This window comes from Ixodes scapularis, unplaced genomic scaffold (assembly GCF_016920785.2).
Source record: "Ixodes scapularis isolate PalLabHiFi unplaced genomic scaffold, ASM1692078v2 ptg000007l_1___fragment_2___debris__unscaffolded, whole genome shotgun sequence".
NCBI classification, from domain to species: Eukaryota; Metazoa; Arthropoda; class Arachnida; order Ixodida; family Ixodidae; genus Ixodes; species Ixodes scapularis.
Genome location: NW_024609888.1, coordinates 51,039 through 123,127, shown reverse-complemented (window position 1 = coordinate 123,127; position 72,089 = coordinate 51,039). Strand labels below are relative to the sequence as shown.

Genomic DNA, 72,089 nt, shown 5'->3' with positions numbered 1-72,089 from the left:
TTTTCTGTTTGTGTTTTGAATAAAATTGAACTTGCCCCCTTTATAGAAATGCCCATGGGCGCCTTAAGGGTATAATAAATGGAATGAAATGAAATCAGGAATGATTATCATAGTGATCATTTTAATGCTTTTATTTTTTAACTTTTGCTTTCTAGGGTTATTTTAAGAATACTTTATCAGCAGGCGTGTATAGACATGCCCATTTTTTCGCTAGCAGCAATGTGAGCTGGTCTCTCGGTAGTTCCAATTTCAACACCAGTCTGAACGTTCAAGGCCACCTCTGTGATCATTTCGACACGCACTTGCCATAATTATGCAGTAAAAACATTCATAAAATTATTTTAGCTGCACGACAGCCTAAATTATTGTTGGATAACGTTTTCCAATCCTATATTTCAGTTAGCTCATAAGAAAACGACGTTGATAGGAAACTAGCTCTGCCCTTAAACCTATGTGTGTTGTCTTGTTGTCGGCCCGAAATTCGCCCAGCCAGTGATCAGAGCAGCATACGTTGTCCAGCACAAGTTGCTTCTGTTTTTGTTGCCGAAAGCTGTCATACCAAGGTGTAGAAAACACGTCAAGCGACTCCGATGTCTCGGATGGAATGTCTTTAATCACGCTGCTCGTGACCACCTCAGGGCTTGTGCATGGCGATGGTGCCGCGAGCTAAAAGAGAAAAAAAAATTGTCTAGCACGGGGCCTCTACAGGGCTCCCCCTCTAGCAACATGGAGCAAAGTTTTTCACTCATGGGGCAGAGTCAGATGTTCCATGAGACACGCTTAGTGACGGGTGGCGAACTTGTAGGCGCGTGGGAGTTTTCTTGTTGTATGATCGTAGCCGGAGGTGCAGGATTATCGTCTAGGAAGGCTGGCTTTATGCGGTACATTGCAACGATCTCTGTGCGGCCGTCCAAATCGAGGGTCATCGTTTTTGCCGTACGGTCAATAACCTTGAATGGCCCGTCGTAAGGCGGTGTCAAACTCCTCTTGAGGCCCTCCTTCCGCAGGAAAACGTGCGTGCATGTTGTTAGGTCTTGGCTTACAAAAACTCTGCGGGAGCTTGGCAGGCGAGGCGGTGTTGGTTGTAGCCGTTGGAAGATCTCCCTCAAGTTTTTCAAGTATGTCTGAGATGGGAGTGATGCAAATGTCTTGGGTGCTTCGAAAAATTCTCCGGGTAAACGAAGTGGTGCGCCATATACCAACTCTGTGGAGGTGCAGTTCAGGTCTTGTTTGTATGTAGACCGGATACCGAGCAGGACAAGAGGCAAATGGTCCACCCAGTAAACGCGTCCGTCTCGTGCCGTGATAGCCACTTTGAGCTGCCGGTGTAAGCGTTCCACCATGCCATTAGCCGACGGGTGGTATGCGGCGGTGTGGATGTCACGGGCCTCGAGGAGGTCGGTTAGGGCCGCAAACAAGGTGCTCTGGAACTGGCGTCCCCTGTCTGTCGTTACTGTTGATGGGCAACCGAAGCGAGAAACCCACGTCCCTACAAATGTTCTTGCGACGGACTCAGCAGAGATGTCGGCCAGTGGAACTGCTTCGGGCCACCTAGTGTACCGATCAACAGCTGTTAAAATGTAGCTGAATCCTCGAGATGATGGGAGAGGGCCTACAATGTCGATGTGCACGTGGTCGAATCATGCATCCGGGGCTGGGAACGGTTTGAAGAGTGTTAGGGTATGTTTGTTCACTTTAGAGCTCTGGTACTGTAGACATGTCTTTGCCCAACTGCGCACATCTGCCTTCATTTTTGGCCACACATGGCGTGCTGTGATCAGTCGTTGTGTATTTTGGATACCTGGATGGCTGATGGTGTGCAGTCGGTCGAAAACCTGGCGCCTCAGGGCAAACGGAACAAAAGGTCGTGCTGTTCCCGTAGATATGTCACATGTGATGGTGGTTGACGAGTTCGGAAGAGGTATGTCCCTAAGTACAAGTGCGGTCGTTGCATTTCGCAGAACTTGTAACTCTGAATATACCTGTTGTGCTGCAGCTAGGGTCTGGAGGTCCACAGAGGCAGAAGTAGAAGAGAAGGAAACAATGCGAGAAAGCGCGTCGGCTGCGGTGTTGTCTTGGCCCTTGACGTGTCGAAGGTCGGCGGTAAACTCGGAGATGAAGGAAAGATGTCTTATCTCACGCGCCGAGTAGGTGATGTGGTTGCCCCGAAAGGCGTATGTCAGGGGCTTGTGGTCTGTGAGTACATGAAACGGTCGTCCTTCTAGAAAGTAGCGGAAATGTTTGACAGCCAAATAAATTGCAAGTAACTCACGCCCAAAGGTGCTATAGCGCGTTTCCGCAGGCTTCAGTTTTTGTGAATAGAAACCAAGCGGTTTCCAGACTCCGTCTAACTGCTCTTCCAGGACAGCTCCTACAGCTGTGTCGGAGGCGTCGGTGAGGAGTCGGGTGAGTGCATCGGGAAGTGGGTGGACAAGAAGTGTTGCGTTGGCTAAGGCCTCTTTCACTGCGGAAAAGGCTGACGCAACCTCTTCGCTCCATGGCACTTCCGATGACGGTCCTTTCTTTGTCTTCAGAAGGTCTGTCATTGGTTTAAGAGTTTTCGCGCACTGTGGTATGAATCTGCGATGGAAATTCACCAGGCCCAGGAATTCTCGGAGCTTGCGCAGAGATGTTGGTCGCGGAAACTCGCGAATCACCTTTACCTTGTCTTCTAGCGGCTGGATTCCTAGCTGCGTGATGTGATGGCCAAGGAATTCTAAGCTATCCACTCCGAAGACGCACTTAGTAGGCTTAAGGACAAGGCCAAATTCCTGTAGCCGGTCGAATAAACCTCTGAGGTGTTGCTCGTGCCCGTCTGGTGTGGCACTAGCTACAAGAAAGTCGTCCAAGTAAGCGAAAACAAAAGGCAGACCTCGCGTGACCTTGTCAATGAATCGCTGGAACGTCTGAGCAGCGTTTCCAAACCGGAGGGCATACGGACGTACTCAAACAGTCCTAACGGTGTAATCATGACCGTTTTCGCTATGTCTGCCGGTTCCACGGGAATTTGGTGGTACGCATTTACCAAGTCGATTTTGCTGTAGATGGATGTACCTGATAGATTTTCAAAGAAGCTCTGGATATGCGGCAGGGGATAGCGATCGGGAACTGTGCAAGCGTTCAGCGCTCTATAGTCTCCGCACGGTCGCCAGTCATTGGGGTCCTTCTTAGGGACCATGTGCAGAGGTGATGCCCAATTGCTGCTCGCTGAGGGTCGTACGATGCCTAGCTGCAACATATGGTCGAACTCACGACGTGCGATGGCGAGGCGCTCGCCGGCAAGCCGACGAGGGCGTGCGGAGACGGGTGGGCCGGTAGTTGTGATGTGGTGCGTGACTCCGTGCTTGGCAGGGAGTTCAAGGTTGTTGGGTCTTGAGAGTGTGAGGTATTCAGTGAGGATGGCTTCATAGCGCGATGTGGCTGGAAGTGGTTGCAGCGAAGTCATCGTGAAGTTGGAAAGGATGCCTTGCACTGACAATGATGTTGTCGAATCCGTGAGTCGCCGGGCTTGAAGGTTCACACACTGACCAAAATGTGAGAGGAAGTCTGCTCCTAATATTGGTTGTCGCAAGTCGGCTACGATGAAAACCCATCGAAATATTCGACGCAGTCCGATTTCGATGGTGAGGGATCGTTGCCCGTACGTCTTGATCGCAGAGCTGTTGACGGCACGCAGGGGAGGTGAAGGCGCCTGCTGCTGGAGGTGGTCGTTGCGTGACGCTCGTAAAATGCTGACATCAGCTCCAGTGTCAACAAGGAAACGGTGCCCTGCGATTCGATCGACGACAAAGAACAAGCGGCTTGTTGTGTGGCCTTGGTCACCCGCCACTGCTAGTGCTGGGCCTCGGCGTTTCCCGACCACGAGCAAGGTTTTGTGCACCGTGTGGCTCGCTCACCGAAGCGGCGATGGTACCAGCAGTGCTGGTCAGAACGCGAATCTCGTGGCGACACAGACCTGTAACGTGAAGGAGTGCGTAGCGGGGATCGCGACGGTCGCGCTGCAGTTGTTTGCGATCGACCCATGGCAGCAATGGCATTCGTGAGCTGCTTCAGTTTGGTTTCTATGTTCAAAGCCCGTGTTTTCCAGGCTGTTGGTTGCGGTGTTTCGACAGCACTCACGGTCTGCGAGGAATATTCTGCGGTGCGGTCGGCAAGCACTGCCAGGCGGTCTAGAGGCATGTCATCCGCAGCGGCCAGGATCATGCGCATGGCTTGACGAAGCTTCTGGGGGAACAACTCCCGCAGTATGGAAGCTTGTGCTTCTGAAGCTTGCGGTCCCAACAGCTGCTTCATGCGGTGTAGAAGTTGCGTCGCGCAACGATCGCCCAGTTCTTCGGCGGTGAGGAGCTGTTGGATGCGGGAGCTCTCTGATTTCATTGTCCTGGCCAGAAGTATTGTCTTCCAATGGTCGTAGGCATCTTCTCGTGGCGGTAGGGCCAACACGTCGTCGAGCTGGTCTGCCACCTCCGCTGGTAAAGAGGCGACGACGTGGTAGTAACGCGCCATTTGCGTTGTGATTTTTCTCAGGTGGAAACGGGCCTCGACCTGGGTAAACCAGACTTGCGGGTTCTTAGGCCAGAACGTTGGTAGACGAACCTCGATCGCAGCGAGAGCGGAGCCACCAGAGGTTGCTGTCACGTCACCGTCGGAAGAAGCGTTGCCTTGATCCATGTTTAGCTTGGATCCGGCGTCCGAGGTGTAAAAGTGACGCTGTTCAGGATTCCGGGTCACCAGTTTGTAGAAATCACGTCAAGCGACTCCAATGTCTCGGATGGAATGTCTTTAATCACGCACGCTCGCGACCACCTCAGCGCTTGTGCATGGCGATGGTGCCGTGAGCTAAAAGAGAAAACAAAAAACAACAAAGTGTCTAGCACGGGGCCCCTACACAAGGTAACGTTTTCGTTGTCATCCATGTTGTGCTACTGTTGCCGCGATGTGACAGGGTTGTCGGACAACATGGGAAGGGAGCAACAAGTCGCACGATTGCTAAGCAACATGTTGTGTTGCTGTTGCCGTCGTGTTGCGTCAGTGTCACAGGGCCCTTAGAATTTTCGTATGCACGCGTTTTGGATAATAACTCCAATTAAAGAGGCATTAGTATATCGGCTGCATTATGCAAGTGGAAGGATACTTTTCTCTCTTTCTTCGTGTGTGTTCATTAAACCTTTAAATGTTGTATTATTTATTAATCTAATCTCATCAGTCAGGAAAACATCCGTTATGAAAATATTCCCTGGAGAAGAAGAACAAGGGGGGGTTAAGGGACAAACACATATCTCCAAAGAGTTAATTTCTCCTAGCTGTGTTGAGATTTGTGTTTGTCCTTTATCCCCTTGTTCTTTTTCTACAGCGACTATTTTCATCATGCTTTTCCAGCTCGGTTGCACCTTTGCATTATTTTCATTATCATAATAACCTTAATATGCAGGCCAGTTACCCTTCCGTATTGAAAAAACTCAATTGTATGAGAACTTTCGGCGTCCAATAAACACATATGAATCATACAAGATATATAAGAACATATAAGAACTATATAGGAAATATAAGAAACTTGTGAAAAGTTTCTTATGTGTTCTTATATGTCTTATATAGTTCCTTTTGCGGTTCTTATATGGTTCTTTATGGTCTTCTATATCTTGTATGATTCATATGTGTTTATTGGTCACAAGGAATTTCTCATACAAATTGCTTTTTCACTAGGGTTGTTGGTATTCGACCGGCGGCAGCTGATAAAACCCGTTTGCTCTACTGACGCCTAACTCCTGATTAGTTCAGTTGGTAGAGAGCTCCACTGGAAATAGAGAGGTCCCTGATTCGATATCAGGACCAGGCGGATGTTTTCTTTCACGCAGCGGTCACCTGTCTGTGTTTGGAGATAGGTGTTTGTCCTTTGTCCCCGTTGTTCTTCTCCAGGGAATAATTTCATCATTCTAGTGCAGCTCGCTTGCACCTTTGGATTAATTGCATTATCAAAAAAACATCCGTATTTCTCCCATTGCACACAACCAGATTTCGATATATTGTTATTTTAAAACATATAATGACCGATTCTGGTTTATTTGCAGGTACCGTGGAGAGCAATGTTGGAAAACGCAATCCGACTGTGACTTTTTTAACGTCACCAAGGAGGTTGCAGACCGTTTCTTCACACCGGAGAGGTTTTGTCAACGCATTGACCCGGGAAAATACTCTACGGCCGTGAGCATCACTCCCCTTCCGCTTTGTATACCTTTCCTTTCCCTGAAATGCGCTCCGCTACCTCGCGGCAATGCACGCAGCATGCTGAAGGTCTGTCAAACAGGACACGTTTTGTGCAGCCACAACATTTGCTGTCGCTGCAAATGAATGGTTTCCTTCTGTTCCGATCTGCATGCAAACGTTTCTTCTGGGGGAAATGCTATTCTTGGAGAGAGGTTCTAAGGGTGCTCATCACGTGGATTCGGAGTCACACGCTCTGCTGGCTGTCGTCAAGACCCCACTGTTGTTGGCAATCGCCAATCTTCTGAACACAAGGGAGAGAAGGGGACGATAGTGGAGAGGCGAGGAGGAAAGGCGTGCTGTTTGTATGGTTAATGCCCTCACTGAAAACGTAAGCGCGCGCAGCAAACTTCACGCCTTTTAGAAGCGTGCGCACTTCGTGTTTTTGTTGTTTTTTTGTTGTTGTTGTTTTTTTTTGGGGTGCCCTAATAAACATGTTTCCAATCAGAAAAGCTACCTTTCAAGTAATGCCTATTATGTCTGTGCTGTGTCATGAACATACGTCACAGCTCAGGCTCCCATAGCGCTACTCTCTTTATGGTTGGAAAAGTACAATCTCGATTTTTTGTCTTTGTAAGAAAGAACAAAGATTGTTTTGAATTTGTTTATTCACATTAATTCAAACGCCTCTTAGGTATTGCATATATAAGGACTAGACCGTTGGTTAGGAAACCTAGACATAAACGGACGTGAAATCGCTAAACATGTACCGGAAATAGAACCTACTCCACAACACATTATCTTCCATAAAAAAATGCAAGTACGGCTAAGGTTTAATGTTTTCACCAAGTTAGGGATCATACAGGCCCATAGGCATAAATAATGTCAACACCTCCTTATTCGCTGACCATCTAACTCAATTGTAAAAACCATCGCTTTCGGAGACCTTTAGACATTTGCTGTAGTGTCTGTGCTTATGTGCACATGTGTTCTACAGAATTTGATATCTAAATTAATATTGTGAAAGTAGTCAAACTTTTGTCCTACAGCAAATATTTAAAGTTAACCACCTTTCTTGCTACAAATATTTTCAGAGTATGGAGGACTGCGTCATAACGTGCAGTAAGTCGGACTTTTGGTCCGTAACGGAGAACACCTACTTCGCTCCTTTTGGCTACCCATGCGGGAATAATGGAGAGGTAGGATATCCCAAAATACTTTTTTTTTTAAGTTTTCAAGCAGCTTGGGGGCATGGGTGTTTCTGATGAGTGCAGAGAAGGGAACCTCTCAGTTAGGGGAGCTAGAGTGCCAACAATTTAAGAAACCCGTTAAGTGCCGGGAACTGAACATCTTACCGTTGCTCGGTAGCCAATAAGATCTCGGCATCAGTGGTTAAGAACGTCGAAGAGCCGATCACGCTCTCAGAATCAAGACCATAATGGTCCACACCCTGAGATCTTTCAGCTGACAGCTACTCTATGTGTGCTTCAACAACGGATAGATATATTTTAGTTAGCTCGACTCTTTAGAGGTGCAAGTAATATCCGGCTCCAATCAATCTCCAGTGATACAGTGCCAGTTTTTTTAGGCTTTTTAGCTTTGTTTTCAAAAAGGCCGTGATTGCTACACTAATACAGTCTGCCATCTTTAATGGTGCAAAAAATATAATGTCACCCCAGCGACATACAAACTATACCTGAGTCACCCAGGGTGGATAGATTGGACAAAAAAACGTGACCTTTCCTTTGTTGCACCATCAGAGGAAGATAAGCTCATCTACTCTCGATGATTAGAAGTTTCCTTTTCCCGACTCTCCTGTTTTCTGGAGTTCCCTCTGGCATTGTGGAAAGAGTGAAGGAGTTCGTGAGAGGAGCTTATTGTTCAATTTTTAAAATCTACCTTTCTCCGAACGATTTTTTAAAATATAACTTAGGCCTTTTTTTGTAAAGGGTTATGGGGCGGGTTCACCAAAAAGATGGTTTTTCAATTTATGGTAAAAATCGAACAGTTAAAATTCGGCATTGTGTGCAACGAGATAACTAGGCCTCTCACAGTTTTGCAATACTAGTGGTACACCGATAATTTTTTTTAGAACTGAGATAAAAGTTCATATTTCACGCGTAGCTTAAAAGAAAGATACAGACACTCAAAAGGTTCTCTAAGATTCTATTGGGATACATGTGCACCGCGACACTGTCCAGTTCTGTCTATCGCCGATTTCACATTAAACAGAGAGGATCGCCAGCAAGAGCAGTCTTTCGAACTGCGTAGAAGATAAAAAAGACAGCAGATTGACCAAGCGCCACTTACCCATTTCAAGCATTCTTAGTCTGATGTTAATTACCAACAACTCTTTGACGTGAAGCTCAAATTAATTGGAACTGTGCTTTCTAATAGTTCGTTCAAAGCAACCAAACCCATTCGGCATGCCACATGTTGCTCGCACACACATTATAACCGGACGGAAAACAAATAAGGAGAGTTCGTCACAACTTGCAAACAGCTCAAACCTACGTAAACGTGATATTGACACAGTAGGCGCTTCTTCTATGTCAGTATATAGCTCGTATACGTGTATTTTTGTTTTGTCTTAAGTTGTTCGCACATGAACACACAAATGTACTACAACTATATATTTTCAGACATATCTTCTTGCTAACCTTGTCCGATTTTTGTTGAATTAACGTATATTTTGCTCCAAAAACCGAAACCAGACCAGTACACATAATAGAGAGATCCTACTTTAGAGCTTCTGCGTAGTGCTTAGAATCGCCTAGCAAGCATGAGTTGACGGCTGGTTAATATTCCTCGGTGTCTCGTCACGACAAATTTGAGAAATCTGAGATGAAAATTGTTGCCTCTTTTTCAGCGGTGCTGGTTCGGAAAATGCAAAAATATTGACAGTGAGGTGTCTTGAACAGTTACAAGGTGGAAAATTGCGGTCCCAAGTATCCATGCCTCCGAAGGAGTATAAATAAAAGCCTTTCTTTTTGCCTTTTTCATTGAGTGTTATATGAGATGATAATCACAATAAATATATGTGATATTCGTGATATTCACGAACGTGATATTCAGATTCACAGGATAAAAGTACACTAGAATCAACCTCCATCTAGTTTTCTGAAAGAAGTCTTGCACTTCCCTTAAATGAGCCGACTCATCATTACAATTAGCCCTTTATACCATGCCCCCCTGGCCATATAACTCACGTGCACAGACCGCATATGTGTAGCTTTTACGGCTTTTTTTCAACAAATCCGTAAAGCATACAAAGAACACCCTATAGCATGTCCCATAATACGATAAGACTGTATGGTTCCTTCCCCGCTTGCATCCTTCGGGAGAGACTCGCAGACATCCAGCGTTCCATTGGAATGCTGGATGTCAGCGAGTCTCACATCAGCGATTGGTTTGAAACAAGCATGATGTTTGCACATAAATAAGCTCTTGTCCGAGATCCTCGAGGAGCACTAATAGCAGTGGCGAAATGTAGCGACGTGGTAAATTCGGTAGCAAGTATTTATTTCTAGAAGAACTGCATGCAGCAAAGCTGAACTTTGCTCAAAAGATGATAATTATAAATTCAATACTGAACAAAGGTGTCCCTTGAGCTGTCAGGCCAAACTCCCACTCTTGCCACTCAGGAGTTCCTGACTTGTGCGTAAAGGATCAGCACAACCCAGATTTGTGCTCCGAGCCCACCTGCGATATAAAAATTTAACAAACATGAGATGAAAAATAAAAGACGTTTACAATTCTCTGTAATGCGAAATTAGAGCGCAGATCTTGAAGAGGAGGATGGGAGGGTATGCCACTCCTCCCCCTCCCCTCCTCGTCTTCTGCACCCTCCCATTTAGCGGGAAATTTCCCAAAATTTAGTAGGAAATTTTTCTCACTAAATTTAGCAGGGAAATTGATGTCACGTGACCTCAACAACAATTCATTTTTCCCACTAAATGTAGCGGGGAAAATGATGTCACAAGACTTTGTGTCACGTCAGCCAGAAAGAAATACAGTTTCTCCACAAGATTTAGCTGAAAAATTATTGTCAAATGACCCCTACATTCATTCAATTTCCTGCCAAGTTTAGCGGGGCAGTTATGTTGGCGACGCCACGAAGCGGGCACCTAAGAGCTGCGCCCTAAAAATTTAAATGCCTCACATTAAATAAAGTGGTAATTAGAAATAAGACAAAGAAAAGAGAATCTAAGATACAGCTTAAATATCATTCCTTCTCTCCATTCTCAAATATTTTTATTTCAAGAAATTTTTATTTCTTTATTCATACCCAGAGAACCCCTCCCAGTTTCAGCATGAATGCAATAAATCAGTGCAGATTAGACCTTGTAAACCATAATGCACATGAAAATGAATGTTTGCCACATAGTCTTGCATGAGGCGGTGGCTCAGATCTCTAAATACATTTGTAGTGAAGAACGTTCTTGAATAAAACTTTTAGGCTTTGAATTTGACAGTTTAAATATTCATAAAGGACACTGTATGTCACCGATTTTTTGTGACATATCAGAAATGACGCAGCACGGTCATCCTTGCATACCTAAAAGAGTTTGCATTTTTTAGCATGGCATGTGCTATTCTGGTACCCATACAGACCTCTTTAACAAAATTTTGTCTATAGAGCTCTTTCTTGGTTCTTAACTCACATGACAGATTCCGTAGCTTGAATTCTCACTCGGCATCAACACTTCCATGTATTGATGTAATAGTGAAAGACAAGATGTATGGGCTTGAGTACGGCTCGACAAGCACAGATGTGAAGAAAAGTACTGCCGTAAACTCAAATGTCAAAATAAAAATTATTAGGTATAGTGTGGATACAATTATGGATATGGTGATTAATACAGTTAGCACATTCAATATGAAGAATATGTGTTAGACGCACACTCAAAGAAACATGTTGCATTTATATTCATGCAAATTACTCCGGAGAACCAAGCGCTGCAGTCTCGAGAGGGAGTTCGGTGAATGATTCTACCGAAATTGAGTGTAGACGGAAAAAGCAGTTTGATCTGCGACAATGAGCATTACATAAGCAAGTGGCATGTCATTATTACTGTTACAGTGCCGACTGTTTCAAACTGTCTGTCGCGTCCTTCGGTAAGTTCCCTCCGTACATTACAAGGTTTGGCCCTCTCGCATGCTTTGCGAGGAAGTTGGTGAACTCGCAATATCTATCGTAGTTCTAGAAAAATTATTTCCAGAATCTTATCTCAGCATCACGAAGAATATAAGAAATTTCTAGAGACAAGGTTAGTGCAGGAGTTGAATAAAATAAATACTTAGTTCTGCGAAACCATCTTGCCGCAGTAAGCGTATAAAGTTCCCCTAGGTAGAGCTAGTCATTACGGACGATTGTGCCCATTGCATACCATAAAAATTTAATTTTCGACCTACAATATTTACAGGCTCAACCAACTCTGAATAAGCGGAACACTTGACATTAAAGATTGGTCTCACCATGACTGTCTGAAACATCCGCATAATAATTTCCATGAACCTATATATTTAAAAAAAAATATTTGGTGCGAGCTGTTTGAAACACCATAACACTTTTTAATACTAATAGAAAGCCTGTCAAGGGCCACAACTTAAGCAGTTTTCACTTCATTATGAATTCTGAAGGGCAATTACACATATGTGAACCATGAATATAGGCCTGCACTGAATTGTTTTCATAAGCTGAACGTGCTATGCTCTGTTCACTATATAAACCTTTGCAGAGCTGACAATGTGCAAGTTCCTTTTTTTTTATATTTCACATCTCCCGACTGCTGGACGCGATAGGTACATAAGACTGATGACACCAACGTAACACAATGATTATTTTAAGAATTTGTTCGGGTTTAGCACGAGCGAAGCCATCTGTGGGAGTTATTTCTTTCACACCGTCGAACCTACATTAAGCTTTAAGTTCACATGTTAATCATGTCTGCAGACTCCTTTTTGTAATTGGAATTTCATCCAACCCAAGGTTTGAATGTCTTTTGGATTTTAGGCTTAGTAGCGCTTTTGCTGTTTCACTTAAGGAGTAGGTAAGAATGCTTATTTCGAGTAGCATACCTAACACCAGGGCCCGTTTGCTCGAAGCCGGTTAACTTTAACCGCGGTTAAAAGTTAACCGCCCTTCCCTATTAGGTACCTACAAGTACCTAGCCAAGTTTGACGAGGGCTGGATGAGCGATAGCTCCGTGTTTTATTATGGGGTGGTAGCTGGTGTCACCTACTGGCTGTAGCAAATATACGCGGCTTCCGTGGAAAGGTTCCCGAAATGGGGGGACCCAAAAAATGCGCGCTGCCTGGTTTTCGCGATGCAGTGCGGCATATAATTGAGCTTAAGAAACTATTTTTATTGCTCGTGGTACAAATAATCGGCAAGGTAAAACTAAATTAACCCTTGTTTGGAAATGTTCTAAATATTTGACTGTATGAAGTGAAGAAAAGCCTCGTTGAAATTTCCTTCCGTGTTCGAAAGAGGACGACGAAGTTGCGTCCTAGAAAGAATGAGAAAGAAGTGAGCAGTGAAAGGCGGGCGGTACTCCGGCAGCATGGTTAGCGAGCATGTAAGAACTGTATACAACACCGTCATAAATTGAAAAACCTGTAACTCGGCTTTACTGAAAATTGACCCATTAGTAAATTACCCGAACATCGAGAAGAACGCTGGTAGTGTAATTCTACGATCCGCGCGCGCTGGCCTTCCACTTATAAAATATTTTAAGTAAATAATCATAATAAATCTTTGACGAACGCGCGTGCACGGCAAAATTTGTTTTAGGCTTTTGGCTCCGGAACAGTTATTACTGCAGACGCCAGGAGGTGCAGCGCGTGTAACTACACTCGTAGTATGCACCTCGGTGCTTTTGAAATTTAGCAAAAGGTCTGCTTTTGTGTGCTACCAATACCCGGCCGATTGAGTCAAGGCAATCGACTTTCCAAAGACGTTGCCATGCCGACAACTATCGCGTTCATTTAGGCTTAGGAATGGCCAGAGTCGAAAGTCGATCTAAAAAATGCGGCGAGGTTATTGCTCATGCTTTGCGTTTTAAGTGAGGTAAGACAACGCGAAAACCTCCTGCACCATTCATTGCTGACTAACGCGCCCGCTACTGCAGCTACTACGACGTATTAGTTCCAAAGCGAGCGGCGCTCACTCACTGGGGCACCGCCATGTTTCCCCGCCGTCCTTACTCTGCCGGTCACATGACCCAAAATTCCCCCTCGTAGGGAAATCCGGTTAACCGCGGTTAGTTAGCCAGCCTCGAGCAAACGGGCCCAGGGGGTACGAGGACTCCTCTGTCGTGACGCTAATCAAAAGTCACAGGCAGGGAGATACTGCGATGCTCTTCTAGCTGGGATTACCTCCCCCATGGTCCCGGCCAGACCATAGAAGAAGATTGAGTCCAAGCTTGTGGCCACTTGGATCTCCAGACCCTGAAGCACCCAAGTAGCTGAAAATAAAAACAAATCACGCTGAAGTACTTGGCAGAGCTGCATTACAATGGCTAGCATATTCTTTCGTGATCAGTACATAGATCATTTTATTTTAATATTTTGTACGTGTACTTATTAAAAAACTGCTCCTTCACTGCCACAGCCATAGTCACCCCCGAGGACAAGCCATGGAGGCCTTGAAATGATGGGTACCTAATTAAGGCAAATGATTAAATGCGTTCATTTAACTCTCTTTCGCCCCAACCTGAGAGATTTCTGTCGAATATTCACATTCAACAGTAAAGACTATAAAAAAAACTACTAATGTAATGCAAAGCCGTATATTGGGAGAGTTTGGCCAGTGGGTGTGGCGACGAAGCCGCCAGAGAGGAGGAAAGGGAGGAGAGCGCCAAAGGAGCGAGAGAGAAAGAAGGCAGCAAAGAGGAGACGACCGCCATTTCGATCGACACAACGCTGTCGGCGCGTAGCACTGTTGAGGCTATGCGTCGTCTGCTACAAGCTTAATCTTTTTTTCGCCTGAATAAAAACTTGCGTTCAAACATGGAGAAACTTCATTCTTTAGCTTTTTAAGCCACCGAGGCATAACAGTGTATGATTTTATTGCCAGAGCCTGCCAAATAAAAGGAAAGAACCGCAATTAGGATGTCGATCCCATGCATTCCGCAGGGCAAATGAATGAAAATGGCGGCCCTCCCCGCTCAGTTGGGAACAGTCGAGAGTTTACACGCATGCGCTCACGCCTCTCGCTCTGCGCCGCAGGCTGATTGGCTCACTCGGGAGGGGGCGTTACGGCGGCGAGATCATAGACTGGCCAAACACTCCCCATATATGGCTTTGCTGGAATGAAAAGATTCTTCTACCCTCATGCTCAACGAGTGTCGACTGGGGATAACACTTCACACACTCACTGAGCATGAGGGTAGGGTGCGCCAGCAGGGAGCAAGCGTCCGCATAGAAAGATTTAAGTTGGCGCACCAAAAGGTTAACCGATAAAAATGGGTACTGCTCTGAGCAAAATGCCAAAAAAGCGCCGATCTCGACTTAGCACCAACAGCAGCACACAGTATCTATTATACTGACTAAAGGGTACTCAATCATTATTTTCAGCTACCTAATCAAACTAAATATTCTTCCCGGCTTGCTTTTTAGGAAAATTTCTAAATTTACAAGAACTATTAAGATAACTGCTAAAAAAAAAAGCAATGGCAAAATCAACAATCGAATTTGCCCGCTCTCCAGTAGCACGACATCTATGGCAGGCAGACCTGCAGAATGAGCAAGCAGTGTAAAAAACAGGGTATGTCCTATGTATATATTTTTTTTTTTGTGCTCCAGAGCAAGTGCTGGAAGGAGGTTTCCCGGCATCCAGTTTTCACAAGCAAATTTCTTGCAATCAGTTGAGAACAAGTTTGAGCAGTGAACTTGTCCTCGCCACTGGCATAGCGTTTTAGTGTTGCCCATAGAGACTAAATAAATTTGTAAATAAAAACAAGGAAGACCAACCTTCATAAAAAAATCTAACTTTAGCAAATAAAAGTTATCTTGACAAAATATGTGACAGTTTTGCAGCGTTTATTCGTGTGCTTAACCAATGTTGGGGCAAATCGGCGACAATGAAAAGAAAACGCCCGAGTACAATTAAGGGAAAGACAGAAAGGATGCATACCTACAGCAGAAAAACTTTTTGTCGACCACGGGCAGGAAACTCTGGTGAGGCTCTCGGAGTGACTCCCTGCAATGGGCCTGCGCAGACCACAGAACAAGATCGGTCAGAACTTGCAGCCATAAGGTGCTTCATACCATGAAGTTCCAGAAGCAGGTGCAATTGGAAGCAATGTGCATTTCATTTCTCTGCAGAACGGAGAGTTTAATAGCTAGTATGCATTCATAAGGTGATACAGTCATGAATGCACAGACTTTTCAATGCAGCACTATGTCACCAAATTGTTAAACGTACCGGGCAACACTAAACACCAAAAGCATTATTCCAAACTATCTCAGCTTAACGTTAACCACGGCAGAAGCTTGAACGCTGCGCTGCATTCATGCTATTCAGGAGCACGGTGATAGTGTGACGCTCTTCTTGATAAGAACAACGCACCTAGAAAATAATTTCCGGTGCAGCCCAGAGTACTCACTCAGCAAAGATATACACAGTTGCTAGGCTCGCACATAGAACTTGGAGTCCGCACACAGCACCGATTCAATCGAAACATACAGGGAGGCCATTTTGCTTCCCAATGGATTGCAGCTGACAGATTGCGCAATCTTTTCTCGATGGGCTAGATTTGAGCAATGCGATGTTGCGTTGCACCTTGTCACTGTTAGTGACGCCAGTGATGGTTCCTATTTTAAGCGTTGCGGGATGCTCGTTTAGAAGAACATAGAATAAAAGCAAATATAGGGTTCACTTAATAAAGCTAGTGAAAGAAGATCAATGATATGCCTCCCCTTTAGGGGATCGATCCCACAGCTTTTTGATTAAGAGCCCGATGTTCTGCCCCTGCACCACTGAATGGCACAACGAACGGCGTTTCATCTGGGTTCTCCCAAGTCACGCAGCCTTTGCGGAACATTCATGTGACTCACGTGGCTCGCACTCGCCAGTCATGCCCGGCGGCCGACGTGCTGTAGTGGCAGGCTTCCTGCCATGCTTTGTCGCGTCTTAGCATTGACTAGCCGGAGTGGTTAAAAGTGCGAGCGAGCGCCCTGCGTTTAGTTGCGGTTTTGTTGTATGAGAGCTCGAGCAGGAGGGACACCAGTGAAAGCAACTCGCTTGTGATTGTACCATTACCAGCTAGTTCATGCTAGGGTAATACAAAAGGATACTGTTGTCGCACCTTCCCTTCCATTTGGCAGCGGAAAAAAATTAATGTACCTTGATGCAAAGGGTAAATTCTGATGACACATTGTGTGCAGGTGTGTGTCACGGGAGTGGTTAAAAGCTCATGAACCCGGTTACAAGCTTCGCAAGTCTTGCTATACTCTGTGTCATCCAAGTTTTCTCGTAGGATCAAGGTGCATTTATTTCTTTGTTGTGTCTAGTGCTTAACAGTGTCGCGCAGTCTATGTACAGCATCCTGCGAGCTTTGATTGGACATGCGTGGCCGTACTGCCTAGGCGGCATGCTGTCCTTTCCAGCATGTCATGGGCATACTTGTTTACACTTCGCATTGAGCAACTGTGTGTGTGAACAGTGTTAGTAACAGCCAGGCTAGCACTTGACGCTTTGCTCTTAAAATTGAAAGGCTGCCATCAAAACGTTAAATGCAAGACACATGTGCGTCGAAACAATGTGAGCCAGCGTGCAAACAGTCGGAAAGATGGCTGCTCCGGCGTGCTGCACACAGCAGTTTGCGACAGATGCTTTGGATCTTGTATACGTCGGGTCGTTCGGGTGGCTCCGCCCAGTTCAGGCAGATAAGAGGAAAACTGAAATTGTTTTACGTTTAAGCTCTTGTTGGAATACTAGGCTTTTTGCAGCGTTCTCCGAAAGACCTTTAAATACCTTGTGCTCGAATGCCGGAACCATGCATTGTGTCTAGCGTTTATAGATAATTATTTGGTTCTCAAGAGTGGTTACTTGTGGCTCCTTTGGGCGAAAACTGCACTGCGGTTCAATGAGATGAGGGTTGCTGAGAGTCGATGTGGATTTGTTTGTAATTTAGAAGTGCTCTTTGAGCAAAGACCTAGCTTCGAACACGAACAAAGCCTTCATTGACGAACTGGATGAAGCTCGGGAGTGCGTCGTTTATTTGGTGTACAAACCCTTTATTCCGTAATGGGAGCAACCAAAGCTAACAAAGCCGTGAATGAGCCGGTACAATTTTTTTCAATCGGCGTTTGACAGTTCTTTAGGTATCGATATAATTGCAACATGACTGAAATAATGGTATCTAAACATTGTAAATTAATCACGTTCGAGCACCGCGTACAAACCACCGGTTGCACCACTGGAGGGCTCCCTCAACCTAGCCGTTCACAGGAGGAGAAATCGGAGGAAAGTGTCCAGGGCACTTTTCTCCCATTTCTGACCATTTGAAGCAAGCAATCGTCGATTTATCTCGCCTTTCTTAGTATTTTCTGCCACAGCCACCGACGTGGTAAAATATGTTTGCTCGACGTAAATCTGTATGAGTGACTTTTTATACGTGGAACCGAAATATGCTGACGCCTTGGAGCTAAACTGTTCTTCCAATGTAGAAAGAAGTGTACAATGAGATTAGCTACTCATGCAATGTGCTGGTATGGAGATTGCAGCTATGGATACTGTTTCACAGGAAAATATGTTTTGTTTGGCTGCATTTTGTGTCATCAGACATTGCAGCACATCATATATCTACGACAGACGGTGGTGCCTGCCTTGTGCTGAAGACCTTCCAAGGTGACCTGGGCAGTTACCGTACCTGTGAGCATGGGTGCTTCCATTACCCTGCCAAGGTAACCTCTAGACTTGGGCAAGTATCGTCTCAGATGCAATGTCAAAACTTCCCTTTGCGAGGAAGGTCATAACCAAGCTGCACCAGAGCCTGCCCGGCTACCCCTAGCGTGACGTATAGCAGCGTCACTATAAGCGGCATTCCGTGTTTCCTGAATTAATTCTTTGTGGCATTTGGAGGGTGTTTTCTGGAGCTTTCCTTTGTCGAAAATTTGATGTTTCTCAGAGCTTGTTTTGATTAAATTCTCAGTTTTTCAGAATAATTCAGATATTAAATTTGCTTGCTGATTTTCCCGATTCTTAGAAAGTCAAAAGAAACAGAAATAGTAACCAGACACAATGTATTAATTAATTTGTAGTCTCAATGATTACAGAAGGACTTGCCTGTGCCTACATGAGGTTTCTTGAGCTGAATATGGCGGTGTGATTCTAGATGCTCTACAACTCGCAGTGCACCCTAGTTAACACCAACTCTCCCATGACAAAACTTGCAAACGAGGGTTACTTATCCAGGTGTCGGTACATTAAGCTATCAGTCTCCTCGATTCGGTCACTGAAAAACTTTGTTTTACCCACCTTTTCAAAGGCTCCCTGAAGTACTTGTTACTCACAGCAGTAGGTGCCACGGGAACGTGCTGTGCGACATGGCTGTGCGGGGGTGAAGGGTGAAATCTAGAAAGTTCCGCCGCCTTCGCTTGTCCCACAAAATCTGCGGGCTAATGGCTTCCTTCATGATAGAAACTGTACCCCTCTTCACGTTACGAAGCCCAAATGGTTCGTTCTAAACTCTTATTTGTTTGGAGCATGGCTAGCACAACCACATCAGAGAACAGAATGGAACGTATTTCTTTCGTGCCGCTGAGGCAATGTTGGGGTTCCGCAGGCTTCATTTGTTGCAATCGAAATTCTTCTAATCAGTTCGAAACAAGTTCTACTGCCAAAACCCAACCCCTCCCCACCCCCGACGTCACATATACTGATATTACATAGACTAGAGGAACACAACTACAACATAAACAGAATCACTTCTGGACACTTAGGCATACATTGCCAAGATTGCAGATGTCAAGCAGAACTAAAAAAAGCTACCCCGTAATAAGTAGAAATAATAATCAACTAATTAGGGAAATTATTGAAAAGATTTCGAAGTAAGAAGAAAACTGTGTCACTAAACCTTGTCTAAATTTATTAGAAAAAAGAATTAGATTATCTTGCATCCAGAGGAAACCAAAAATAACAAAAAAATGTCTTATTGTTAAAAAAGACAGGCGCTGGTAGAGAAGAAAAAATACAAGTCTGAGTTGCAAGTCAGTGCTTCATGAATGTCTTTTCTTTTTGTGTGTGCCTGTGCCTGGTTGCAAATTTTTCGCGCTGTGGAGGAGTATGCAACACCAGCTCGCCCAAACCTCCATCTTAACATATTTTTAGTACTGCCAATAGAAACTTTCACTTTGAACATACGATGAAGACCGAATTTGAAAATGAAATGTCGCCAAACAATTTTTTGCGGACGTAAGGTTTTGGTTACGAGGTCAGTCATAGCTACTGGTGTGTTTAGCCAACTTTGAGGCAAATTTGTGACCTTTAAAAAAATTACAGGTCTGCTGTTACATTCCTCTTAGACTCCTGAAGATGCAAATCATTGTTTTGTCTCATAGCTGATGCAGGTATCTTCTTTTTTTCTTCAACTCAGTTTGACGTAGGTGCTGCCAAAGCGTCCTGTCCCTTTCACGTGAACAGTGGCCAGCACTGGAAGAAGCAATCTTTGGACTGCTGTAATCCATTCTTTGGGCAAGTGAATAAATTACTTTGAATCAGAGACCTGGTGTTTGCACAGCAGCTCCACAAAACAAACAACACAAACACAAATTTTTCTGTGCCCAAAGCCTTCGTAGCTACTTGAACTTATTGATCTGAGCTTGCAGGTTGCAATGTTAAGGCAAGATGCAGATATAGTTAACGTCTCTCTAAAAAAAAATTGGGGGCACCTTATGCTTGGATGTTTAGCTTGATCAAGTTGGAATGTCCAGCCGAATTGAAACAATGATCTAGCCGAACTGAAGCATGCAGCCGAATTGAAACTTGTAGCCAAACTGAAGATTTAGCCAAACTGAAGCGTTCAGCCGAATTGAAACTTCTAGCCGAACTGAAGCGTCCAGCCAAATTGAAACTTCTAGCCGAATTGAAGCTTCTAGCCGAATTGAGGATGTAGCCGAACTGGAACGTCCAGCCGAATTGAAAGTTCTAGCCGAATTGAGGCAATAGCCGAATTGAGGCTTCAGCCGGATTGGGACGAGACCCTATAATACATATTTTTCCGAAACATATAAATCAAGCGGCTTTCCCTAATCTCGTCATTTTGTTCGAAACATATATCCCCTCTCATAATTTTTTCATCCCATTTTGCACTATTTAGCGTATTTATTCTTCCTTACGTCTGCTTGATGACTGTTTTGTAACTTGATGAAGGTCTTTAAATATTGGCGCGGGTTTGCGCGATCAACGCTGTACCAGATTTATCCAATATTGGAAAGATTGGCGTCACGAGGGTGGAAGAAGCAAACCAAAATTCTGGCTTCTAATCAAGACGGCGCAGTCGTAAGATAGGTCTTTGCTTCATCCGGCTCCACAGCGCCCCATCGTTTGTACTATCACAACTTCTCAATAACATAGATGTATACCACATTTTACTCATAGTTCTTATAGATGTGGCTCCACAGGCTTTCCCGTTATGAGCGAGTCGACTTTTTAATGACCGGCGACTCTCCTGAGTGAGAATAAATATTATCACCTTCACACAACAACCACCCCTTTTTCTCTCTCCCCCCCCTTTCCGAGTTCGGGAGACATCAGGCCACTCCATGAATCAGCCTGCAGACTGCGCTTTTTGGCTGCTCATTCTCAACACATTCGAACGTGGAAGTAAACACATTGCATGAACGACGCCCAGTTTATTTGCAACCTAACTAATGTGGCTCTACTGTTGGGACCCAATCAATTATATCATCAATCAATATTTGTAATGGTTTCATGGTGAAAGTGTGTTCGTCGTATAATGCCACAGAAGTGATCGATTCATAGAGAGAAATAGGTCCTCGTATTTATTTTGCGGAAATACTCGCTCCTGTGACGCTCCAGTGCGTAAGGTCAAAGCACCCTAGGCAATGCGTAATACTTTACAACTCTCGTTGACGATGAAATATTTTTGGGAAGTGCGTAAACTTGTTTGCACCATATTGTAGCACCCTAAACAAAAGCACACCTAAACACAACAAAATGTCGCAATCGCAAAAAAAAAATGCACCTGCGGAAATTGTTGATTTTCCCTCTCTCTCTGTCTCTCTTTTTCCCGCGCCACTAAAAAAATAGCGGCCGAGCAGCGAATATCCACCAAAACCTCGCTTCTTGGAGGAAGGACTCCAGGGCATACACGAACTCATCTCTGTTACGTCATGACGCGGTGGTGGCGCGTCGGGCGCACTTCCGGTCTGAGGCTGTGGGCGGAAGTCCCCATGTGAGACGTGTATTCCTGCGTAATTGTTTTGAAAGGAACCTGACAAAAACCTGCCTTCTCGTCAAAACGCCCCGACTGGGGCTGTACTAAAACAGGTTAGAAAGGCTTGAAGATCAGTTTTCATGTACTCGGTTTGTCCGAGAACGTGGATTTGTGCCGTGAAAAGGGGAAACCACCCGCAGGTCGGACCACGATTGCTCGAGCGGGAAGCACTTTGGGTTGAATTCATGGATACTTGTGGTCATTAGATTTATCTGTTTTGTTCCAACATGAACGATGGAGAAACCGTCAAGTTGTACGAACCACATGCGGACTAATTTCAGAGCGTCTTCAAGTTCGAACGGCCGCCTGATCGTTGGAACTGTCCTCTGCTCTTTCAAACGCTGCTGCTGTCGTCTGCTCTTTCAGACGACATCGGCTCGTAGACAAAAGTTTGGCCCGGTACTCGCCATAAGAAGTAAGTGCAAGCCGCAAAAGACTTAAGTCTGAAGGTTGTTAAGCAGGATCGATGTAAACAGTAGATAGAAGGAGATGTTGATCATTCTTACCAGTGGCCATCACCGACTTGTTATGCCTGATTCACTTGGTCCGATTCTGCTTGCGATTTTCAGTATCGACGTCGACCATTTCAGCTACGGTCCACGCTCTTGCAGCCCGATCGATGTTGCGATTGAAAAGTGCGAGCGAAATCTCATCATGCGAATCAGGCTTTAGCATACATTCTGCGGCGTCCACGCAGAATGAATCGCCGCCTGTAACATTATTCACGCGAAGTTTTTCTCTGTAACAAGCCTCCAAGCCTCGGTAATTTCGCTGAGGACTCTCAAGTAATCATACATTACCAGGAAGACGTAGAATCAACAATTCGATCGCGAAAAACGGCAGGGGGACTCACACCGATGCCGACAACATCGCATTTCAATGGTTTGTTTATGGGCGACGGCGAGCTTCTTGGCCACACACCATCGCGCTTGCGCGGCGCCCGTGGCGTCCGCTAGGGGCTCTCCGGTTTGTTTGTAAACATGCGTCCGTCCGGGAGTTTGTAGAAATAGTAGGCGACCATTGAATCTAGCGTTCTGCACAAATCATGCCTGGGATATTTCCATTTTCCTTCAACGCGATTAGAAGGCAAGACGCTGGGGGAATTCATGTGCACTAACATGCTGCTTCTAAGAGAGAATACGAGATTTATAGTGCATGTCAATTTAGATGTAAATAGTTTAATCGCTGTGCACAAACATTCACGGCCTGGAGGATGACATGGAAGCATGGCGGAAAGCAGCTTGCTGGAAATTGAAGTCTCTTTTGCATTGCACTGGTGCGAAAAAGGATCACGTATTTTTCCCTTATTTCTGTGCAACGATAGAAACCGCGTTTATAAACCGAACATTGTGCGTTCTGAGGAGCGTCGAAAGGACATAAAAAACCGGGAAAACCTAAACAATACGAGGCGCCTTGCGTCACTGAGCTTGTCCTGGTTTCTCGTTTTTTCGAAGGCTTTCGAAAGGGCATGAAAAATTATGAACCGACTGACCCGACTTACCACATTAGAGCAGTTCATTTTCGTTACGACAGGCTCTCTTCAATCATCTTGCATAGTTCAGCTTGTACTGGTCCGTTTTTATATTCTGTTCCTTTAAAAAAGTAAGCTCTAAGCCACTGAACCAACCTACCACATCCATAATTTGCGGAAGCGGAGAAGTGGAAATGCGACAAAAAAGAAAGATTCGCCCGCGTTATTTGAGGCCTCGAAGATTCAAAATCGCCCCTCCCCTTCTCCCCCACCCCGCCGCCGCCTCTGCCCTTGTGAACCCCGGATAATGAGCTTATCCCTGCTTGTCCCACCCTAGAGCGCCATTCACATATATGCGACCGAGTACGACCGAGAGAGACCAGACCGGTTTTTAAGCCTCTTGCGACGTCTTAGGACCAGAATGCGCTGCAGCGGAGCTGGTCCGTTCACACTCTTGCAACCGAGAACGACCGAGACAGACCAGACCGGTTCTTAAGCCTTTTGCGACGTCTTAGAACCTTGTGCGCTGCTGCGGAGCTGGTCCTAAGACGTCGCAAGAGGCTTAAAAACCGGTCTCGTCTCTCTCGGTCTTACTCGGTCGCAAGAGTGTCAACGGGCCTTAAGACATCGCAAGAGGCTTAAAAACCGGTCTGGTCTCTCTCGGTATTACTCGGTCGCAAGAGTGTCAACGGGCCTCAAGACATCGCAAGAGGCTTAAAAACCGGTCTGGTCTCTCTCGGTCTTAATCGGTCGCAAGAGTGTGAATGGGTCTTAAGATGCAGCCACAAAACGAGTCCCCCGTCGTCGAGATAGCAGAGTGGTTGAGAAGGAAATCGGAAAGGTGGCGAGCAAAAATTTTCCTCTTTGTTGAAAAATAATTTTGTATGTCGGTCTTACGTTTAAGAAAGCGCAAGCATTCGTACCCGCAGCTCGTTCCTACAAGCAGTGCGCCACTTCTTTCTTTCGCACATGGCGCTCCGTCTGTGACATCACGCTCCCTCACTGCGCAGGCGCAGCATACCCTGCTCGCTTCGCGACGGCTTCCGTGCCGAAGCGTTGCGTTGCTGTGCCTTTTGGTGTTTTATTTATGGAGCGCGTCCGATTTCACCTTGAGCGCACCCGTCGGCTCCCGTGACGAAGCATCTGCGTTGCTGTGATTTTCATTGTGTTTTATTGGGAATGGGAATTTAGGTTCCGTTTATCTGCTACGGAGGCTTGCATACAACGCCGGCTTAGCACCATGGGACCGTTAATGCTTTCGCATCAATAAAAGTACAGCTCTACAGAAAAAGGCACTTACAGAACAGTGCTGATTTCAAACTAAAGTTTAGTTGTCACGACCGCTGGTATAAATACGAGCGGTCATGGCGATTAAAGGGAGATTTAAAGCCTGATTCACATGGTGCGACTTTAGTCGCGGCTTCGAAGTGTCGACATTAGTGGTGCGGCAAAAAAAAAAAGAAAAAAACAAGGGAAAGTGGCGGTTTTTAACGTCGCTGTTGCGCAATTGCAGGCAGAATCGCACCATGTGTATCGGCATCAGTTTGCCACTTTGTGTTTCCTTTTGTCTTGTTTTATTACACTCTACATCTTTTAACAGCAGAGTACCTGCCAGGAGCTTTGTTCAAAACCATAATTTAGAAATATATATATATATATATATATATATATATATATATTTTTTTTTAATAGAAAAGGTAAGCAAAGCTTTCTTTGTCTGTGATGTTCCTTAAGATTGAAATCCTCCCGGAGATTGTGAGTGCAGTCCGTGGTCGTGCTGAGGTCTATGCGGACGGCGGAGTTCGCGTGGAACCGACGTGGTCAAGGCGCTGTCACTCGGAGCCAAAGCTGTGTTCGTTGGTCGTCCCGCCCTCTGAGGACTGGCGTACAACGTAAGACACACACCGAATTTCTTCCAAAGGTTTTTAGACAAATATCGTTTTTACGTTTCGTATAGAACTTTGCAACAAAGGCAAATATACCAATATGCTGAAATTCCGCAGTGATGGCGCTGAAGGTGACAGAATGTAGTTTCCTTCGCTAACTAAGAGAAAGCACCACAATTCTCGTGGAATATTGCAATAAAGAATTAAATGAGTTCAATAGCAGAATTGCCAGCTTTAATTGCAGTCGCCTGATTAAGTTCCCCATAATTATCAAGAAAAAAATGTATAGAATAACACCACAAAGAAAAGTGAGATATACTTGAAATGTCTGGACACTGTAAAGAGTAGTACGATAGGCTGTTGTTGATATTATGATCTGTCCAACAAAGTGATGGGTAGTCATCGCAAAACTCCTGGCAGCAACTTAAACCACTAGGCCGGTGTTTCCAGCTTAAGCAACTAAAGGTTTTTGAAAAGCAAGTAACCTTCCACAAATATTCTTTTTTAGTGTATTCAGTGCTGTCAACGTAGTTGAAAGCGAGTGCCCGGCGTTCAGGTACACTTTCCTTGTCAAATATTAGTAAAAACAAAGCGTTTTCAGAACTGTTAAGGCCTGTTCACACATACAGCGGAGCGCTAAGTTAGCGCTACGTGAGCGCTCGAAGGAGCGCTCATGTGGCGCTTTCTAGCGCGGGACTTTTTTCTAATATAGCGCCTTGTTAGCGCTCCAGTAGCGCCTTGTTAGCGCTTCAGTAGCGCCGTGTTAGCGCTTCAGTAGCGTTTCTTGTACCGCCGTGCTGCGGATTAGCGCGTGCACCGCGGTTTCGGTTCCTGTGGTTGGGTGCGCATCAGCAGTACCATGGCGGACATGTGGGATGCTGAAATAGAAATGCGACAAATGCTCTTACATACGCGATAAGTGCATGTGTGTGTGGACGGCATAACGCCCAGAGGAGCCTTCTGGGTGCGCGAAATCTTTCACCACTGAGATACCGATGGGTGCCAGGCGAACCTTGTGGCTGAGGGACCGAGACACATGAGCTCTTTCGAAGGCGATTATTTTTAACTGCACTCTAAAAAAAAAGGGTATCACCTTACACCCTTTTGTCCCATATAATACACCCCAAAACTTCATTTCGACGTACAGCGCCCTATATTCGAACAGACGGCACCAAATTTTACCAGGGGCTTGATAACTGTGCGATCTAACTTAATAAATTCCTAAAGTACGTATCCAAGACCAAAGAAAGAAAACACGGAGCTTTTGCAGTACGGCCAAGAAAACTCCTATAATCTTTTTTGTAGTGAATAATACGTACATCAGCTATCTTAATAAGTTGTACCATACGGCTATCAAGCCCCTCGTAAACTTTGGGGCCGCCTGTTCGAATATGGGACGCTGTACGGTCGAATTGAAGTTTTGGGGTGTATTATATGGGACAAGGGGTGTAATAATACACCTTTTTTTCTGAGAGTGTGCGTGTCTTTGAAACCAGGGTCACGCATATCGAATATAAAGCGATAAGGTCGTACCCAATCAATTAGTCGCTCAAAGTCCGTGACTCTAGATCGCCTGCCCGACCCTTTGCTTGGAGAGCGGCTCTTTTATTTCTTATTCTTTCAATGCCAAAGGAAAAACTACAACAAAGGGATCTCCGTGCACGCGCTGTTCCGCAGCAGCAAGCACGGCACAGGGAGAGTGAGAGCGCTAACAAAGCGCTTCTGTACCGCTAACCGAGCGACAACAAAGCGCTCCTGTAGCGCTAACAGAGCGCTTCTGAAGCGCTAACAGAGCGCTACAGAAGCGCTAACCGAGCGCTACATCACGCGCTAGGAAGCGCCACATGAGCGCTCCTTCGAGCGCTCACGTAGCGCTAACTTAGCGCTCCGCTGTATGTGTGAACCGGCCTTTATGGCCCTTCTGTGTTTTCTATGGCGCTGCACGCAGCTTTTGAAATGGACTATAGATAAACGTATTCGGCACATTTTCCCACAAAACAATAAACTCTACACACCAGCTCATGTTTACAAACAAACCGGAGCGCCTCTAGCGGACGCCACCGGCGCCGCGCATGCGCGGTGGATGGTGGGCAAGAAGCCCGCCGTCGCCCATAAACAAACCATTGAACTGCGTTGTTGCCGGCGTCGGTGTCAGTCCCCGTGCTCTTTTTCGCGTTGGAATTGTTGATTCTACGTCCTCCTAACAATGTCTGACTACTTGAGCGGCTTCTGAAAAGCTAACAAGGCAACCCTTGGCGTGAATAATGTGACGTGCGGCGATTCATTTCACGTGGACGCCGCAGAATGGCGCTAAAGCCTGACTCCCCCGATGAGATTCTGCTCGCTATTTTTAGTCGCGACGTTGCTCGGACTGCAAAAGCGTGGACCGTAGCTGAGATGGTGGACGTCGATACTGAAAACCGCAAGTAGAATCGAGCATTACAAGTCGGTGATGGCCACTGGTAAGAATAATGATCAACATCTTCTTGTATCTGTTTACACTTAGCCTTCTTACCCCAACCAACCTTCAAAAGTGTTGAGAGGCCGGCACTTAGTTCTTATTGCAATTACCGGGTCAACGTTTGGTTTACGGGACGCTGTCGTTTGAACGAGCTGACGACAAAAAGCAGCCAAGTTTGAAAGAGCAGACGACAGTTCGAACGCTTACGCAATGGAGTACGGGCAAGAAGCACCGCGTCCCGCGCCAACAAACCATTCGAATGTCACGTTGTCGGCGTCTGTGTCAGTCTGCATACTCTTTTTCGCGTTGGAATTGTCGATTCTACGTTCTCATCGCAATGTCGTACCACTTTAATCGCCCGAGCGAAATTATCAAGGCTCGTTACGCCACTAAACTTTCCGTAAATAATTTGAAGTGCGGCGATTCATTCTCATGAACGCCGCAGAATGGACGCCAAAACCATGATGAAATTCTTCTAGCTATTTTCGGTTGCGACGTCGCTCGTGCTGCAAAAGTGTAGAAAGTAGCGGCGATGACCGACGTCGATACTGAAAATCGGAAGCGGGAACAGACCACTGCGTAACAATCGGTGATGGCCACCGGTACCAATGACCAACATCTTGTATCTACTGTTTACACTGAGCCTACTTAAGTCTTTTGAGCAGACTTGTACGTAATCCGTTACAAGTAAGGAAATTACTTGTAATCCCTTACATTTATCAGTAATTTAGTAACGGAATAATTACATATTTTCTAGGGCAATTTTAAAGTAATTCCCTTACATTTTTTACGTAACGGATTCCATGTAATCCGTTACATTTTTTTGTCAGAACCAACCCCCCCCCCCCCCTGCCCCCAATTCTAAATAAAGTTTTTTTTTTTTTTTTTTCATTTTTGTAAAGTTGAGCGCAGTGACACTGTCACGCGAATCAACCAGCGCAAAGTGAGGCTTTGCACTCTTCAGTTCCGCAAAGCCTTTTTTTGCAACACCAAGCCCCTGAATCTATCTTTTAGTCCATTTGTTTTTTTCTTTGCGATCGAAGACGGGGAGAGGAGGACACCAAGTGATTGTGCGCCTCTTCGAGACGCTCGAGGCGGTAAGTGCACTGAAAATAATTAACAATGTCCTTCTTGGCTATAGTGACTACGGCCATTTTCATAATGTCACAACACGAGACAACGCTCCGTCTACCCTACCCTTTTTGTGAGTCAGCTTTTTGCGAGCACTTAGAAAATGGTAATAGTCTTCCTTTTTTCTTCTTCCTGTTTTGCCCCAGCAGGACGCATCTTATCTCAAGCAGATATTTTTACAAATGAAACATAATGGTGGCTGACCTAGACTTAATATTCTGGGCTTGAGGAGAGAGTGAAATTCGTGAGTGGGGCCATAGCGCGGCTTACTTAGTACTCTACCCTTCGCTGCCCGTGGCATCAGCGGACGTCTATCTGGAGAACACCGGAGTAAACTCCAGTCGGTTCGTGCTCCGTGCGTTTTTGAACGGCACCAAGAAAGGTACACACGGCAAACGTGCGTTTACATTTCCTTGTTTTAACCGACGTTCTAATTATTTGTTGTTATGAGTGTCCCTCTTTTTCTTTTATTACTTATATCTATAAACTGGAAACTTTTTTTATTCATTAACGTCTCAAGTGAGGCTCGAACTCTTCAGAACCAAAGGAAGAAGAATATCGAGCCAAACGTTATTTATTATTTAATTATCACCTTACTGTTACCATTATGTTTTGCTATTGATGACTTCCACAGCTTCACGATTTAGACAATGGAGAATTTTAGTAGATCGGCCCGATGACCCCGATAACGATATCCGATACTGCGCCGCCGTTTTTGCGTATGCATCATATCATTATCAGGTACCGTTATCGCGGGTATCGGAGGTATCGGAAGGATCTACTAAATCTCTCGAATAGCAGGCAACGGCTGCAACGACGAAGCTTTGCTCTACATTCGAGGTAAATAGTTCTTCCCTTGCTTCGCTGAAAAAGCTTAATGCAGAGCATGAAGCATTCGTGAAGAACAATATAGCACTCCCATACAGTGCCTCAGCTCGAATGGTGTTAGCGTAGCAGTTAGACATATTGAGTAAGAAATAACGAAAAATGTCTGACGAGACTTTCGAGAGGCAGCTGTTGCTCAAAATACTCAATGTCGTTAAATGGAACAGGTGGCAACAATAAGAACCTTAATATTCCTCTTCCCTTCGTTTCTTACTTGAGGAAAATAATGTTAAAAGTAACGCCACGAAAGTAACGGATTACTTTTTGGGGTATTGGTCAGTTACTTTCATGGGAGGGTAATTGTAATTGTAATAAATTACAATTTAGCCTCGAGTAATTGTAAATGTAATTCCTTACTATTTTTCAGTAACGTGTACAAGTCCGCTTTTGAGGCCTGTAATTACTTCTTATTGCAGTCACCCGGTCAAAGTTTGGTCTACGGGCCGCTTTTGTTTAAACGAGCAGACGACAAAAAGCAGACAAGTTTGAAAGAGCAGACGAAAGTTCGAACGATCAGGCGGCCGTGTGCATTTGAAGACGCACTGAACCCGTGGGTGGTCTGGACAACTTGGCGGTTTTCTCTCGTTCATGTTGGGACAAAGCAAATACATCTGGCGGCCACAAAATGTTGCCCGCACACGCAATCGTAGTTGGACAGCGTCTGGTTTGCCCTTTCCACGGCTACTATCTACGTTCTGGGACGAACGGAGGGGGCAAAAACACATAAAAACTGATCTTCAAACCCAGACTCTCTTGGTAAAGCCCCCGTCGCAGCATTTTGACGAGAAGGCAGTTTTTTTTTTTTTTTTTTTTTTCTCTCGTTTCTTCCAAAGGAACACGGGAATGCATGTCTGGCACGGCGACTTCTGCTCACCGCCCTAGACCGGAAGTGCGTCCGGCGCGCCACCACCGCGGCGTGACGTAGGAGAGTTGACACTTTTTCCGTCTAACCTCGACCCAGCGCGTAACGTGCGTAGCCTCGACACGGCGACCCGGCGCGCAGCGGGAATAGTTCTTCCGGTTCTAACACTATCGGTATGCGGGAGCAGGCCTAGCCGGCTGGCAAGATTCTGAAGTGGTGCGCGTTAAATGGGTTTCGAAGCCCTTGACAGCGAAGTGAGTTGTAATAAGGTGGGTTAATACGTCGATGTATCTTGTCCGCCCATATTTGGTTATCGGGCTGCCACTGCGCAGTCGTTGGCTGCAGCAGCAATTTCCGAAAACGGAAGATAGCGCGCGACAAATTGTGCACCGAGCACAAGAAGTCGCAAAGCGAATGCGGCTGTAACGTATCCACTTTGCATCGCTTCCCCGCTGATATCAGCGGGGAAGCGATGCAATATCAGCACATAAAAAAAAGCAAATAGGCAGTATAGAAACGGACATTTACAAGTGCAGTAATAGGCCTCGACAAGTCAAATGTAGAACGAATTTTGCAGCTTGTGGTGTAAATGTAAGACCCTGGGTGTAATAATTGTTATTGGCTACTTAAGTTTAGCTTTTTATTCCGTTCATTCCTACGAGGATGTGCACTATAATTTTTTGTGTTGCTCGGTAGCGACGCCCGTTAAAATACGTTAATGGAAACAATACAAAAAGAGGGCGCAAAATCGTCGTCGTCCTCCCCACCCCCCCCCCCCCCCCCCGCCCCCCTTTCACCACCATCTCCTGAATAGTTCCAACGCATCTGGGCGTCATACGAAGTAGAGATGTCCCGGTAACTATACGATCGTACCTCGACGGTGCACCATAACAATAAACCGTTCGGCCCGCGTCTCCAACCCCCATTGCGAGTATTTCTACGATTAAACGATGATACTTCTATGCTCAGGGTCTCCCTCGTCGCGCATAAAAACCCTCCATTGGTCATTCGCAGAAGGCTTTCATTCTTCACAAACAACGACACGCGAAGAGTAAACACTGGTAAACGTCCTCAGTAAAAGTGAACATGCCTCCGATTTCGATTACCGGTGACGCTGGCGACGAACCTCTCGGCGCTGTTGGCGCAACAACGGGCGCCATGAAGGCGAATAAACACGCCAGAACACAAGAATAATTCACACTTTCAATAACAAACAATTTAAGAACTCACTAAAGGGAAAACAATGAAGATACGATGCACGGGGTCAATGGGGACAACGCGGGAGCTAGGAACAACGCTGCACTCCGCATACCAAAATGGGCGCACAACAACCGTACGCCAGACGGCGCGGCTGTCGCTGCAACACGCAAGATGGCGACGACTACGCGGAAAAGTTGATAGCCTAGTTCAGTGGTTTCAACCATTGATGTTTTGCGGGCCCCTGTGGATTGGCGGAAATGATGGAGGATCCAGTTTGTGGTGAGAGAAAGGGAAACATATAGGTTATTTATAATATTGAGTTAATATATAGATATAACTAAGGACTAGTGTAAAGTAGGCTTCTCTCATGGACATACCCACAAGGAAACTCAACCGAAAATTGAAGCGCTTCGTCTCAACGTGGAAAAATACAACTTTTATTGCTTGGGTTGACTGAATCGGCCGGGCATCGCGGACCCTTAAAATGCACTCGCGCACCCCCGAGGGTCCGCGGACCTCCTGTTGAGAACCATTGACCTAGTCGCACAGAAATCTCAAAAACAATCAGCACGAAAGACAAGGACAAGAGTCCTGTCCAGTCTCTTACTTGTCCTTGTCGTTCGCGCTGTTTTGAAAGCCTTAACACGTTTGTGTTGGTTACCTGGGTCGCAGCTCTAGCAGCTTATATTTCCACCAGTTGTCCGGAAGCAATGCCCATATATGCAGTAGCCGTCGCATGCAAGAAAATGGAGGCCTTAATCCGCCATAGGGTAAAAGGCTGGTTCAGACATCTGCAACGAGCGCGTGATGTACGACTGCGTCCGTTGTGTCCGGAGTGACCGGAACGACCGCTCTGCGCCGCGCGTACACACACCGGCAACCACTCCAACAAGCGCAGCAAGTCGTCAGCACGGCACCGCTTTTACGCCGCCGCCAGCTGTTTCAGCGGTGCCTCTAAAAAGAAGGGGACGCACTGGCGCAAGAGTAAATAGACAGACAGTATTCTTTACCTTCAGCCTTTATTTTTTTCAGTATAGGCTTGCAGGGTAGAGGGTTGAAACAAAAAAGAAAAGAAAAAAGACGCAGTACGCCGTTTTGGACGATCACGTAAATAAGCGACTTTAGCGATAGTACAAATCTCGCCACACTTCTTTTCCAGAATTACAAAGGACGATGTGATCTTAGCAGTGATATAGCACCGTAGAGATATGATTTCTTGATCACATAGACGTTGCGAGCGTTCAGGACTGCTAACACTAATCTCTTTTCTCGGGTGACGAAGACGTGTGAAGAATTGCATCCTTTATACGGTACGCACCAGTAATACTTACACGCAATGTGCAAAATAATAAATCCAGTTGATGTTCGAGGACATAGATGCCTAGAAGGCACCACAGTAGTTTAAGTGAACAAACACGACGGCACGGGCGTTTCTTCTGTCTTGAGAGTGCCGCCACGACATCGCCGGACGAGAAGACGGATCTTCCATTCTAGTACGTTCGACACACCATAGCGACACACGACGAGAATTTGCAGTCAAGTATAGCGCTCTTACACGGAACGATGAGCTTCCATTCCACCCCGCCGACCACGTTGACGATCAACACCGACGCCATGTTTGCAGATACAAGGAACCGCGACCGGCACGAACGGCATGAAACGCTTCCGTCGTTCCCGAACGTAGCGAAAAAGTTCAGCCCGGCTCAACTCCTTGCGTTGCGAATAGCCGATACACACGACGGACCGAATCGCGATTTTCATCCGCGGACCGTGTACCACGTGACAGGCACGTCACCGATTCCTGCGATCCGCTCCTCGTCCGCGGACGCGTGGACTTATAAAGTCGAGCGCTTTTTTCACTCGCGGATTTTTGGCGGAAGATTGACTTGAAAAGCGTTTAGTCTGGCAACGGAACATAGTTATCTTGGTTTTTTGTTTTTGGACGATCAAAAAAGAAATGGCACATCGTTGTGTTTTGTGCGTTCGTTGGTCCCTTTTGTCGCGCGATTCTTGGTTCCACGCTTGAAAGAAGCTGCAGAAACTTTGTCCGGTAGACACGAAGCAGGTCCCGGTACTCCGGGTCCGTGGCTCCCGTCATAACTCGACTAGGACGCTGCGATAGTTCTTGCACGTTCAATCAGGATTTCACCGAGGAAGACCCTTCTTGCGGCTGTGGTGTGCTTGAGTGTTGTGCACGAGCGCGGAGTGCGTGAAAGCATCTCCAGACGCCCCTCCGCAAGCTGAGAACTTCGTCGCTTCCACACCGAACCCTTGTCGAGCAGGACCATGCCTGCGTCATTGTCATACTTTGGGTTAGTAAAGCTAGTGGCGCTTCGCGCGAAGCCAATCACGATGTTTCGTCTCGATCTGTCCTACGACAGGGGCGTACGATTCTTTATCGCTGTAGCAAACGTCGATTTCATTCTTGCACAACGGTGCCACGGTGCGATGATGGAGTTTCGCGGCACTGTGGGTTGGCGAACACGTTCGGTCCGTCCTCGCTGGTGTCTGCTCGTCGCCTCCCTCGTGTGAATACGCTCGGGAGACGGACGAACCGCGGATATGTCGTCACGTGATCCATCCGTCCGCGGATAAGTCCGTCGTGTGAATCGGCCTGAACGAACACGAACGAAACGACCGTTCGGCGCTTCGTTGCTATGGCAACTCCGCGTTCCAACCGGTTTCATTCGTTCGTAAGCGTAGTGGCCGCTCCGAACGCAAGTGTGTGAACGGGCTCTAACATCCCGGGCGGGAGGATGGTGTAAGAAATTCAATATTCTGCTTTCGTCCTCGCTTTATAGGTCGTGTATGCTTTATTGAGGTCATGCTCGTAACACAGGCATAAACGAAGCTCCATTCATGTATTTTTTCTCATTCGCCTAATCATATGTGTATTCATGATTGTGATATAAACCTTAACGTTCAAACAAAATAAATCAAAATTGATTTAATTACAATTAGGCTGAGTGAATAGCCTGAAGTACCAAAGTGTAAAGAGGAGGAAAGGGACATTAAAGACAACGTTACCTTAATTCTATTGTCCTCTTCCTGCTCCTTCCACTTTGGTTTCTTCACTCTCTTCACCCAGTCTCAGGTGTTTAAAGAAAATGGTAAACATTCATCAGCTCACCCGCCTCATCACTGTTTTCTGCCTTCGTTACGTTCTCAGGGAGAAGTTGGTGTAAGGAAGATGCTTGCCATACTCGGAGAAGAACTCGATCGAGCGCTGTCACTAATGGGTAAGTGGCTCTTTTCGTCCCTATATTCATCACAGTCGAAACTCGCCATGGCCATCGAACGTGCGAAGTAAACAATAACTTAACAGTATTATATCCAGCCTTATATGAGCGAACAAAATGCCACGACGTGTGGGCTCAACTAATTTTGTTTAATCTGCCGATTATGCTGGCAAAAAATATTGGAGCGCGTGATATGCTCTCGTTACATCGATATTCGCCTGGGGTGTAGCTGCTTAGTGCGACAGGAAGTGCGCCTGTCTTTGTTCGCTATTGATGAGTAGAGGGCATGTAATACAGAAGGGGTCCAACTGTTCGGTCGGGGTCACGTGGTTTATGGGCGGCGATCGCAACACGAGCTGCGAGGTGGTGCCCAAAGCGTTGATCGTCTGCGAGTGTTTCTGTGCCTTTACTCCTGTTCTCCTCCTCGCCACGCGAAAACGCAGCGCATGCGCATTTGTAATCAATCGGCGCGGGAGGCGTCGGCCATTAAATTGCGAACACTTCCCCATGGTTTCAAGTGGACCCTCTCTACAACCTAGACTCTCTATCAGATGCAACCGTCGCGCCCCTTAGCGGCTAACTTCTGAACTAAACCCATCGGGAGAGTAACACGAATTATCCGTTTATGCATTCGAAGCAGCGCTCTGCTGGCGAAGTCCGATGCTGCGCCTGCGTTCGGCTGGGGTGCTATTCTGGTCACAAACGGTCACGTTCGTGCTTCTCGAAAACTCCTCCCCCCTACGAACCGCGCGCTCCTATTAGCCAAAGCCCGCGTGATAATTCCTCGCGGTTCCCATGGGAACGTTCGCGAAACACGAAAACAACCGTTTGCCGTAACTGTAGCTTTTCGAGTTCGGACCGTGACGACAAAGTGACGTATGTCCACGTCCAAACTACGTAGCACATAGCGGAAGTTGAGAAAGCTCGATGAACCGTCACGGGTCGTATGCGTTGGCTGTTGGCATGCTTGGGCTAGGACAGCGGCGCCCATAGTCTCAAGGAGGACGTCGTCGAAATGGTCGCGAGTGGCAGGGTCGCCGTTAAAATGCCAGTCAGCTTGTGCGTTGAAGATGCCGATAAGGCGTATGCTCGCATAAGGTTTCAATCTGGCAGATTCCAGGGATGCGCTGAGTAGATTATATGCTTCCTCTCTTGAAGCGGGCGGGCAGGAATGCAGCCCACAAGGATAGTTCCACGAGGAACGAAAAACTCAACGAAGAGCGCTTCGAAGCCTTTGTGTTCGAGGTCACAGTGGCGATTAACATGGATGTTCGATAGAAGCGTCATTAGCTCCCCTCTACTTTTTCCACCTCTGTCCTTGCGGAACATGATCTATAAGTCGAGAGGAAGACACTCTCTGTCGGCAACATTTGCGTCAGGCCACGTCTTGGTTAGCAAGATGGTCAAACACGATGGGAAGAAGGAAGCGAGAGACTGAAGGTCTACAATCCTGTTTTTTACACTGCGGCAGTTATTATACCAGACAATGGAAGATATGTTAATGCTCGTTGACTTTGAGTGCACAGATAGTCGAGCACACCGGTTGTGGCACTCGTGTTGATGCTAAACGGGCTTGCGCATTGTGATAATTCAACAAGCGAGGCGTAAAAAGGCGGCAGTCTCGGCCGAGGCTGACAGTTTTTCGGTACACGGCAACGGATATGAGCTCGCATTTCCGGTGCGCCCATCGTCCACAGTCGTTATACTGAAGAGCCGCCACGCTAGCACATACCATTCCTTCACATTGGCAGCAGGTGCGCCTCGGACCAGGGTTGGACGCGATGTCGCTAGGGAGGAGACACCAGATTGCAAGATGTCGAGTTCTGCAGGAGAGTAATCAAACAGTCGGGAGACGGCATTGATGGTGTGTCGGGGCACAGGGTTCAGCAGGCACACCAGTCGACGTGGGTTCAGTGTAGGTCCGATACAGAAGAGCGCTGATCAAAGTAATATCCCCGCTGGAACGCGCAGGGGAGCCGGCGCTGCCGCGCGCAGAGTGCTTAGGTGAGACGACAGCATCGAGACAACAGGAGCTAATTGTTGAGATTATTGCGAGTCCCACTACGAGGCGTTGGAATGGCGTCGTCTTGTGAGTTGGCGAGGCTAAAAAGGCAACCTGGGTTAGGGTTATTTATCGATGATCTCGCGTCGTCGAGCGCCGCGAAATGTTCAGCTCACCACAGAGATTGTAGAAAGGCTGGAATGGGGGAAGCCTGCCCGGAGAACTGAGGATATTGAAGACGGTGGTGGTCGTGTCTTGATTGAGGACCAATCTTGAGATGTCTCCACGGCTACAACTTGCGCTTCGGACTGCATGCTGAGTGTATATATGCTTTAAAATAGGAGAAAATCTAGTGAGAAAATGAGAAAGCAATTTAAAGGACGATTTTTCTCAATGACTTCCTTTTCCTCTCAGGTATTTTACATTACAATATTTACACTTTACCAGCTCCTACATGTTGCAAAAAAAAAACATTTTCTACCGAGTTGTACGAAAGGAGGTCAGGGTCTTTATCTCCTTAGTGTGTATAGTGGTTTTAGGCTGGGACTGTTAAGTCTCAGTTCTTTACAAAACAAAATCCTTTGAACGTGAATTTTGATGGTTAATTCAACATCTGCGTCTTTATTACGTATCAAAACAGCCTTCCTCTCCTTTAAAAATCTAAACATGGCACTAAACCCTTGTACGTTCTGGTGTCTCTAGAATAAACAAAACCAGGTAGAGCCAAAACTAAGGTGCGACGAAAAACGTAATCTCTTTGTTACACGTAAGATAAACGGTTGTCATTACACAAGAATCCGCCATTTTCCGAATTTCGGTTTTGTGTGCCTTTCTGTGTGGAGTTGCGTGGACGGTGGCGCAAGCGAGTGCGGTTGTTCTTCCGAGCAACCCAGCTAGATCCTGTTTTCTTCTTTTAGCTACTGTGACCTAGGCTGACCTCCCGAAACATCGCTTCTTGACCATTGTGGGTTATATTTCGTCTCAAGTTCATACCAACAAGCTTTTCCTTTCCCCATATTAATTGCGCACTTTGTTTCCACAATTTCGCTACCTAATTATCCTAGAACCAGGCCTCCAACTGAAGGATTGCCCATCGAATTTAGTAGATTGAGTAGATGAGCACATTTTAATCTGGCGTTCCTTATACAAAGATGGAGAGTACGAAAATTTCGTTTTCAAACCGGCAGAAAAAGCCGCCGTTTTAATAATCACTAGTGACCTGAAGAGTAAATGTTACTTTCCTAGTAACCTTAAATTAGTTCTTCAATAATGTGTTTAACCCAAATTAATTGTGCAATTGCAATTAACTGCAAAGGTGTGTAAATGCAATTAACTGCAAAGGTGCAAGCGAGCTGGACAAGAATGACGAAAGTAATCCCTTGAGAAGGGGAACAAGAGGGACAAAGGACAAACATAAATCTCCAAACACAGCTAGGTGACTGGTGAGCGACCGAACAAATCCGCCTGGTCCGGGCATCGAACCCGGGACCTCTCCATTACAAGTGGAGCGCTCTACCAACTGAGCTAACCAGGGGTTAGACGTCAGTAGAGCAAACGGGTTTTATCAGCTGCCACCAGTCGAACACCAACAAGGGTGAAGCTTGCAATTTAAAGTTATAATTATAATGCAATTAAATGCAGAGGTGCAAGCGAGCTGGACAAGAATGACGAAAGTAATCCCTGGAGAAGGAGAACAAGAGGGACAAAAAACAAGCATAAATCTCCAAACACAGCTAGGTGACTGGTGAGCGACCGAAAAAATCCGCCTGGTTGGGGTATCGAACCCGGGACCTCTCCATTACAAGTGGAGCGCTCTCTAAACTGAGCTAACCAGGAGTTAGACGTCAGTAGAGCAAACGGGTTTTATCAGCTGCCACCAGTCGAACACCAACAAGGTGAAGCTTGCAATTTAAAGTTATAATTATAATGCAATTAAATGCAAAGGTGCAAGCGAGCTGGACAAGAATGACGAAAGTAATCCCTGGAGAAGGGGAACAAGAGGGACAAAGGACAAACATGAATCTCCAAACACAGCTAGGTGACTGGTGAGCGACCGAAGAAATCCGCCAGGTCCGAGCATCGAACCCGGGACCTCTCCATTACAAGTGGAGCGCTCTACCAACTGAGCTAACCAGGGGTTAGACGTCAGTAGAGCAAACGGGTTTTATCAGCTGCCACCAGTCGAACACCAACGAGGGTGAAGCTTGCAATTTAAAGTTATAAATATAGTGCAATTAAATGCAAAGGTGCAAGCGAGCTGGACAAGAATGACGAAAGTAATCCCTGGAGAAGGAGAACAAGAGGGACAAAAAACAAGCATAAATCTCCAAACACAGCTAGGTGACTGGTGAGCGACCGAAAAAATCCGCCTGGTTGGGGTATCGAACCCGGGACCTCTCCATTACAAGTGGAGCGCTCTCTAAACTGAGCTAACCAGGAGTTAGACGTCAGCAGAGCAAACGGGTTTTATCAGCTGCCACCAGTCGAACACCAACAAGGTGAAGCTTGCAATTTAAAGTTATAATTATAATGCAATTAAATGCAAAGGTGCAAGCGAGCTGGACAAGAATGACGAAAGTAATCCCTGGAGAAGCGGAACAAGAGGGACAAAGGACAAACATAAATCTCCAAACACAGCTAGGTGACTGGTGAGCGACCGAACAAATCCGCCTGGTCCGGGCATCGAACCCGGGACCTCTCCATTACAAGTGGAGCGCTCTACCAACTGAGCTAACCAGGGGTTAGACGTCAGTAGAGCAAACGGGTTTTATCAGCTGCCACCAGTCGAACACCAACGAGGGTGAAGCTTGCAATTTAAAGTTATAATTATAATGCAATTAAATGCAAAGGTGCAAGCGAGCTGGACAAGAATGACGAAAGTAATCCCTGGAGAAGGAGAACAAGAGGGACAAAAAACAAGCATAAATCTCCAAACACAGCTAGGTGACTGGTGAGCGACCGAAAAAATCCGCCTGGTTGGGGTATCGAACCCGGGACCTCTCTATTACAAGTGGAGCGCTCTCTAAACTGAGCTAACCAGGAGTTAGACGTCAGTAGAGCAAACGGGTTTTATCAGCTGCCACCAGTCGAACACCAACAAGGTGAAGCTTGCAATTTAAAGTTATAATTATAATGCAATTAAATGCAAAGGTGCAAGCGAGCTGGACAAGAATGACGAAAGTAATCCCTGGAGAAGGGGAACAAGAGGGACAAAGGACAAACATGAATCTCCAAACACAGCTAGGTGACTGGTGAGCTACCGAAGAAATCCGCCTGGTCCGGGTATCGAACCCGGGACCTCTCCATTACAAGTGGAGCGCTCTACCAACTGAGCTAACCAGGGGTTAGACGTCAGTAGAGCAAACGGGTTTTATCAGCTGCCACCAGTCGAACACCAACAAGGTGAAGCTTGCAATTTAAAGTTATAATTATAATGCAATTAAATGCAAAGGTGCAAGCGAGCTGGACAAGAATGACGAAAGTTATCCCTGGAAAAGGGGAACAAGAGGGACAAAAAACAAGCATAAATCTCCAAACACAGCTAGGTGACTGGTGAGCGACCGAAAAAATCCGCCTGGTTGGGGTATCGAACCCGGGACCTCTCCATTACAAGTGGAGCGCTCTCTAAACTGAGCTAACCAGGAGTTAGACGTCAGTAGAGCAAACGGGTTTTATCAGCTGCCACCAGTCGAACACCAACAAGGTGAAGCTTGCAATTTAAAGTTATAATTATAATGCAATTAAATGCAAAGGTGCAAGCGAGCTGGACAAGAATGACGAAAGTAATCCCTGGAGAAGGAGAACAAGAGGGACAAAAAACAAGCATAAATCTCCAAACACAGCTAGGTGACTGGTGAGCGACCGAAAAAATCCGCCTGGTTGGGGTATCGAACCCGGGACCTCTCCATTACAAGTGGAGCGCTCTCTAAACTGAGTTAACCAGGAGTTAGACGTCAGTAGAGCAAACGGGTTTTATCAGCTGCCACCAGTCGAACACCAACAAGGTGAAGCTTGCAATTTAAAGTTATAATTATAATGCAATTAAATGCAAAGGTGCAAGCGAGCTGGACAAGAATGACGAAAGTTATCCCTGGAAAAGGGGAACAAGAGGGACAAAAAACAAGCATAAATCTCCAAACACAGCTAGGTGACTGGTGAGCGACCGAAAAAATCCGCCTGGTTGGGGTATCGAACCCGGGACCTCTCCATTACAAGTGGAGCGCTCTCTAAACTGAGCTAACCAGGAGTTAGACGTCAGTAGAGCAAACGGGTTTTATCAGCTGCCACCAGTCGAACGCCAACAAGGTGAAGCTTGCAATTTAAAGTTATAATTATAATGCAATTAAATGCAAAGGTGCAAGCGAGCTGGACAAGAATGACGAAAGTAATCCCTGGAGAAGGAGAACAAGAGGGACAAAAAACAAGCATAAATCTCCAAACACAGCTAGGTGACTGGTGAGCGACCGAAAAAATCCGCCTGGTTGGGGTATCGAACCCGGGACCTCTCCATTACAAGTGGAGCGCTCTCTAAACTGAGCTAACCAGGAGTTAGACGTCAGTAGAGCAAACGGGTTTTATCAGCTGCCACCAGTCGAACACCAACGAGGGTGAAGCTTGCAATTTAAAGTTATAATTATAATGCAATTAAATGCAAAGGTGCAAGCGAGCTGGACAAGACTGACGAAAGTAATCCCTGGAGAAGGAGAACAAGAGGGACAAAAAACAAGCATAAATCTCCAAACACAGCTAGGTGACTGGTGAGCGACCGAAAAAATCCGCCTGGTTGGGGTATCGAACCCGGGACCTCTCTATTACAAGTGGAGCGCTCTCTAGACTGAGCTAACCAGGAGTTAGACGTCAGTAGAGCAAACGGGTTTTATCAGCTGCCACCAGTCGAACACCAACAAGGTGAAGCTTGCAATTTAAAGTTATAATTATAATGCAATTAAATGCAAAGGTGCAAGCGAGCTGGACAAGAATGACGAAAGTTATCCCTGGAAAAGGGGAACAAGAGGGACAAAAAACAAGCATAAATCTCCAAACACAGCTAGGTGACTGGTGAGCGACCGAAAAAATCCGCCTGGTTGGGGTATCGAACCCGGGACCTCTCCATTACAAGTGGAGCGCTCTCTAAACTGAGCTAACCAGGAGTTAGACGTCAGTAGAGCAAACGGGTTTTATCAGCTGCCACCAGTCGAACACCAACAAGGTGAAGCTTGCAATTTAAAGTTATAATTATAATGCAATTAAATGCAAAGGTGCAAGCGAGCTGGACAAGAATGACGAAAGTAATCCCTGGAGAAGGAGAACAAGAGGGACAAAAAACAAGCATAAATCTCCAAACACAGCTAGGTGACTGGTGAGCGACCGAAAAAATCCGCCTGGATTTTTTCGGTCTCCATTACAAGTGGAGCGCTCTACCAACTGAGCTAACCAGGGGTTAGACGTCAGTAGAGCAAACGGGTTTTATCAGCTGCCACCAGTCGAACACCAACAAGGTGAAGCTTGCAATTTAAAGTTATAATTATAATGCAATTAAATGCAAAGGTGCAAGCGAGCTGGACAAGAATGACGAAAGTAATCCCTGGAGAAGGAGAACAAGAGGGACAAAAAACAAGCATAAATCTCCAAACACAGCTAGGTGACTGGTGAGCGACCGAAAAAATCCGCCTGGATTTTTTCGGTCTCCATTACAAGTGGAGCGCTCTACCAACTGAGCTAACCAGGGGTTAGACGTCAGTAGAGCAAACGGGTTTTATCAGCTGCCACCAGTCGAACACCAACAAGGTGAAGCTTGCAATTTAAAGTTAAAATTATAATGCAATTAAATGCAAAGGTGCAAGCGAGCTGGACAAGAATGACGAAAGTAATCCTTGGAGAAGGGGAACAAGAGGGACAAAGGACAAACATAAATCTCCAAACACAGCTAGGTGACTGGTGAGCGACCGAAAAAATCCGCCTGGTCCGGGTATCGAACCCGGACCAGGCTGATAGCAAAGCAGACCGCGACGATCGACAGGCCGAATATAGAGAACTGCATCGGTGTAGAAGACGAACCACACTTTGTTAGTGGCCTATTACTTTAAAAACACTTTTGTGTGATCATAGCGATTGAAATATTTAAAAATGACCCTTCAAATCAAGAGTAATGTGGCAACCACTGAACCAGCAAATCCGTCGGGCGGTTTTGAAGGAAGGTTTGTTATATTTATAGCATAAAGTATGGTCCTCTGCGACATAAAGTTGAGCATTTTTTGGGTCCGACTGTAGCGTTCTGCTGGGTGTGCTCTGTTTACCATCGACATATTTGTGACCATTACTAGGCGTTGGCGAATCGTTCTTAAATGTACACTTGTAGGACCAGAAATTTTGGTTTTATATTCCAGCTCCCATCTAGGCTGATGACGTCGCGATGCCCGTAACAGCACGCGTCTGATCGTACAGCTGGAACGGTGATGAGCCCTTTAGTCACCGAAAGCCGAAGAAACGCAGTGCGTGACAAGTCCTGAGCGTAAGCCGTCATGTGATAGTGGGATGCCACATAACCTACGGTCAGGTCACGTGGTCACGTGACGTAAGGTTACGTAACCACGTGTCCTTGTGGGGGTTACTTAACGTCCCGTGAAACTGTGGCATCCTAACGCCACGAAAGACCTCTAAATGCTACGTGTTTACAGTGCCCTTGGGATCTTAAAAAGGGCCGATCATTTCAGGATTATAAGACTTCCCATCCATCCGTGTTTACGGATTCCTGAATAGTTAGACATACTAGTTTATCCCAAGGAGAAAAATCCGACATACTGATTTAAGCTTGACATACTTTCTCACCACGCAGGCTGCTCGTCCGTCGACCAACTAAGCTCCGACGTGGTTGTGCACCAAAACCACTTTCGAAGGTCGACGAGATTTGAAAGGGGAGGCAAATAAACAGCTGAGCTGCGTGTTTCACGCTGTGTCCGTAAACAAATGAACGGAATACGTTCCTCATAATGTTTTCTAGAATTCTGCTACATACATTCGTTGTGCGAATATTACTCACAAGGTAAGGACATTCGTATCCTTACAGTTTTGAGTCTCATATTTTACGTAGTGCATGCAAACAGGCATATGTTTGTCAATGGCGTAGTTTTCAATGTCGAAGTTTTTGTACTCGGTAGGTACCTACAACCGTCCAGAACAGTTCTGCCAAATCGAAAAGGAGTCGGGATATGAGTGTATCATCTAAATTTGATCAGAATACGCACGACAGTACAATAACCTAGAAAAATATCAAATAAATATATCAGAAAGAACGTAAATCTACACTACTAGTTTTAGGTAGATATGCGCAGTGCTCAATGTTTTGAATGGCAAGAAACTACTGCGAAAGGAAACACACTAGCGGAGAGTGAGAGCCACTGCTTGTTTTAATATTACCTCAAGATAAAACAAATTGCGTATGGCTTATTTATTTATTGGGCGAGTTAGTATTTACAAGAATTTTTTAGTTAAAATATTTTTGGGAATAAAGCATGTACTCCTGATTAAATAATCTTGAAATCGCGCACTTGAATGGGAGTGGTGGCAGGCCAGCTGGCGTGCTGCCAATTATGTGCACTTCATTTCAGGAATATCATATTTAATGCCAACTAGTTTTCGTCCCCCGGTCTCTTATATTTGTTGCTTTATGAGTTTAGTGCTCTGCTCGAATCTACTTCCATCAAGCGGCGCCTTCCGCCACCAAGCGCTGGATACTAATACGGATCCGGCAGCACTCGTTCAGTTGCTTGTGATCACGAAGTATTTGTTTCTATATTTTATCACATTTTATCAGTTGTAGTAGTTCACTCAACAGGACACCAAATGGTCAAATGTTCAACTATATCCACTCACTGATGGCAATATTCACCGTCTGGCAACACCGCAGGGTGTTATGGTTTCCAGCTGGGTAAAAATACCCGCACCGTGCCAGATACAAATGGCTAATGCCTGAAGTGTGTGTTTAGAAACAATGCAAGGCCACCATGGTTCTCAGTGTGCAGGAAATACCGATAGCATGGAACTTGAAGATAGACATTATGAATGCTAAGTTTCGATTTTCTGAAAGTTCTGTTAGAAAATGCCAAACTCCTCTTTAAAGGGCCCATGAAACGAATTTTGGGTTGGGATGAATGATTTTAAATTGGGACGTTACTAATCGCATGTCGTTTAGTTGGCCAAAAGAAAGAGGCTAGAAAGTCAAAAGCCAGCTTTTCGTTACGAGCATTTGAAAATATAGCGGACTATTTTGTACCTTCTTGCCTTCGAAAGCTCTCCGCCTTTTCACTATGATACACCCGCTGTTCCAAAAGCGCGTTACTGGCGCCAAACTGACGTCAGCAGAGCCCAGCTCACGCATTGGACACGAGAACTGCGTCACTCGGACGTATGCGCTCGTCAACAATAAATCCGTCGACGAATATTCAGATTTGCGTTCGTGGCCAATGAGTGCCCAGACGGAACTTATCGTCACTGGGGAATGACAAGTTCTATGGTGTGCATAAAAAGCACGGTGGAAGCTAGGAGTCATCGCACCGGTGCCGAAGGAATGTCACGACCACGTGATTTCACAATTCGCATTTGAGTTGAGGATTAAAGCTAAGGAGGAAGAAGTAGAAAAATCGTTTCATGACCCCTTTAATATACATTGAGCAGTCCTGCGTTAATTCACAGTGAAGTAACAGTGATAGCTGCGACAAGTCACGGCCAAGTACTTGGACAGCGGCTACGCCTACACGCACCGTGGGGTGCGTGACCAAAAGCGTTCAGAACAAAAGGCTCGAGGTAAACCTAAGCACTTATAAGGTGTGAATGCGAAAGTATTTGGCAAAAGCATGCATGCCTACTCTCCCTTCTTTCGACTGCGGCGCACTTTCGCCGACGGTCGAACGTGCGTGCTCTCCCCGCCGCGCCGACCTTGGGCGTGAAGCGGTGGAGCCGCTGCTTCGCGGGCACGCAGCGCCATGGGGAGGCGCTAATTGAAAGTGACGCGCGGCGGCTTCATATCACTGCAGTAATGCTTAAAAACGCAGGAAGCCACGCAAAACTCCCGTTTTGCGTGACTTCGTGCGTGGTTTCAAAGTTGGGTTGCCTTAAATTGCGCCTTCGGAAATTGTGGGGATTCCTCTGGTCTCCCTTCCCCGATGGCTGTGATAACGGCCGCAGGTCGGAACGCTCGGCCTTCTTCGCCGTGAGCTCCGACCTGTTCGTGAGGCGGAGGGCCGCCTGGCTTGGGGGGCGCTCGGCTCACTCTCTCCCGGGGGGACCGATTTCCGTCCCCCGCTCGGATGCGGATCACTGCTGACAGGCGAGGAGGTTTCGCCTCTTGTTTTCCCGCTTTCGGGAAAGGGACTCGTCAGGGTGGCCGCTAAAGAGATAGGACGTGTGTCGGAGACTTCTCCGATGCTTTCCCGGTCTTGGCCCTCCGGAACCCCGCGTCTGGCCAGGTAAGGACCTTTTCTTACCTTGCCGGCGCGGGGGGCATTTTGGATTCGGGGCATAGTAGTTCATTTTAAGAATGTTCTAATAAATGCTCTTGGACTCTGTCCTTACTCTGGTACGTGTGTCTTCCCTTCCGCTATATTCGAGAGAGTGAGACAAGGTAGACGATCATTGGCACCGACGGAGGTAATTTATCGAACCGACCCGCGGTAATGTAGCCCTAAACGTCGTCTACATTGCCGCGGTGATGTGAGGACCACGCTACTAGGTTTGACGTCTCCTTTGTGATATCGCCGCTGTTGAGACAACCCTTTGGTTACTCTATCTGTACCTGTGTTGGTAGCTAGCAAAATCACACATAAAATCATTTTATGTGGGATATTGCTAGCTACCAACTAACACATGTACCGATAGAGTAACGAAAGGGTTATCTCAACAGCGGCGGCGATCTCAAAGGAGCCGTCGAACCTAGTAGCCCGCGGTCCCCACATCTCCGCGGTAATATAGGCGACGTTTAGGGCTACATTACCGCGGGTTGATTCGATGAATTACCTCCGTCGGTGCCAATGATCGTCTACCTTGTCTCACTCTCTCCAATATAGCGGAAGAGAAGACACACGTACCAGAGTAAGGACAGAGTCCAAGAGCATTTATTAGAACACTCCTAAAATGAACTGCAATATCCCCATCCAAAATGCCCCCCGTGCCGGCAAGGTAAGAAAAGGTCCTTACCTGCCAGATGCGGGGTTCCGGAGAGCCAAGACCGGGAAAGCATCGGAGAAGTCGCCGACACACGTCCTATCTCTTTCGCGGCCACCCTGACGAGTCCCTTTCCCGAAAGCGGGAAAACAAGAGGCGAAACCTCCTCGCCTGTTGGCAGTGGTTCGCATCCGAGCGGGGGGACGGAAAGAGGTCCCCCGGGAGAGAGCGAGAGGAGAGCCCCCCAAGCCAGGCGGCCCTCCGCCTCACGAACAGGTCGGAGCTCACGGCGAAGAAGGCCGAGCGTTCCGACCCGCGGCCGTTATCACAGCCATCGGGGAAGGGAGACCAGAGGAATCCCCACAAAATTTATCTGCCGCTCGGCGCGGCTGATGACGTCGGCTTGCTCCACGGGACAGTTAATGCTTTCGTATTAATACAGACATCTGACGAGTTCACTTTGAACGCCTTTGGGGGCGAAGCTCCTTAGGGTATAGCCTTGTCCGCCCGGCGTCTGTACTCACATCGATCTTGCTGGTGCTCGTGCTCGTGCTCGTGAGCTCACGTGCTCACGTGCTCGTGTAAAGCAAAAAAAAAAAAGATGAAAGATCAAAAATTTTGTGCACTCGACAGGATTAAAACCTGTGCGGGGAGACCCCAATGGATGTCTAGTCCATCGCCTTAACCACTCGGCCACGGCCCACGACTGCGGGACGAGTAGGGGGCTCTGAGATGTGGTGGTAACTCAAGAGCTGGGGATGTCATGGATGAAACGTCGCATGTAGCCGCTCAACGTCTATACAGGAGAGGGTACTGCGGTCAAATGCGTATATAATCGCGTTAAACTTTACATGCATTGGCTCAACGTTTACAGACGAGAGGGCGCTGCGGTCAAATGCTCAAATGCGTATAACTACGTTCCATACCACATATTCTCTTTCTGACATGGATGAAAACGAACGAAAGGCTCGGCATGCTGCGGCTCAGCGTCTACGCAGACAAGCACCACCAGAGCTCCGCCCCAATCAACATCATTCACCACGTGGAGATGCGGTCAATTTTTGCTTATTTTTTTTTTTTCCGGAGCGCGTGAAGGCGCGCCGCGGCGAGCTTTTTGCATTGAAAGTCCTACGGCGGCATTTTGTTACCAGAAATTTTTTTTTTATATTTTTTTACGGGAGCGCGTGCTGTCGGTATTGGGAACGACATTAAGAATGGCATCACGATAAACACGAGCGCATTGAAGCATCCTAGCACTAATTATAAAGCGGGTTGTTAACGCTGTAGCGTTGCTCTGTGGTGACGCCTCCGCTTCTCACGCAGCGGAACCAGGTACGATTACCATGGGCGCTGGGCAATCTTTTTCAAGGATTTCGTAACGTCGACGACGGACACCCTTGGCCCTGTCTACGCCAGCTTAAACATAAACAACGACAACCACAACATTAGCAACTACAACATCAACAACTGATGTCATTTCCAGTTGTGAGAAGGGCCTCTAACAGCTATCGCGGCAATAACAGACAGACAAAATAGCAAGAACTTGTGGTTTTGACATTGTATGATCTGTCATAGCTGACCCGGCAGTGTTTTTTTATTATTTCAGTAAAGATAAGTTGATAATCCTTGACGTGAGTTTCTACGTATGTCGCAGATCACATAATCGATATGATTTAGTCTTCGGCACTTACGCTTACAGTTCTTGCAAATTATAGTACATCAACCGAGATATGTATGCGTTAACACAAAAAAAAAATTAATGATCTTTGCTCGAGTTCATGCTGATTAATAGTATCCTTAAGCACCGTTCACTGTTGTTCGGTCAAACATTTACGAATATGTTGCGTTTTAGCAAACATAAGAACAACTTTGGGAGCCAGGCTTGCCGAACTCGCTGGATTATGATACAACACTAAAGTAAAATAATAATAAAACTAAAATAAACACATGGACGGTTTCTTCATTTTTTAGCGTATGCTGTTTGAGTGGAATGTAAAAATTGATTTTTGTGTACAATTCTATGGGTTATAAGTAACCTAGAACGGACACAAAAGTGTCGTCTGGTAAGTTCAATCAGGGTCATGGTTCAATTAGGTTTTACACAAGAGAAGGTAGCTCATGTGTAAACGGCGCATTTTAATACCTATCATATTGGATTACCTTTTGTGTAGCCTGGTAGGCACTTCTGCCGAGTTAACACAGCCCCTACAATGGAAAGCTCTACCGAAAGATAATAAGCAGATGCAATGGGCCTTAAATAAAAGACCCTGGCAGACAACGCAGACGACGATAGCGCATGGAAGTAGTTTGTGCGCACACACGCTTATTCTTGCTTATATAGCCTCACCGCTTCGTGAGACGGTGATAACCGACCAGCTGGTGGACCCTCCCTTGACGTCATTCAAACAATTAACCCAACAATTCAAACAATTTACCGTCGGCTTACGTCAGCGGGCTCAGCCACATTACGATCGCGAAAACATCACGTCCACCGCCGTAAAAGAAGACCACTTGCTCCTCGCGCACACAGTCGCCCCTGAAGAAGAAACCAAGCAGGTTTCGAAACGTTGGGCTCCTTTTTATTTTTGGTTGGCGTTCCTTCCTCCTCTTCTAATTGTTCTTACCCAACCAGGCAGATTTCTGCCAAATGTTTACTTTCAAAACAATTAACCTACACAGTTCATTCTGTCTTACTTAAAGGCACAAGTTTGCCTGCTTAATCATATTTTTTCAGTGTGGCATTTTCTTATCCTCTTGTGTTTGTGGCAATATGGAAATTCTTTCAGGAGTTTTCTATTATTTAGGGTAAAGCAACCTCGTTTAACCAAAGAATTAGTGTGATTGTTATCTGCACATAGGCCGAGTGAAGTTTCAGATAGCTTAAATGGGTGTAAAATAAATTACTAGTAACTTGATAAATGCCATAGGTCTGCACTGATCTTCATCGCGAACTTGCGAAGCAAGAGCCAGACAAATATTGAATAAAGAAGAATAACAAACCATGTTAAACTACGTAACTGGTTATTTTATTTGCTTCTTTGGAAGGTTTCTGAAACAAAAAGTGACTCCTGATCAAAGCAAGTCCTCGGTGAGTTCCCAAAAGATAGCTTGCATTCTGCTTGGTCGCCGCTTTCAGCATTTAGCACAGTCCGAGCGACAGCGGCTAGGTGGAGCAACTTGCCGCCTGACTGAAGCGATCCAACCGTATCCTTGTACCAAGGAGGTTCCTCTTTTTCCGGACGGAAACGGTATACAGGAACGCTCTGAAGCTGTTAGCCTGCGAAAATTCAACCCAGAATTTTAATGTTAGTTCAATCACATGTCTGAAGTTGATCTATGAATCTCTAACCCCACGTATCTAATGGAGTTCAGGTATCGGATGCTTTAGCTCCAATGAAAATAATAAAAAGGAAAGCACAACTGCATATGTTGTTGAAATATTACAACATTCAAAAATTGAAATTCTACAAAGTTCTGCTGTTGTATGCGTTCAAAAGAAGTTTCATGGTTGGCAAAATTTTGATCAAGTTTTTAAGATGTTCAATATTTGATTCCTATTTATACGGAATCAACTGTACAATAGCTCAGAACCTTTGGGTTTGCAAGAATGTGTTCGTGTAAGACCACAGCATCACCTTCCTTAGTACTTAATGCGTAAATAACTTATAAATGTTATTCGATATCTAAGTCATAAATGTTTGAAGGCAAACCTCAAAATTATGTACAACGTGATTCTAGTGTTCTTCCTTATTTTGTAACCTCGAAGTCCTGTGGACCCCGGTACTGACGTACTAACCCTTGCAGTTGAAGCGGTCCAAAACCGTTCGGCTCGCTACATCCTCACTAACTTATCACCGCATCACTAGCGTAACATCAATGGAATTGGGCCTAAAACTGCCAACGCTTGCTTTGCGCAGAAAAATTTTTCGCTTATGCCTGTATCACAAGCTATACCATCATAACCCTTTCCTACGTGAAAGGTTACTAACGCCTGCACCTTACATCTCGTCACGTCTCGATCATCAACATAAAATGGACGTACCCTCGTGTAAAACTACATCTTTTCATAGTTCGTTCATACCTCGCACCCCTCTTGACTGGAACCACCTTCCAGCCTCTGCGGTATCGATTTCCGATGGTGTGGCGTTTAAAAACTGTATTGCCAATATTTATATTCCAGAATTTGACTAACCTATTGTTATTTTTCTTGTTCTGTTTCATGTGCATATCTTAGATTTACTTTATATTATGTAACCCACTCCCCTCTGTAATGCCCTCGGGCCCTGAGGGAAAAATAAATGAAATGAATAAATGAATTAGCAAGCAAAGAACTTTGAAGGAAATAATTGTGCTTTCTGATGTCAAATGTGACAAACGTTTAAGAAAATATTCCCACTTCCTGAAGGTCAGGTTGAAAATTACATGTTGGCGAAAAAGATTCCGCCCTATAACGTGTAGGAGGCCCTACTTTTATTTGTATCCAGCGATTTCAAAACGGCGCAGAGCCTGTAGCCTTGCTACGTGGAGTTCATCATTACTTTGAAGAAACTAAAACTACGACCCAGTAACAGAAGAAATTATGAAGAGAAAAAAACACTGAAATATTCGAAGAGCTTAAATTCTTCATGGGTCCTTAGTTTTGAAATTGGTACATAAATGAATAAGAGTCAAGAGTGACGCCAAAGGAGAAGCTTACACGAGACGACTGAACCCAGGATGTTGTCGGTGAGCCCACGTGTGATCCTCGTAACGGCTCGGAAGAGAAACCCGAAGGGAAGTGCGTTGCCGAGCTCTGTCACAGCCGAGTTAACGATGTCTAAGAGAGGGCAGACCAGGCCACGCGCCAGACCAAGCCCCATCGCTCCTGGAGCCGCCCCCAAGATGCACTGAAAAAGAGATTTGCGGAAGATAGAAAAATTATTTAGCGCAAAAAAGGCCAAATCTGCTGTAAACTTTATTAGCGGGACCTCCAAGGTCGCAAGCATATTTAAATGGCAACAAAACCTTAAGGTGCCGTTTTGGTTAGACAGAAAGCTCAGGAATCGTGAAGCTCTCGTTCTTGCTAGACTAAGAATTCGTCTCACATCAATAGCGCTGGTCTTCAAACTGTGCTTTAGCGATATTTTTAGGTTACCTTAACTTTATATCTATATCGGCTAAAATAACTGCTGTGAGGGCGGTGTAGCTTGAAGAAGACTAGTTTTTTTTTTTTTAACTTCTTGTACGGAGGAACGCGGAGGCTTCGACCGGCTCTATGTAAAAGTAGACAAGGAACCAGATTGGCTATCTTTTCATGCTATGACTGAGGCTGACGTGAATTTAGAGGGATCTCTTGTCAAATAGACATCTTTGCGAAGAAAGTATGTTATAGGTTTTGTATCCTTATAAATAACAACTCAGTTGCAAGGCGTAGGTAGCTGCATCACGAATGCAGCCATGGCAAGGCTACCTGAAATTTTTCGACTGGAACAGTTAGGAGTAAATAGCGTATCTACGCTCAGAAACCATGGCAGCTCTTTACAAAATTTGAGAGCGTTGTTGAGGCTGGGTGCCTGGGATTTGAAGATAAGGCTTCTGACTTCTTTGTTTTTGTTGTTTTGCGTGCTTGGAAGTTTAATCGGAAAATGCGAATATCCCTGATGGTGCCTTATTTTCAGGAGGCACAGAGAATCACAAAAACACACAAAAAATGTCCGGTTCTGCTCTCGAGCCACGCCTCACAGTATACGTCTCTTAATTGTTTTAAATTTACTTTATAAAATATAAGCTTAAGAACTCTCAGAATCGCTGACATGCTGTCTTTCAAATGTTAATTACCATAAATAATCGCTATCAATGGATATATTTTACACTTACCCCGACCGCCTGGACCAATTCTGTCAAGATGGGATCCTGTAAGGCAAAAAATTAAACACGTTTACAAATCTCTGTAACGCGAAATTAGAGCGCAGCTCTTGAAGAGGAGGAGGGGAGAATATGGAGGCAAGGGTATGCTTTCCTTCTCCCCTCCTCCTCCTCTTCCCTTCTCCTCCTTTCTCCCTTCTCCTCCGTACCCCCTCCTTCTCTTGCGCTCCCTTTCATCCCACAGTTTCCCCGCTAAATGCAGCTGAGAAATTGACGCCACGGGACCTCAACACCAATTCAGTTTCCCCGCTAAGTTTAGCAAGGGAAATGACGTCACATAACTTGTTGCCACGTCACCTATGAACAAATACAGTTTCTCCGCTAGATTTGGCGGGAAAATGAGCTTCGGTAACCTCAACACCAATTCAATTCTCCGCTAAATTTAGCGGGGAATCGGGGAATTGCATTGGTGTTGAGGTCACGTGACGTCCATTTTCCCGCTAAATCTAGCGAAAGAACGCAATTTTTCTGCTAAATCTAGCGGAGAAACTGAATAAGTGTTGAGGTCACGTGATGTCAACTTTCCCGCTAAATTTAGAGCGGTTACGTTGACGTCGACACTGACGCCGTGAAACCAGGAAACGGGCGCCTTAGAGCTGCGCTCTGAAAATGGACGAACAGTGAGATATGGTGTTACTTTGACGCAGACATGTATGCGTTTTTTTTTTTAAGTTATGTTTTCTGGTTATTTGGTCAAATAGTTGGCGGTTGCCATAATGCATTAGATAATAAATTGAGAAAACAAATAAAGACACCTGACTTCAGATGAGGCGTTTCCAAACCATCACTTCTAAATTGTCACGGCAGCACGCCAATCTTCAGAATGAAAACAAGCTTTGTGTTGAACACGTTTCACAGAAGCAGAAATACGGACTTTCTTCTTACTCTCCTCAAAATTAAGAAAAATATTTGCGAAAACGTCACAACGCCATTACTTAGTTACGGCTTAAAGTATAGAAGTACGTCTAAAATGTATACTTCAAATATGCAGACGAATAAACAGTACCGATGAATTTGGAATTTAACTAGACAGTTACCACAAATCAACATTTGGCAGAACCAAAATTCAAACTCCGACCCTTTCCATAACCTGTGAGATATGCTTAGTACGACACAACCTCGCCTTATTTTTCGACGCTTTTTATCAGTCCAATGAATGCACCGAAACAGCACCGAAACAAAATGTATCCAGTGAAAGGTGTTCCAGAGGCACATGCCACCTTTTGGAACGCGGTGCGATATTTCTGGTCTGAGGAATGTTAAGTTTCACTACTATATTTATAGAGTAAACAGACCTGACATATAAAAAAAAAAAAATGAGTAATGCGCCTTCTATTTCAAAATAGATTTTTTTTTAAGTGGACTGCGGGGCACATTACGAGTTGTCGGAGCCAATGCAGGGTGGACAGACGTCCCATTTGGTCGTAGTGCGAATGGGACGAAATTCCAAAGAGACTAACTGCGAATATGCCCGAATGCGAAAACCCCGGGTTCGATGTCACCAGAAGGTTAAAACGAGAAGGTTCAAATGAGAATTGGAAAAATGAGAAAGCGCGAAATGCGAATAGGATGTTTCGAGATACACCCTAGAGGAACAGTAGTCTTACCGAGATTGTTTGTCCATTTTCGCAAAACAGAAGAGTCCTGTTTAGACACTGCAAAAACAAATGCATAAATTAAGAAATTATTTCCAGCTCTCAGGTACTCGTGCATGAATCTAAAATTGTATCAAGTCAATCAACTATTATTACGTTTATCTTGCTATGCGTTTTGCGTAAATTTAGAAACTCGTTCGCGGGCACATTTGGCAGGGTTGTAATAAAATGTACAATTTCAAGAGTGAACTCTGTTTTTAATATAAACTTTCTTGAAGTAACAAACATCGAAATACTTTACGCTATTTAAATACAGGGGTAACAGTCATATTTCTCCATAACTTGTCATAACTCTCCATAACTTGTCTAACAACCTCTGTTTTAGCGCACTTCATTTTGCGATATCAGTCAGTCCTGCGGATAGTCTAGAGTAAAAGCATGGACGTGTACACAGCTCTTTCTGCTTGCAGTTCGTAAACAAAAGTATTCAAGTAAATTTTATTTGAAATGTTAATCTTTCATCTTTAAAATTAATCTATTTTTCCTAAAGCGGGGCTGAAAATAAGAATACTAATGACGAGCAGTCCGCGAAAGAACTGAATATCTAGTTAGTAACAAATGGGGATTAACATAACAAAACAACCGTAGATAAAAAACGTATGTTTTACTGGTTGTTTATTATAAAGTTTATATTGCTACAAGGTACTGCGGTGGGCTAGTTGGTTCATACTTAGTGTTTGAACAGCGCAAAGACGACGGGAAGATAGAAGAGAAAAGGACAGGACGAGCGCTGACTATCAACTGATGCTATTTATTCAGAAGAGGATGAAGTGCGCGAGACTCGAGAGTGCCAAAATGCACTTTTTGCATCAGACACACGCGCGGCAGCTTTTTGCACGGGAATGGCCTGTGCCAGCAGGCGTCACCCTTTCTTCAACCGAAAGCGCACCCAGAAAACAAAAGAAAGAAAAGAAAAGAAAAGAAGGAAAAGAAAAGAAAAGAAAAAAAGAAAAAAGAAAAGAAAAAAGAAAAAGGAGAAAAAGCACGTGTTATAGTTTGCTGACCCAGGCGTGGTAACCTTCGCCACCTGGAGACCATTGAGCGTGCGATTGCCGCCTTTCTTCTTTAAAGCCTAGTTCACATGCAGCGGTTTTGGCTAAGTTTTGGCCCTAGAGCGGCGCGATTTCTGCCGTCGCGGCGCTCTGGCCAGCACCAGTAAAGGGCCGCCCACACTAGCGAGAAAACGCGCGTGGCCCGCCGATCGCGGCAAGTAACAAAATGTCGCCGAAGCACAGTCAGCGCCACGAGCGCGTGCAGAGACACGCCCTTTATCTTCCCGCTTAACCGATTTATCGGCGCGCCGGGCGCGTTTTCTCGCTAGTGTGGGTGGCCCTCAATTCTGCGGCACGAGCGCCGCGACGGCAGAAATCGCGCCGCTTTAGGGCCAAAATCGCTGCATGTGAAACCCGCTTTAGGAGCCTTTGTGTAGATTCTGCGCATTGTGATGTCCAGCGGTCTTCGCCTGATGGTGACCAATGATCTTGGAAAGTGTCAACTAAACTAAGGCCTTTCCCGCACATGCCTAGGTAGCTCTTCAAGGAATTCTATTTCTTTGGCAAGCAAGGTTATTGATGGAGAGCTGATGGCTCCTTCCCCTCTTTTGTATATCGAAAAGGCCTCCACGATCTCCCGCGTCCTAAAGTCGTGATGTCTTTTTAGGATGGTACATTGACCGAATAAAGGGGAGCACAAACAATCGTTGCAATGCCTAACCAAGTTACTGCCTGAGGTGTTTCCTATAGAGGCGGCATGTTCCCTCAGTCGATCTTTGATACATCTTCCGGTCTGCCCAATGTATGAACGACCGCAGGAGAGAGCTAAGTCATATACGGCACCTTCTGTACATTCCGTGAATTGTCTCGCGTGCTTCTTCCCGCATGGTGTTTGGGAGATGGAGAGGGATGTAGAATTCACCTTTTTGCACATCCGGCCGAGCTTGTTGGGTGCCGAAAACACAACTCTCACTCGTACCTTGGCTGCAGGCTGCAGTGCGAGCGGCTAAATCTAACGAAACTCGCTTCATCAGTGAGGAATTGCAAAGGCCTTTCCCTGGAGGCCTTCTTTTCGGCCAAGACACACAAGATGGCTTGCCCTTTTCGGGTCATTGTCTTGGAACGAGGAACATGGCAGCACCTTCTGGGGTACTACCTCCAGAAATCCTTATTCGTCTTGGAAGTTGAAGATCCCTACTTGGTCAGAACACCGTCCATGGTGTCAGATTACCTTCAACAACTTCCCAAAGGGAAGGTTTTGGCCTTCTCTGTGGACATTAAGGACTTATACTATTCCCTTCCTCACGACTCTATTTGTGAAACAGTCAACGACGGCATTGATAGATATGGACCTCTAAAATTTCAGAACTCAGTCGGTATCGCAGCTGAGGACTTCTTGAATCTCCTCATGCTTTACTTACGCTCCACAACAGTAGTGTTCAGGAGTGAGTTTTACCGGCAACGCGAAGGTGTTTGTATAGGATCATGCATAGCCCCGGCGCTCAGTGATCTACTCCTAGCCTTCTATGACAGATTATTAGAAATTTCACTCCGGGACTCGTCAGTCATCAAAATATTTCGATACGTTGATGACTTTCTTGTCTTGTACAGACCATCCGATGACACTGGATCAAAAGATGTGGGAGATATTTTTGATAACTTCACGTCTACTCTTCGTCCGTTCACTCTGACAAATGAGTTACCCGAGGAGCAACAGCTGCGATTTTTAGATTTGACACTTCTATTCGGAGATCATGTCTGTTGGAAGTATTCGCCCCGCTCTAAAAAATCCTTCCTTCCGCTTTCATCCGCACATTCAAAGCTAGTCAAGAGAGGCATTGCGGTTGCAGCCATAAAAAACGCCCTTCACAGGTCTTGTCACCACCAGGTCTCGAATAGCTTTACCACTCAAGTGAATCGACTGAAAAATGCGGGCTTCCCAGATCATATTATATGCAGCGTGGCGGAGAGGCTTCTACAAGAGTCTCGTAGCCAAGCTGAACCTTGTCAAAACGTAACCAAGGAAAAGTTACCCACGGCAGTCATCCCGTATCTTCATGGAATCTCCCACAGCCTCAAAAGAACTGCAGCCAAGGTAGGAGTCAGAGTTGTGTTTTCGGCACCCAACAAGCTCGGCCGGATGTGCAAAAAGGTGAATTCTACATCCCTCTCCATCTCCCAAACACCATGCGGGAAGAAGCACGCGAGACAATTCACGGAATGTACAGAAGGTGCCGTATATGACTTACCTCTCTCCTGCGGTCGTTCATACATTGGGCAGACCGGAAGATGTATCAAAGATCAACTGAGGGAACATGCCGCCTCCATAGGGAACACCTCAGGCAGTAACTTGGTTAGGCATTGCAGCGACTGTTTGTGCTCCCCTTTATTCGGTCAATGTACCATCCTAAAAAGACATCACGACTTTAGGACGCGGGAGATCGTGGAGGCCTTTTCGATATACAAAAGAGGGGAAGGAGCCATCAGCTCTCCATCAATAACCTTGCTTGCCAAAGAAATAGAATTCCTTGAAGAGCTACCTAGGCATGTGCGGGAAAGGCCTTAGTTTAGTTGACACTTTCCAAGATCATTGGTCACCATCAGGCGAAGACCGCTGGACATCACAATGCGCAGAATCTACACAAAGGCTCCTAAAAGAAGAAAGGCGGCAATCGCACGCTCAATGGTCTCCAGGTGGCGAAGGTTACCACGCCTGAGTCAGCAAACTATAGCACGTGCTTTTTCTCCTTTTTCTTTGTTCTTTTTTCTTTCCTTTTCTTTTCCTTCTTTTCTTTTCTTTTCTTTCTTTTGTTTTCTGGGTGCGCTTTCGGTTGAAGAAAGGGTGACGCCTGCTGGCACAGGCCATTCCCGTGCAAAAAGCTGCCGCGCGTGTGTCTGATGAAAAAAGTGCATTTTGGCACTCTCGAGTCTCGCGCACTTCATCCTCTTCTGAATAAATAGCATCAGTTGATAGTCAGCGCTCGTCCTGTCCTTTTCTCTTCTATCTTCCTGTCGTCTTTGCGCTGTTCAAACACAAAAAAAAAAAAAATTTATATTGCTGTTTAGGCCATTCGCACAATGACCATTTACCATTATGCTTGACTCATCCTCCGTGCTATTAGAAATAAATACCTAATGATGCGAATACTTTAAATGCAGTAATGATGAGCTATGAATGATATTATGCGATAATAATAATAGTGAATATGTTGATGTTACGGGGAATGTTGAAAAACAGATATGTTTATAAATATTTCGCGAAGACAGAAAACATGATTTATTTTAGGTACTTTTTATACAGCATTGTTCTAGCATTTTTGTACGTGTTTTTAAGAGTTTCTGTATTTTTGAACCGCATAAATGAAGATTTTAGAGGCAATTATTGGATTTATTTCTATAAGGGGCTTAGTTCATATAATTTTGAATTTAGAGTGCAGCTACAGGGTACTTTTAATCACACTGAACCATTACCTCGGTGGTATCTAGGGTAAACAATAACTTTTCCCTGGAGCCTTCACATCTCAATTGGTCAGAAAATGCTGCTCAGTGAGTGAGACTGCTTGAATTTACTTTCAAGCTGAGGGGAAAATTCATCAAATTTATTATTAATCGTTTTCGTAATTATGGCAACCATGTGTGGTTAAGTCTACGATATTATTTCTGTGCCTCGCTCACATGTCCAATGTTGAACACGCTGGGAAGGCTGAGCTGAATCGGGGCGCTGCAGACCAGGTTTCCCGGACTGAACACATTGCAGGGGAGCAGACGAAACCCAAAGGGCCGGCAGATAAGATTAGAGATTCCAGCGATGTCGGCGGCTGTAGAAGAATGAGAGAGCAGTGCGGTAATTCCAGTCCCTTGTAGAGAACAACATTTCACGCATGAAAACATATTGCTCATAATTCTCATGCTTTTAAAAAAAATACAACCGCAGAGACTTTTACCCGTCCGAGCTCATGCAATAATACATTTACCAATGGCAGCTGTCCTTTGAAAAAAAAAAAAAACACGGTTTACACCAAAACAAAGACAGGCAAAAAAACTGACGCGGTATTGAATGCATCATTTACAGCAAATACAAACTGAATAATATGAACGAGGCCTTCTGCAGGCACGTGGCCTGCCATTTCGTGCTGATGTTTCTGGCAGATTTTCTTGTCATTACACTAAGATGCTACGTAGTTTATTTCTTCATTCTGGTTGTTGGTAAAAACAAGAGCACTGACGTCTGTTACTCGACACTGCGTTCCAGAATTACCTCATGGAAGCTTTATAATATCATATGCTCGAGGACCCACACAAAATGAAGCGCGCATATTTTTGCATATTTTCTACACGAAAAGACTTGTTGCGAGGTAACACATTTTACAGATGTAGGTCATCGAAAAAGAGTAAGATCATGTAATGAAATAATCGCAAGAGTACTCTTACTCGGGACATGTCTATTAAAGAAAAGAAAACAAAAACAAAGAAAAAAAAACACCAGTGGCATCTTCTTGGCAGAACAGTACAGATGCAGCAGAGTGAGTTGTTTTTTACATTTTATTACCTCATTTTTAAGCGAATATAATTTAAGCTATCCCAAATGCTGCAGGGATATGTAAGGTGCATGGGATTAAGTTACAGCTACCATGACTTGAACGTCCCGAATAGTTCAATAATATGATCGACGTCATCATCATTGTTATCACCACAGTCATCTTTATGACGAATAAGGTTTTATCCGGACTCAAACGAATATAAGTAAAGGCGAATCTAACATGCATGCTTTATAACATAAATGCCTAAAAGTAGCTAGAAGAAACGTGTACTTTTGAAAATAGCAAATCAATGTCGAGGATCATACACTTGTTTCATCACTGTACGTATTGTGAAGGTGATAACCGCGTGGCAATTGACACTTTGTCAACGCGGTGCACCAGGTTTCGCCAAGGAGTCACAGTGAATCAATATGCTGCCTAGAATTCAGAACAATCCTCGATAAGACCCGCATGTCTCGGAATTATTAGCACCATGGCACTTAGACAGGATATCGTGACATTATATGAGACCTTGACGTCACTTGCCATCACTTGACTTCAGGGTGTCATTTGGCAGTTTGACGGCTTTATATAAATATCCCCCCGCCCCTCTATGTGCCGTTCAAAGACCTACTTACTTTGCCCGCAGGTGGAGCTTGAAGACGCCTATAAATGCTATGCATCTACCGGGTATCCCAAGTAGCGGCCAGGATTGTTAAATCGACCACCAAATTCGATTTCTTAACCAATCGCGCTGCGATACTGCGCAGCGTTGCCCACAAATGGTGCTTTCTTTCTTTTTTTTTTTATTTGTAAAATTTGCAAATAGCGAACTTACCGGAGCAAAAAGTAAAAAAAGAAAAAGGCTTATCTCCTATCGAAACATAGCGAAGCCACCGGTCTTCAAACATTACCGCGCTGTTTCGCACAGGAGACAAGAGATGGCGCAAGCGGTCGCGACGCCAATTGCCGCCAGAGAACGAGCGTACGGCGCCGAGAGCCGGCCTCGTTAGCAGACAATCTTTTCGGCTCAAAAGCGGCAGCAGCTTTTTTCATATGAGTAGCCAATGTATTATTTTATCATCCTTAATAATAAAACACATTGAATGGACATATAATCGATTAAAAGAAGGATTTGTCTGGTTATTTTAACTTTTTTTTTCGTGGAACTTATGCCGTCCTCTTTACAGTTCCTTGTTACCGCACCTGTTTTTGTTTCTGTGGCTGTCGCCCCCTGCGGAACGCGCGCCGCTCTTGAGTCGAAAAGATCGTTTGCTAAAGACGCCGGCTCTCGTCGCCGTATGCTCGTTCGTTGGCGGCAGTTGGCGCCGCGACCACTTGCGCCATCTCTTGTCTCCCGTGCGGAATGGCGCCGTATTGTTTGCAGACCGGTGGCTTCGCTGCGTTTCCATAGGAGCTAAGCTTTTTTTCTTTTTTTACTTTTTTCTCAGGTAAATTCGCTCTTCGCAACATTTACAAAAAAAATGCACTATCTGTGGGCAACGCTGTACAAAATCGTAGCGCGATAGGTTAAGAAACCGAGTTGTAAGGTCGATTTAAAGGGCCTGGCCGCTACTTGGGAAACCCGGTAGATCACCTTGGAGAGAGTGCCAAGGAGACAACCAACTTTTCATTTAGATGTCAATTTATACAAGTGACGAGCGCGTGATTTTATGCATCCATGAGATCTATCGAACTCTATTGAGAACAGTTAAATTTGTGTTTGACGTACCGAACCTTGGCCGGTCTGTCTAGTAATCAAAAACTGGAAAAGTGTTAAAAAGTTAACACCAACTTTTGGAAAAACAAACCAATTTTTTTATAGTATCCTAGGTAGTGCTGTCCTTTGAGCCAAAATTTAATGTCACGCCAGGAATTTGGGGCCTTGAGACGAACGAAGAAGCCAAGGCAGAGTCACACTTAAGCTTCATTGGCGAAACTCAATGTGTCTTGCCCTAATTTGCCAAACAAGTGAAGTCAGGCTTTACTGGGGATCCTTTGGCTGTCATCTGGCGTTTTTTTCGGTTTTTATATGGTGACCTATGGTCTACATCGCCCCCCCCGCCCCCCCCCAAAAAAAAAAGGAAAAAAGAAGAGCCAAATTAAGGCTTTACTACATTTAGTTTGGCTGTCATCTGGCATCTTTAGCTCACGTCTGGCACTTTGGCAATCGTGTAGCAAGCCAGAGTACACCCATAAATATGCAAACTAAAAATACTCTGGTAGAAACTAAAGCTCTGAAGAAAAGACCACATTTGGTGTCCAAAGTATGACCCTAGGATTGCCAAGCTATCAGCCAAGTTAGGCGCTTTTCTGGCGTGCCACCTTGGATGCAAAAAAACTTATATTTTTTTAAAGACAGGTAAGTGCGTGAGGTCACTCAATAATAAGCCGCTGAGTGTTGTCACAGATGTTTTTTTTTTTTGTGATGACTTAGTCGTCTGTCCGGATTGCAGCATGCTTAAAACGTTTCTTTGAACACGGTCACACACCTGCTTGTAAGATGCTATTGCCAATAAAAAAGCTTTCGCCATTGACTCACGGATTCCGAGTCTTGAAAGTACAGCTTCTAAAAGGCCCACTACATTGAAGAGCACACTTGCAGGGTTGGCGACCTCAGGCAGGATTCCGACCACGCACTGCGTTGTAGAAAAACAAATAGTCGTAATTAAATCGCTTCAAACTCTTATAGAAATTAGATTGAGCTGGACGAGTTAATACAACGCTCGCCAACTAATGTGTATTGGTAAAGCTATATACATTATGTTTATATGGTAAAGTACAGGATGTCACAAAAAAATTAGTTGTTTTTTTTACCGCAAAAATTAGCTAGGAATCGCCGAATGCCCATTCTCTGCCCAAAGGTAGCGCTAGAGGTCACAACCAGATGCCAAAGTTTCAGCCCGATTCGGTAACTTGACACATCCTCACCTCCAGCTTCTGTGACGTCCGGGGTCCTGCAGGCTTCTATATTTGGTACTCTTCTTTTTCTTATAACTATAAACGACTTGCCCCCCTGTGTCTCATCTTTAGTAAGCGTGTTTGCTGGCGACTGTGTTATATATTGTGAAGTGACTAACCATTCTGATGTTTCTTTTCTCCAATGTGACCTTGACCGTGTATCTGTATGGTGTGACTCATGGCGAATGCAGCTTACAATACAATACAATATTTATTTTGCGTGCTTACCAACAGCCGGTTTGCCTTTGCGGTAAAGCGCAATGTAAGACTTACATTTCCGTTACAAAAAATACATCCCTAATCAAACCGATTTTAAAATCATGCACATGTGTAAAACATATGGGGCAAAGTTGTACAAAAAATATCAATGCCGCAATACTTCGTGTTAAGGACATGTTGAATTTGTGATACAGGTGACAAGTTAAGGTGATCTGGATAAAACACTCTACGATTTCTAGAACTTGTGTTAACAGGAATGCGAAAATTTAAAGAAGCTGAAGCTTAACACTAACAAATGACAAGTGATGAAGCTTTTCCTGATTCACAGTGGTGCTTCTTGTTATTTTATGAACCATACTCCTTTACAACATGTAACATCTTACGAATATTTGGATTTCATTAAATCTGCCCTGAGAAATTCACATTCAATACGTAACAAGTAACGTCGATCGCATGCTGGGTTTCTTAAAACGAACATTTTTTTGTCACTCCCCTTATCGCTTTAACTACTTACTTACAAAACACTTGTTTGCACTAAACTGGAATATGCCTCATCGATTTGGGACCCCGTACTGAAGTATTAACATCTGCAGTCGAAGAAATTCAAAATCGATCCGGCTGATTCATAATTACGAATTATCCTCGCACTGCCAGCGTAACATCCATGAAATCCAATTTGAACCCGCCTAACCTTTCATCGCGGAGAGAATTTTCCCGTTTCTGCCTGTTTCACAAGATCTACTACCACAACCATATTTTGCGTAGCAAGCTATTAACATCTCCTGATTACATATCACCATGTCTCGAATACCAACCCAAGATGGGCGTACCTTTGTGTAAGAATAATACTTCTAACAGTTCATTCATACCTCAAACTATATGGAACCACCATCCAGCGTTTGTTGTATCAATATCTGATAATTTCGCTTTTAAAAATTGCTTTAACAATGTTCGCATTTTAGCATTTCACTAATATGTACATACCGAAATTGCATTTATAGCTTATTATTTATTAAGGGTTGTTGAATTCGAGTGATGTAACTCGCTCCCCTCTGTGATGAACTCGGGCCTTGATTGAACTTTTAAATAAATAAACACATAAGATATTTTGTTTTAGCAATTGGTTTGCATCCAGAAAGCGTTTTTGATTACAATTGATATCTCACAATTTCGATTTAGTTCAATTGTTTCTATATACGTGGGTATTTAAGCGCAAACATTAATTGTAAGATTCTTTTCGATACAATCTTGACTGTAATAGTGAATTCTCTCGATCGAGCTTTCAAGCGCTTTTTGTTGATATCATCCTGGGTCTGCAAGCGCGCTTTTGCATCAACCGCCTTAAAGGCGTGAGCATTAAGCGCTTTTGGATCGCTCCAAATTCACCAAGCGAATGCCACATAAGATTCTCAGGAGTGCATGTTGTATACTCACCCGCAGAAGAACAACTAGATCCGGAAGAAGGCCCTCCTGTGGGGCATAAATTCAAAAGAGTTACCTAGTCGCTTTGGCATATCTAATAACCATCGAAATGATTTTCAATTCAAACAAGTGTCCTCGATATAATTAATGTGAAAAAGGAAAGTTACAAGAAACAAGCACACGACTCTCTCATTCCGTGGAGTGCTCTCCTCATTAATTTATAATCGATTCTGATTTAAAGAGTGATGCAACTGAAGCTGTAGAAACCGGATCACCCTTCACTAAAAACATAGGCATGCGAATATCTCAAGAAGACAACGGCGGGCTCTTCGCGCAAGGCATGAGATGACAGGGTTTTAAACAACAACGGCAATGTTTGTTTTTTATTTGGCTACTTTTCACATATATGGTCCTTCTGGTAATATTTTTATTCGGGCTCCTGCAAGGCCGACTGAACATTATATGCATTACCAAGCAATTATTGATGTTCCATTTCATAGCAGCCACCACTGCCACTAGAGGGCGCATGTTGTGCTCCAATGGTAAAACAAAATGGCTAGTTGGCGTAAGCTACCGCCCGATCCAAAGGGCTCAGCCGGATTCATTCATCCATCCATTTTTCACGTGAAAGTACATCCTTTTTTTTTTGTGGAACACAAGAGACGAATGAATGACATATCTAGGAAAATATTTGCGCCTATGAATGAATAAGATAAAATGTAGTTAATAAAAACACCCAAGAATACCCATTATAGAACATGGTTAGGGTTACACGCGAAGAAAGAGGATCGAAGGAAAGAAACACGTAGACAAGAAACAAGTGCTCTTCGTCCTCCTTGTTCCCCTTCTCCAGGGATTATTTTCGTCATCCTTGTCCAGCTCGTTTCCACCTTTGCATTAATTGGTTTCTTATTGTAACCTTAAAATGCAGGCCGTTCACCCTTGTTGGTGTGAGACTGGTGGCAGCTGATAAAAGCGGTTTGCTCTACTGGCGTCTAACTAATGAGTAGCTCAGTTGATAGAGCGCTCCAGTGGAATGGAGAGGACCCTGGTTCGATCGATACCAGGGCCAGGAGGATTTTTTTGGTCGTACACCAGTCACCTAGCTGTGTTTGGAGATTTCTGTTTTTAATTTGTCCCAATTGTTCCCTTTCTCTGGGGAATTTTTGTCTGATGCCTTTGGTCCACATTTTCACTATTTTATCGACTTGTGGGGCGCATCTTTAAACATTCTCCAACGGCACCAACTCGCCCAACTGACCACGTAAATACAAATTGTGTTGACGTCATTTGCTTTACCTTATTTAATAAATCGATGGCTGTTTCACATATATATTTAGCCACACAATACATTAGTTTAATATATATAAAGCTCGAAAACGTTTGAATAAGTAAGCGAAAAAGATACATTGAACTTGGACAAATAAAACGTTCAGCTCTTCTGAAAAGCTTTTCTACCTCACTTTCACTAAGTTAACGTGGTCATCAAAATGGCATGCAGGTTTGAACTAGAAACGCGTTGCTATTAAAGCACACATCGTAAATCCTAGCAAAATAGAGTTTACAAAAATATTTTGAGGGACGTACCGTGTAAAATATATCCCAATTTGCTAAAATTTATATAAAAGTTACTTTGGTAAAGAATGATAACCCTGATGGAACATGAAGGAACTGAGGATTTTTCTTGTTCTGATACCATTAGAATGAGGAAAAAGACACGAATAAATATTTAACTTAAACTTTCTTTCGTTGATTAACTTATAGAATGATATGATCTCATCTGAGATTCATTAAAAAATGAACAGAACTGCATTGCTAATACGTTCATAAAATGTAAAAAAAATTGTTAAACATTTTTCATTGGAGCTATTCGATCACGTCTTTATTATGTTATGTTTTTAGACTCTCCTAAGGGTGCAAGCTAACCAGTTTGGCAATCGATGCCCGAACGAAGTAATATTAGTTTTTAAACACCTAACAAAATTTTAGCAGTGAATTTGAATATAGCTTGGCTTTCGGAAAAAGTCGCTTACTATCTGTTCGAGAAAAGCAGTAATTATAAACTACTCGGAAGGAAAAACCAGATATGACATTATATGGCATTAAAAATACTTACAGATGTGTCTGGGCAGGCTCTTAAAGTAGTTCCCAGACACTGCAAAAACACAAAAAGCTTATGTCCAAAACATAAAAACAATTATTAAGTTGAAGCTGAAATACTCTGAATGAAAGGATGTCTAATGTTACGACATTGCCTCTCCAGTGGGTCAGTGCCCGTGCAAAAACACAAGATATTAAAAATTCTTAAGTAATAAATGTTTCAATTCAGAGCCGCACTAGTTAGTTTATTCGACATGTCGAATAATTTAAATCTCAAACTCATTTCTTTCTCTCTCTCTCTTTTGTACTGTTTTAATGTCATTCCAGCGAGGGTCGTATGCACAATTAAAGAGAGTATTAAATCTTAAAAAAATGAAGCACCGCAAGTTTGACCTAGATTTCTATTGGAGTGCTCCTTGCGGAAGCCAGTCTTGTTCTGCCTACATGTTTTCATTTCAGAAAGGAAAGTATTTATAAAATTGAAAAAAAAAAAAACTGGAACGTTTTTGTTTTTGTTTTTTGCACAAACCACGTGATTCTTTGTACTTGTTCTTATTTTTTAAGAATAATATTGTTCCTTGATTAATAATCTATAGAAAACAGGTAGCGAAAACAGGAAGTATTCTGCTTGCTTCACTTAAACAAATAATTTGGGTTAACATCTTCATTTGGCTTTATTAGAATGCTTTCATATATTGAATCTTTTACCAACATGATTTAAACATTCTTTATAATTTTATTATGATTCGTGGTAACTGTGTCGCGCGGTGCGCCATAACAGATCTGAAAATATTCACGAAAATATGAAGACTAACTAATATTTTTAGAAATTATTTTTGTGGCACTTAGGTGTGTGGGCTCTCTCGGTGCTTGGTCAATAACACTTTCCAAAATTAGCAATACGAAATGATGTTCCAGCCCGTAGGAACACAATTTAGGTAACGTTCATTTCAAGAACGTCCTTCCTTCAATGTCTTGATGCTAAACGTTCTCGCTCTTCTCTCCTTGCCCCACAGAGACAGGGAATTTTCATGCAACGAAGCTGATAGAGGAAGGACCAGAATTCTCTTCCAGCTTTTAGTGAATGTAACGGACTGTGAACGTCAGGGGCATAATTTGGCCAATCTAACATCCAGAACACTTTACTTTTTTTTCGTGTGCTTCAGCAGCATCCAAGCTAGAACTATCATAACTTGTCGAAGTGCAAAAAAACACTTCGACATGACCAACCATCTAGCCCAACCTCACGCCTTATTGCTATCATAACCTTGGTGAAGCACCACCCTCGAAGAAAAGTATGTTGACATGAGAGGTAGTGAATATATATATTATCTTGAGGTTGCAGGGACCAAAGGTGCATTCAGACACCTGACTCAGGTCCCGTACCTAACGCACGTCTGAGAGCAGCGCAACTCTTACATGGGACACACAGTGTATATACACCGACACGCGGGCTTGACGTCACGGAGCTGCGGCGGCGCTGCGATCGCGCCGGAGCCGGGGGGTGTGGGCAAAAGCGCGCACGTTTCGCATGAGCGTCATAGCATTTCAGCATGCCGCGAAGCTGTTTTGCCGTTAATTGCACTGAAAGGTACAAGAAAAGTAGCGGGGTGAGTTTCCACAAGTTCCCGGCAGACTCTGAAACGCATAGAAGGTGTATAATATCTGTGGATCGAAAAAAATGGTCGCCTCGCGCGAACGACCGTTTGTGCGGCAAGCACTTGAAGGCAAGTGCGGCTTCCATTTCAATCTCCGTCCCGAGGCGTATCCTCGACTGTTCCTTTTTCTTCTACTTTGAAACTTCCTCTTTTCCTGCCTCAGTCTCAGGCTAACATCAGAATGGTTAACGAAATACGTTACTCGTTACTTGCAAATAAAAGGAACGTGTTACCGCTACCGATAAAAAGTAACGCAGGTTACTTCTGCGTTACTTTTTAAATTATGATTTAACACATTTTACGGTTTTGACGATACAGGCATGCATAAGCTCATATATCAAGAAACATTCTGTTCATGCAGAAACTGAACATAATTACTTTATCTCTTTTTACGTTTTCACCTAAATACCCACGAGAAAAAACGCAAAGAAAAACATGGCTTGACGCCTAAAACACGGAAAAAATTGAAGTGTAATTTGTTGAAGACTTGAGAAGTAGTAACGAGTAACTTAACTACGCTACTTGAAATAGTAACATAAGTACGTTACCCGTTCCTGTGTCGAAAGCGTAACGAGTAGATTCCTACGTTACTGAAGAAAGTAACGCGTAACCGGCAACGCCGTTAGTTAAAACGTGTTACCGCCAAGACTGCAGAGCGAACGAAGCGTTACTGCTTGTCATGCCTTGTGGTCATGGGGGTAGGAAAAATATCATACCTTGACTTCAAGACGCTGTGTGTATTTATTTAATGAATAAATACACTTCCGCGGACCCACAGTCTGCTGATCCCGTTGGCAGTGCGGAAACCAACAAGAAGTAATCGTAGGCCTCGAGACACTTGTACGCCTGCACCGTGTCGGCCGTGAACTGGCTTGGCGAAAAAACTAAATAAACGACGACGTGAGCCGTCGACTTCGATGGCCGCAACTTCACGTCGGTATTCCAGCAGGCCTTGTTTACGGCGTACGGATCCTCGTAGGCAACGCCGTACACGCACAGTTTCTTTCGATACCGCTGCCGTTCATGCTCGGGTAGCGAGCTCAAATAGTCGGGCATAGCCTACGACATGCGTTGTCAGGAAATACGACGCCCAAATAAAGCTACAAGCGTCCCTACAACGTCAACAACGAGCGCACGCCATAGAACGCAATGGCGAAAACACGGAGAGCCGGGCGGCTTTTGCCCACACGGCTACCGCGCATGCGCGGCCTTCCGACAGTGTTGGTAAACAGAGCCGCTCCGCGTGTCGGTCTATACAAATGAAACATAAGAACGAAACAAAAGTAACAAGATATATGTACATTTCTAACACAATGAAATGACTCAGCACTTCTACACAATATTTCATATTTGCTCGAAAATATATTTCCTTATTCATTTTTTTAAATATACCTGCAGATCTTGATTTTGTTGCTATATCGGGAATTTGTGGATGCTTGTTTAAACGTTGTGTTAATTGCTGCTTCAATGTTTGTACACCATAATTAGTACGCATTTAGCCTCTAACATATTCAACACGTCTTAAGCTGTATTGGGCGTCTCTTAAGGGAAATTGAGTAACAAAGGACTCTGTATTGTTTTTGAGAGAATTGAAGATTACCTAGGCAAAGTTAAAAATTATTAACTGTTGGATAGTGCATAAATTATACTTCTTCAAACCGACATGGGCCGATTCGTTTTTTTTTTTTTTTTTTTTTTTTTTTTTTTAAGTTCGAAGCTTTATATCATTATTCGTGTGAGTGCTGCCTCTGCTAAATTCATTTAATCATTATTTCGTGTCATTCGAATACGATGTCAAAAAGGACTTACTTCTCCCAGGCCAAGCACGTTTGGCAAGGTGACGTTGATACACTGAGCTGCGTGCAAAGAAACATACAATGACATATGCAGAGTAGGGCATGGAAACATAGTTATATTAATTGCAGAACGTTACCCCCTTCAGGCTAGAAGCAACGCTTAACTTCCATAGATAAACCAACATCACGCAGTAAAACCCTGCGGCTGCTATGATTAAATACACAACGTATAAGGAATTCGGGGTTGGTTTTCACGTAAGGTTAGAGAAACATTTAAACGTTTTATGGCGATGTGTACGTACTGTCTATGCAGCCGACGTAGCTTAGACAGTGCCATTCCCGTGCCACCTTTATTGACAAACGAATAGGTTTTGTACGTGCAAGACTATCACTCAAGTATAGCGTCCGGCCTTCCTGGCAATGAACGTTAAAAAATGGCTGGGAAAATTATTTTTGGCCCCTTCGAAACTATTCAGGGAAGGCATTACCGAAATCCTTGCCTTAAAGTTGAGACTCATGCAGAACTTAGTATAAAGTCTAGTCCAACCAGACTAATCGAAACGCTTGTACCGTTAAATAGTGCAAAATGTCAGCTACAATTTATAAAAATGCGGTACTTTACTTAAAAACAAAAGCAAAGCAAAACAGTTGTCTAGTTTACAGAGACCGGCGTCATTTCCGAGTTTCCACATATTACGTTGTTCAATTATTTGCAGGAGGCTATTCTTGAAATTAATTGAGGTATCAGCGCGTAACAATCAATTGTAAGGTGCATCTAGTTCTGAGAGACTTACCCCGTGTGGCTGGTAGGAAAAACAGTGCTGTTCCCAGGAGCAGAATGCAGGTGACTGAAGGAGTCATGGCTGGTTGTATCCTCTGGTTCTGGTGCTAAAGGGCTACAGCTAGAGTGGTCTCTACACTTGGATAACGTAAATGCGTACGCCCAACCTTTCTATGTGGAACTGTTAAAAGTTTGGAATCTAGTTCAAGTTACAGATCCCTTAATCCTTTCCTCGCTACTTATATTAGGGGCAACTTTATACTCTTTGTAGATGAGGAACACTGCAGTTGTCTGCACCATGGGCTGTTTTGTACTCTACCTTAGAACCTGTACGATAGGTTGTATAGAGTGCAAGCCTTGCGAAACGTGATATGTAGAGTATTGATTACAAACACTGACTATGCGCTTGCAAAGCGAATTTTTCTCTGAGACGGACTGGCAGTGTGGCGTCTTTTAAAGGAGTGAAAAACAAAAGCGGTCGGAGATGTGTGGCAGAATATGACAAGAGCTGTCAATTTTTCTGTATCTTTTTGTGTTGTTTTTGAGGACTGCGTTAGCGACCTACCAATAGAGGTCTCCGAATGACGATGACAAATCAAACAAAGGATCTGCGTCATGGGATTTCCTTCCGGTACGAGGGTCTTCGAGAGTTCCCGTGATCCCCCGAGCCGGGTTCACGTGTCTCAGCGGCATCCGTTTTAAACAGACGTTATGTTTGTTTAAGTCGTGTGACTGCCGTTACAGTTAGTGTCGTGTTTTCCGAACCACTTTGTTTGAAGAATTTATTTCATTGTGTAGCGCGTTCCACGTTTCTATATTACGTGACAGCTCTGACGCTTTTGTTTTTAAGTCCCTTCCGCTGTAGTCACTGACGGTTTCGAGACACGAGGCAAACATATTCCGTGTTTTCAAATACTAAAATTGGACAGTCTATTCAATTAACAGTGACGTGAGCACGTATCAAGGTGACTTGCCTATTGCTTCGACAAATGTCGAGGTGAGATGTGACTATCAGCACTGCGAGCTGCGGTGGGCAACTCGCAGCGTTGATGGTGAAATGCCTTACTTGTATAGTGAAGTATTACTTGTAAGGAGAAGTATAGTTCTCGAAAACAAAA

At 44.8% G+C, this 72,089-nt stretch overlaps 1 protein-coding gene and 1 non-coding gene across 2 annotated transcripts; both read right to left on the bottom strand.

Annotated features, from left to right (window-relative positions):
• Nucleotides 1-40,075: 40,075 nt before the first annotated feature.
• Nucleotides 40,076-40,148, bottom strand: Trnat-ugu. Its single transcript has one exon. It is a non-coding gene; the product is annotated as a tRNA-Thr (tRNA).
• A 9,996-nt stretch (nt 40,149-50,144) lies between these two features.
• LOC120838900 lies at nt 50,145-71,372 on the bottom strand. The gene is made up of 10 exons (XM_040209023.3): nt 70,985-71,372; nt 70,204-70,250; nt 66,753-66,791; nt 64,649-64,684; nt 62,577-62,673; nt 59,190-59,332; nt 54,475-54,522; nt 52,820-52,855; nt 51,660-51,849; nt 50,145-50,240 (listed from the first exon to the last, which is right to left on the bottom strand). Exons 1-10 carry the CDS (start codon nt 71,049-71,051, stop codon nt 50,236-50,238), a joined length of 708 nt encoding a protein of 235 aa, XP_040064957.1. The 5' UTR covers nt 71,052-71,372; the 3' UTR covers nt 50,145-50,235.
• Nucleotides 71,373-72,089: the final 717 nt, after the last annotated feature.

Excerpts from the sequence above, each read along its gene's own strand:
- LOC120838900 (XM_040209023.3), bottom strand. The coding sequence starts at position 71,051 with ATGACTCCTTCAGTCACCTGCATTCTGCTCCTGGGAACAGCACTGTTT. Across the intron at positions 70,251-70,984 it reads TTTCCTACCAGCCACACGGG|CTCAGTGTATCAACGTCACC; the intron begins GTAAGTCTCTCA and ends CTTTGCACGCAG. Across the intron at positions 66,792-70,203 it reads ACGTGCTTGGCCTGGGAGAA|TGTCTGGGAACTACTTTAAG; the intron begins GTAAGTCCTTTT and ends GTGTTTTTGCAG.